The 72089-nt window shown below is 43.2% G+C and overlaps 3 protein-coding genes and 3 long non-coding RNA genes across 8 annotated transcripts in view; 4 read left to right on the top strand and 2 right to left on the bottom strand.

The window, feature by feature from the left end:
- Nucleotides 1–8574: 8574 nt before the first annotated feature.
- On the top strand, nucleotides 8575–9502 carry LOC143118462 (uncharacterized). The gene is made up of 3 exons (XR_012986151.1): nucleotides 8575–8646; nucleotides 8820–9235; nucleotides 9395–9502. It is a non-coding gene; the product is annotated as an uncharacterized LOC143118462 (long non-coding RNA).
- A 2839-nt stretch (nucleotides 9503–12341) lies between these two features.
- LOC143118464 (uncharacterized) lies at nucleotides 12342–14579 on the top strand. Its single transcript, XR_012986152.1, has 4 exons — nucleotides 12342–12860; nucleotides 12996–13292; nucleotides 13476–14040; nucleotides 14274–14579. It is a non-coding gene; the product is annotated as an uncharacterized LOC143118464 (long non-coding RNA).
- Nucleotides 14580–15306: 727 nt separating this feature from the next.
- Nucleotides 15307–17922, top strand: LOC143118465 (uncharacterized). Of its 2 annotated transcripts, none has more exons than XM_076279517.1 (4): nucleotides 15307–15827; nucleotides 16190–16579; nucleotides 16673–16769; nucleotides 17036–17922. In XM_076279517.1, the coding sequence occupies exons 1-4, from the start codon at nucleotides 15440–15442 to the stop codon at nucleotides 17175–17177; spliced, it is 1017 nt and encodes a 338-aa protein (XP_076135632.1). In that variant the 5' UTR covers nucleotides 15307–15439; the 3' UTR covers nucleotides 17178–17922. The 2 variants fall into 2 exon arrangements, with proteins under 2 accessions (XP_076135632.1, XP_076135633.1); XM_076279518.1 differs by having other exon boundaries at nucleotides 16190–16492.
- An 893-nt stretch (nucleotides 17923–18815) lies between these two features.
- LOC143119668 (serine/threonine-protein kinase pim-3-like) lies at nucleotides 18816–21142 on the bottom strand. The gene is made up of 6 exons (XM_076281286.1): nucleotides 20476–21142; nucleotides 20222–20316; nucleotides 19986–20036; nucleotides 19379–19757; nucleotides 19083–19259; nucleotides 18816–18913 (listed from the first exon to the last, which is right to left on the bottom strand). The coding sequence occupies exons 1-6, from the start codon at nucleotides 21140–21142 to the stop codon at nucleotides 18816–18818; spliced, it is 1467 nt and encodes a 488-aa protein (XP_076137401.1).
- A 47083-nt stretch (nucleotides 21143–68225) lies between these two features.
- The window catches only part of LOC143119380 (protein rapunzel-like), an 11502-nt gene continuing 7638 nt past the window's right edge, over nucleotides 68226–72089 (top strand). The window contains exon 1 of one of the 2 annotated variants that reach the window (XM_076280846.1): nucleotides 68226–70917. The gene's annotated coding sequence lies outside the window, so the exon portion shown is untranslated. The remainder of the gene's footprint in view (nucleotides 70918–72089) is intronic. The other variant, XM_076280847.1, reaches the window with a different exon arrangement.
- LOC143119381 (uncharacterized) overlaps nucleotides 70985–72089 on the bottom strand; it is a 25803-nt gene continuing 24698 nt past the window's right edge. The window contains exon 7 of the long non-coding RNA XR_012986284.1: nucleotides 70985–71316. This is a non-coding gene — a long non-coding RNA (uncharacterized LOC143119381). The remainder of the gene's footprint in view (nucleotides 71317–72089) is intronic.

Here is a 72089-nt window from a genome sequence, read left to right on the forward strand (position 1 = left end):
TGTAGCTTTGCATAGTACTTGCTGTTTTTGTTTGTTTAACCCTTAAAGGTGTAGGTTTTTGAACATTCTAACATAAGATTCTGTTCCGCAACAATTGAAGGTTCTAAAATTCTATGTTGAATTCAATGAACCCAGATATTCTTTAGAACGTTCATTTCCCAACATTCATGACGCTACTCCTTAATGAAAATGCAGTTCCCAAACTTCTAGCGATATACCAGCAGTCTTTGCATCGTGTTTCATTATACATCATGCATCATGATTTGCTTCCTGTATTTGCATGGCAGGTCCTTCAAAATGTAAAAGTTTAGAATCACCAGAAACAAAGATGAGAAGAATATGTGAATAGAAAAGAATATTGGAGCATTTTGATCTTGACACATTACTGATGATCTATTTTTTATTCACATCATTAAAGTCTGCAAATTCACTGACTTCAACTTCATTTTAACAATGTTACAGTAACACTCTTTCCAATTTAGCCCTACTGGTGGGTATTCATGTATTGCATGAAGCTGGTATTCTTCTCATTTTCCAAGCTTATATCCATGTCTAAAATGGACATTTGTTGTCTTTTAAGTCACTTTAGGTCGAAACCCCATCTGCCACTTGCCTCAACCTAAAGATGTTAAGTATTAACACAATCTGCCACTCTTATAGTATATGAATGAATGAGCTTACTCAGGCAAAACAAAGCCTCAGGAAAGGCTATAAGCAGAGGTGAGGTCAACTATAACACACGTATCACTAAGATCACAAAGATTTAATTTAATTTGAATGAAAATAAAAGGCTGTTTTATCCTTCCGTTGAGTAATCCAATGTTCTGACTATCCTCTGCTTTGCTCTGCCCTCGCTACCCAATCTACAGCATCACAGACACACACACACAATGACCTCAGACGAGATGAAGCAAGTTGTAAACATGAGTGATGGGTGCCTTCACCAGTGGATATTACCCGAGCTAATGTCGCTCAGGATAGCATGTATTGTTTGGTTTTCATGCCGTCCCATTATCATGCGATATGAAGTTCTCTGACCTTTGCATTTTTCATATCCAACTAAAACAGTCAGCCGTCCTCTTCTCCTCTCGCTGTCTCTGGCCTCTTGCCGCCCACCGCCCGCCTTTAATTTATTAGATGCCATCGCTGACCTCGGCGATGACCCCAACCTTAAATACATTTCAATGAAGCCAACAAATTGATTTGGCAGATAAATCACAGCTTACCGAATGCTGGCGGCGAAAAGAAGGTCAAAGCCATGTAAGGGATAAAAATAAAATTACAGAGGTAGTGAGCTCCGGTGAGAGATGCCAACATCAATGTAGCATGTAATGTCCAGACCTCTCCTGCTCCAGGCCTTCTCACGCTTACAGCTCTGATGGTGCACAGAAATAAGGTATGTGTTACTTCAGAACGATGGAGACAAATGTCATTACGTGCAAATGATAAGCAGATGAATCTCAGAAACATGAAGTAGTTCATATTTGCACCCAAACATAATGTTCAGATTATACACACTGTTTAAAAATGAGACATGTTGTGCTTGATATTACAGTGTATCAATGTAGGTTGAAACTATATTTAAAAAGTATGTGTGCTTAACAAAATGTTGCTCATTTTTGAAGCTACTTAAAAGGTGAGCATGGATTAGTGAATGACCCTTCTCTGCTTTTTTGTTTTTTTGCTGAAGCAGGGGGCAGGGGACATCTAGTAGTTAATTTGATTTGTCTAACCAATCAAGCAATAGAGCGGCTTTTCCGTGACCTGTGCACTCCGGGCTTTCCAGACGACTGGTCGGGGTTGCCACCTTCACTTGACCCCTCGCCCCGTATGCTAATTCCCCCCCGTCATGTGAGGGGCGTGGGGGGCCACACAGTGAGTTCTCAAGGCACATGTCTGCCGCTCCACACCGCTTACCATTTCTCCTGGCTATCAGGACGTCTGACCATCCGTTCACCCTTGTCCACTCCAGACAGTCGTCCCGATATCTCTTTGTATCAATTATCTGATTGCCTTATGGGAGAGGCGGGGGGGGGGGCAGGGCGGGGTTATCTCCGAGAAGCTGCGTCAGCTGTGGTCAGACTTTTAATCACTGATGTTCCCAGGTCCACAATTCATGTGGGTTACCTGATGAAGCATGTTCTTAGTCACACTAAAGGAAATGCACATCTGGGCTCCTCCAAACAATCTCTTCCCCTCTTTTTCATTTTCATAATAGCCAAGTCAAATGTGTGGGCGTGCAACCAGGGCAAGGGTGTGCGTGCGTGTTCGCCTTGCTCTGATGAAAGTCGGGGAACTGTGCGGTCAGCTACCGTTTGTGGTGGGATTGGTGCGGACTCACAGGCTGGGGGTAGTGAGGCGGAGGGGGGAAATCCCTCTCAAGTCACAGCTGGGGGGATTACTGCAACTTCCTGTCCTGTGCGTGACCTCCAAAGCCAGCCCAGATGCCCCTCCAACCCCCCCCCCCCCCCCCCAGCAGCACAAAGAACTCAGGTGACACTTCTTATCTTGAGGAGCTAACTCTCTCTGCCTAGCATCTGACGGTGGCAGCTCTATCTCTGATATACATTCCTCATCTCCCCTCCTCTGAGAGGAGCTCTTGAAAGTGGCGTGATGCAGTTAATGACAAGGATCTGCTGTTGACCTTATGCATGCTAAAAATGCGGTTCTGTTGCTGCTGGTACTGGCCGCCGATCTTCAATGGAAACGGTTTTTTAAGGTTCCTCACAGGGAAGCTCTGCTGCCATCCCACACAGGGAGCGCTTGGCTGGGTCATGATGACCACCCAAATGGAACCCCATTGATCGGGGTTGGGGCCGTCCAAGAAATGGGGAGGATTATGTGCCATTCAGGGTCAGATTTGGTGCTTAACTTTTTTTTCTTCCAGGGCAGCTTTCACTTCTCAGGCACATCCAAGGTGGCCACAGAAAGCAGGAAGGCCACTCTCCATGTTCAACTTCTCATTGGTAGAGGTGTCCTTTTAACCAGGAATACTGACAAAGGGAATGTGGATTTAGCTGAAACTTATTGATTTAAGTTATAACATCCTACTTTTCAGGAAAATTATATCATCTAATCTTCTTATTTCGGAACCACTTTACGTGGACAGTCCACACACAAAGAATTAACAGATCATGTGTTAAGATCCAAGTTCAGTATGTAAAATTGCTGTAAAATTAGATGTACCACATAGCGGTACAAAATATGACCGCCGCTCAGTAAAATTGTTGAAAAAATACTTAACATCACCTTACCTAAATCCAACCCCTAACCTTAACCATAAACCGGATTTAAGAGTGTCAACAGATTAATAGTTAATTAATAATCTGAGCATCTGCAGATAGCGTGTGCTGATAATCTGAGCATCTGCAGATAGTGTGTGGGCTGTGTGGGCTCTGTTTTCTTACTTCATCTTTTTTTGTTGTTACTTGGCATTCTGTTCATTTTGGTTTTGAAACAGCACCCTTGAAAATTCAGTTTGTTCCTCTCAATCTGCTATATTTTCCACCCTCTATAACTGAGCTTATGCCATCTTTCTATCTGCTGATTCTTCAGCGCCTCTCTATTTCTCTCTCTTTCCCCCTTTCTCTCTCTCTACAAGGCTGTCAGAGTTTTTTTGGTGGCCAGTGAACTGTGAAATCGCACAAATTGCTGTTGCTTTACGTCTGGCCCAGTGACAGAAGGAGAGAAAGAGAAAGGGAGTGAGAGAAAGAGGAGAGAAAGAGAGAGAGAGAGAGAGAGAGAGAGAGAGAGAGAGAGAGATAGAGAGAGAGAGAGCAAGAGGGGGGAGATTTTCTGCTCCAACACTTCTGAACCTTTGCTGCCCACCCCCCCTTAATCAGACACATAGACACACAAGCACACGCACAGCTGCAATAATGCACCCTCCCTCCCAGCCACCCATCCATAGCCACCTCCTTGTGCCCCCTCCCTCACCCTCTCCCCTACCACCACCATTCTCTAAGACACCTCCATCACTTTGCTTTAGGATCCGGGTCACTTCACCGAACAACTTGGCAAAGCAGCCTCAAGAGTGATAAAAACCTGCCGACCTGTGAGAGAGCTGATAAAACACACACACACACACACACACACACACACACGCACACTGTTGCTGCCACCACCACCCACACACACCCACACACACACACTCTCACACACACACTCACAATCACATGGACTGCAAACATGTCACAGAACAGCATTGTGAAAAGTGGAGTCACACAAACAACCACTGGAAACATGTCATGGAACAGCCCTGTGTAAAGTGAAAATGCTGCTGTGCCAGTTCCTTGCGTGACTTTCTGCCTTAGCCACAACGATGTAGACATTTTTACTCTCAACTGGCTACACATCTCAGAAGAGTTTCATAACAGCATTTTGAGTGAGGTGAGGTGACTCACTAAATATAGCCCAATAGCCATATCAATCAATACCTAGCTAATCATAGCAATGTTGACAAGCTGCATTAAGACTGAAATCACTCTAAGCCTTTATAGTGAGCCTTATTGATTTACATGTCCTCAGAGAGGCTGCTGACAGTTTAAATGGGTAACTGTCTGTTCCAACGAAGGTTCAGATAGTAAATGTCTGTCACCCTCTTGTGGTATATTGCTGATATTACAAGATAAAGTGTTGCAAGCAGTTAAAATATCACTTCGTAGCCTACTTCTGCAAATTTAACTTCAAATGGAAATCATCTATTGGGAGAATGTGCAACTTCTAGAAAGTAATATTTCAGTGCAAATGTTCTGTATTTAATTGCAGCGGGACCTTCAAGAGATTTTATCAGAAAGTAAGATTGGTAACCCTGTGGACTGTTTAACCTATTGCTCGTAGGTTATATCATTTCAGAGCCTTTTCATATGCATAGGTTCATCCATTTCCCATACAATCCACCTCATTCATGTACTAGGAGTATATTTTACTCACCAGCTCATACAGGAACACCTGTACAGTTTATCAGGTACCATGCCCATACATAGTTACAGAACAGAAACAGCATGACAAATAATGGAGGGAGCAAACATTATCAGCAATCTGTGTGAGTTAAACTGTGTATTTGTTTCGGCCAATTAGTGGCCACAAGCCATGCTGACCTGGCTCGGTCGCCCGGGTGAAGGCCGTAAAATCTGGGGAAACAACAGGGCGGTGACCCATGCCTTAGGAAGAGGAACAGTCACCACACTGACCTTGTCTGCGTCCATCATGGTTGACAGGAAACAGCCACCACCATCCAGCGAGGCATGTCACAGCAAAGGCCTGAGCTAACATGTCCCTAAACTTCAAAGTTTGAGGATGTTGCCAAGGCCCTGGCCAGTTGATTGCGTAATCAATGTAGTTTGTGGGGGACACAGGCTCAGTTTAGTCCCTCTATTGTAAATGAGTCATCATAAAACACAGATGTCAGATGTCATACATCAAGGTAGAACCTCTAGGTACCACAAGAGAACAGGTTGGCTTGGCTTGACCAGACTGTGACCAACACTAGGCTACTAAGGTAATTTTATGATCAGGCTGTGATAGGGTAAGAGCAGTAGACTACCTCCTCAACTTTAGACATTCCAGACATGTCCTGTTCATGTTCAAATGTTTAAGATTGTGTGAGTGTCTCCCCTATAAGTCATTACTCTCTTTAGGTTTAAGCTCTAGAGCTTTAGGGTATGGGAGTCATCAGTGCACCATTTGGAATGAGGGTTAATTATTCCTCTACTGTACGGTTAATTGTTTACCAGAAAATAGCAAATGCAGTCCAGATAACTCAGATAACTTTAGGCCAAAATTGGTGGCAGTCAGAGTAGCACACTAGGCCTATCACTTTTTCGTTAATGCATAGCGAGATTAAATGTAACTGAATCGCTACTTCAAAGTTCCATATGCGCGCTTCCTTAGCGGACAGGAAAACAGAATAGATAATATCTATACATTGACGGCTATCTTCTTTGCACAGCACGTGCGTGCGCGTGTCGATTATGTGTGCAGCGAAGTAATAATAGTGCATTCATGAATTTACATGTTTCAGTGTAAGTGCTCTCCGTTCCTGCGATAGTTTTGAGTCTTTCAAGAGTGGTCTAAAGGCATATCTGTTCAGCATGCCCTTATTATTTAACCGTTATGGTTATATATATATATGATATTATATTATATTATATTATATTATATTATATTAGCCTATATTATATTATATTATATTATATTATATTATATTATATTATAATATTTGTTTATTTTCATTAGGATACTGATTGCATTGACATTATTGTTTATTATTGTTATTAATGTAGTCTTACCGACTTTTTAAAACTGTTCACTGTTAATTAAGTATTATCGTAGGCCTATTATTAAAATCGTCTTCCAGATCCCATAACCATAACCTTAAGTGCTCCAGACCAACTCCTCTAGCTAACTAGCTAATATTGTGTTGCTTGTATAGAGATGCTTTGGTGAGAAGTGTGAAATTTAGCATTGCTGAAAACATGCAGCCCTATGCATGCAGCGACTATGGTGGACGAGGGGCTACAGTGTTGTGTGGCGAGGGGCAAGTAAATAGTCTTGGATAGGGTTTAACAGATCGTAGAGGATAATTATAAACAAAATTAGGATATCTACCGTATGATACACCATCGCTCTGTGATAGCCTACACCAAAATCATGAAGATGCTTTCTCGGGAGCAGCATGCAATGGTAAGTTTAAGCGTGTTCGTGTAGATTTATGACAAGCCAATATAACTATTTACATTTTGTTTAGCTGCATGATGTGCTATCACGTTTGTGTTAGACTGATTTAGGTACCTACTGTACATGATTCAAAAGAGTAGCCTATAAGAGTACACCATTTGATGGCTAGCGTTTTAGTTAGCTTGAAAAACAGCCTATAGATTACATTTTTGTACTTGAATGAAACATTGTATCAACACAAACAGTACCGTTACAGAAGAACCAACGATGTTTTTTTTTTAGGAATCTTAAGATTAATAAGGCGTGTGTGTCTGTTAGATGTATTTGATTTGACAGATGTGCTTTCGTGGTTCTGCAAATTTGTATGCATTGTATTCTTAATCCAACACAAGCTTATGAGGGACAAAGATGACATGTATTTTCTTAATTGCAAGTTGATTGTCAGAAAAAAGGTCTATGTATGTAATTTGTTAGTAGTAGTCTATTCAGTGATTGCAGCAGGCAACTTGATAATTGTCATGATGTGAGTTGATTTTGACACGACCGAGGGAAAGTAGGCAGACTGGAGGTTCTGATACAATTTATATACATTATGTGTGTGCTTGTGTGTGAAAGAGGTAGAGAAACAAGCAGTAGAAATACTAAATATACATTCGACAGTTTCAATCATTGAGTATAGTATTAGCTGCGTGGCTCTGTGGCAGAAGTGTGGTGGTATGATCTGACTTGACATGACTGTAGTGACCTGATCGGAGATGACAGGGGCCTCGAGTAAATCAGGCTTCAGGCTCAGAAACTGGGGCAGATGAACCCAAAATGGTGTTGTCATGGAATAGCCTGATAGTGTCTTTGTGTTGGGTATTGCGATAATGTATGGCTGTTCCTTTATTTGTGCAAAAGAATGGTGACATCTGTCTTACAGTGACATCTAGTTTGCTATCTTGAATATTGTTGCATTGTTTTGCGTAATATGTAAACCTAGGAGAAACAAGCCATTTCCAAATGTGTGTCATTTTCATTATAGCCATTGAGCCAGAGGGGTTGGTCGGTACCATCAACTGTATGATGATATTCAGAATACTGCATGGAAAACTTTGAACTGAATTTTTGCTTGTCTTTTTTAATTCTTGAGGGAATTCCTGGTTTTACTCAAACAGTTATCTAGCCATATTTGTGGAATGCCCTCCAACTTTATTTTCATTTAGTGGGAGGACAAAATCTATTTTCTATTTTCAAATTTATACAACCAAATTGACAGTGGCGTTATAATCCAGTTTACACATTCTTCCCTTTTTATAGCTTTAGCACAGTGGGAATTCTTGACTTGTCTTCATAAATCTGATTTAAGTCAGCTTGGTCTGTGTCATATACTGTAGATGCTGTTTTATCCAGAGTCTCCCAAGTCTGACTTCCAGACAGAACACATTGAGGTAGCATCAGGCAGACCCAGCCCCTGATGACTGTTGGCATCAAACCAACCTGAACTGCTAGGCCTTTTCACAGTAACCTCTGTCATGGACACTGGCATCAGGGCTCATATGGACCTCCCAGTGTTGAAGACGGAGACTCACGACAGCAACCCACCACATAACAAGCACCATAGCGATTATCTGTGGAATGTTCCGGAAGAAGGGTCTCGTGAGCATCAGTGCCCCACCCAACATGGAGATGGCATCTCCGGGACAGAGGATGCCAAGAACCACTTCATCCAGCAAGATGGGAGACTATGCTCACTGTCCAGCCTTAAAAGCAAGTTTATGCCCACTTTTAATTATTGACCAACTAATGTGACTGTTGTTGGTGTTTGTCTGCTCATGTAGTTAGAGTAAAGTAAAGTTGTAGTATTTCATGGGTAGCTGTTTTGGTTCCAGAAAGGCTGATGGACAGAGAGAGGCAGCGGCGTCACAGAGAGAGGGTCCGTGCTGACCCTGAGAAACAGCAGGCCTACCGGGAGAGGGAAAGACAAAGGTACAACACAGGGTAACTCTGTCTGCCGGTGACAGCAGTCTATATGTACATTAATTACTACATACTGTATCTCTATGCGATATTCAGAGCAATTATTAGACAGGTTTGGGGTGTCACATAATTCCACACACTTTGTCATTGATCGTGCATGTTTGTGTAATATGTCCTTTCAGGTACCAACGCAGGAAGAATATGATCATTGCTCTTCCAGAGCAAATGACAGCAGAATCCCAGAGCCATGGCTTGAGTGACACAGAATATCAAACTGGGCCAACCGTTGAGGATCACTCTCATCCAAATAACTACGCCTTCCAAGACATGTCACAGAATTCAGACACGGAAACAGGCAACATGGCACAAACGGATAACATGGTGACGAAACGGCCAACTCCTGAGGCTGATATTGTTGACACCAGACAGCAGATAAAAGAGATGAATCCAGTCAGCCGTCTGTTGCGTGTTACAGAAAAAGAGACTCAGGAACACGTATTCTCTACCCAACACAGAGCTGGTGTGTTTGGGTCACAGGATGTCAACTATTATTTTGTACAACAAAATGGGGACCTGTGCTCACTTTCAAGGTTTAAAAGTATGTCCTTGTACTGTTTGTATAATTTTACAATATCATTATTTAAATGATCATCACATATTGTGTAATTGAGAAAAAATTATATGTTTGTTGGTATTTATTTTGTACTATTTTATTATTATTTAATTTATGTAATTATATCTTCGATGTATGTTTCAGAGAGATTGATGGACCGAGAGAGACAGCGGCGCTACAGAGAACGGATCCGCTCCAACCCTGTGAAGCAGTCTAATGATGAAAAGGAAAGACGAAGGTAGAAAGGAGTAGGACAGACTGCAGTAGAACATCACAAGTAACCCCTAAATAAAGTTAAAGTTGATTGATATTTAGTAGATACTTCTATCCAAAGTGACACAATCTCACAACGGTGGGTTCGGGAATCGAACCCGTGCTGGCGTTACTGCTGCTTCACCACGCCCCAATATGATGAGTGTGCACACATCAGAATGAACTAACAGACACACACATACACACTCATGCACACATATTTAGATACACATACATTATTAGTCATGTTTCAAAGCTTAGCCATTTCTACTGTGCATTCAGGGGCATGTAATAAATAAACCCATAAAAAACCTTGGTAACACTTTACTTGTTCGGTGAGTTTATAACACATTCATAGCAGCTGTCATAAACTGCACATAAAGCATTCATGACTGTTTCATGAGACATAACTCAACATTCGTACCAAACCTTTCATGAATGTGGAAGACAGAACGACAACAACTTATCAAAATAAAAGTCCAACAATCGCAAAGACAGCATTGCCGTTTTTCTCATTTTCTCATTGACTCAGATGTGACGTGATCAGGTAAGAGCTGCTGTGCGATTGTTGGACTTTTATTTTGACAAGTTGTCATCGTTCTGTCTTTCACATTCATGAAAGGTTTGGTATGAATGTTGAGTCATGTCTCATGAAACAGTAATGAATGCTTTATGTGCAGTTTATGACAGCTGCTATGAATGTGTCATGAACTCACCCATTAAGTAAAGTGTTACCAAAACCTTAAACCCATTCCCTAACAACCATGTCCAGGTTCATGGACAGAGAGAGGCAGCGACGACGGAGGGAGAGGATGCGTGCTGAGCCTGACCAGCAGCAGTCCTGCGCAGAGAGGGACAGACAAAGGTACAGTGTCATGGAGGGAATGCATTGTGATAGCATGATGCAGCAATGGAACATCAAGTGTTAGCATGACACAGCAATGGAACATCAAGTGCATCTGGTGGCATCCTCATATATGAGATTTCTGTGGTGCCAAAGTGTGCTGGCCATTTGTATTTATTTGAAATGCTTACTGAGGAACAATCATTTCTGCTGAACAAGGCTATCATCTTGGAATCCTACTGGTTTCCCCATACCTGTATTTACAGAACAAAGTGCTTTGCTTGTGTTTTCACTCGGTTGAATACACAAAGTGCATTGTCGGCCTTGTACAGGATGTTGGATAGAGAAAGGCAACGACGCTGCAGACAGAGGCTTCAAGCAGACCCTGTGAGGTGGCAAGCTTACCTGGAGAAGGAGCGGTGCAGGTACACCCTACCAGCGTACAACATCAACAAAACATAGTGATGCGCTGCCGCTGACATAAAGTGCACACAACATCAACACAGCCATATTGTTTCTGTCATTTACATAAACAGCAGCTCTTAATGTTTTAGTGTGTTCAGCACCTGGAAAATACCATAAACTTTAAAATGGTTGAACTTCAAAATGGTATGATTATTATTTTGTCATTAGGTTGAGGCTGATTTCAGTATTTGTCTTTACAGGTCCAGGGAGGCAGCCAGGAGAAGCCGGGCTAAGAAGTCTCTGGCCAAGGCCCTGACAGGCTGGATATCAGATTGGGGGCAAGGAAGGCAGTGAGGAAACCTAGTAGACGTTCCCTTCAAAATGGTCACTCATGGTGGGGGTTTGTGGTGAAGGGAGAAAGGAGACACCTCACCAGGCGGGGCAGGTCAACTGGCCCCTGACACCAGAGCAGAACTTCTTGGTGGGACAGTCATAGCACATAAGGACTTCACCACAGTTTCTTAACAGTACCAAGACGTAAAAAGCCCTGCCCTACTCAGGAGCTTATGTCTTTTTTTCATCTTTTTTATTCAGTTTTCTTGTCATTGCTTTGGTATGGGCTGTAGTTTAGAAACATTCTTCAGAAGTGCTGAAGTATTATTTATTGCATAATTAGTTTTGTTATATATTAGGTGTCAATGGAATTTGACTGTGATGTGCTCATGTTGAATTTGGTCTTTAAATGTTTAACTTTTGAAAAGAATGTTTAGCATGAAGGTGATAACTGAAAGGTGATAACTAATATTACAAATAAATGTATCATTTCATTTGCTCTTGGGTGCTCCTTGTTGGTGCCCCCCCCCCAATCCCAATTCTCCCTCAACTTTCTTATGCAGCCCTTGTCACTTAATCTACTAAACCCCTCTTCTACTGCACTTTTTACCCCCCCCCCAAAATTATTCCACAAATAGGCTGACACCAGACATAATTTCACTGCATTTCTTACTTCCAGTAACTATATGCATGTGACAATAAACTTCCTTGTATCCTTGTATCCTTGCATCATTTGATGAGAAAGTTGTTTTTATGGATTTGCCTTTACAGTATAAGAAATGAAAAAAATCCAATAGGAAGACCCAATTGAAATGAAATCTCAGAATAAGGTTCCCTTAGAAGAAATAAACCGAAATTAAAAAAAATAGATTGAGAAGAAAATAGATTGAGATTGAGAGATCTCATCTTATTCTGAGATCTTAAGTTGAAGTTGAATTGGACTTGAGCTGAGAAAAGAAGAGGACTATTCCATAGCTGAGAAATAGCCCTCCTTGTCTCAGCCCAAGTTTTAAGATTTAAGTTTATAATGGATATCAGGCTTCAACAACCAAATTAATCATACAGAGGATCCCAAACTGTGGCCTACGCCAAAACATGTAAACACATTGCTGGTAACTTTCTTGGGGTCTGAAAATATAAAGACAGTAACAGATCTTAAGTCACTACTGCTTTCCACCACAGCCAGTGTGTGCCAATAGGTGGCGATAGCGTTTCATATGGCGTTAAAATCTCACATCGAAGAAGAAGAAACGTTTTCATGGAGGAACCGAACACGACGGCTGACTGTCATAATAATCAGCATGAATTCAGTGATTTAATGACTATGTAATAACCAGAAAGTGCTGTTTGGACGAAAAAGAAAATAGAAGTGTTATAAGTAAGATATCAAAATGAATTCAGATCACCAACTTTGTCTAATACGAAGTGAAGAGGAAGCCCGTATTATTGAGATTGCGCTAAGAACAGCTGTTCTTAGCGTAGTAGAAGTGATAAATGACATAAACAGAAGCCGATTTCAGGACTATCAAAGGAAAGTTACAGAAAAGGAAAAAGAGAATGCACAACTCAAAGCGGAGGTCGATAAAGCAGAGAAAGAACTCGCGTTTCTACGCCAGCTTGTGGGGTTTCAGAAACAACAAAGTGGTGAAGGAAGTGTGAGGTGCAATTCAAGCACTGACACACATGTGCCAGACAGTAGATGGAGCGTGGAGATTGAAGATGGAACCGTGAATGAAGCCTTGTCAACACCCCAAAGCTGTGTAGAACAGTCCAAAAGTAAGTGTCCACCCAGACCCAGTATTCTTGCTATGCACCCATGCACTTTGCATTGCTAGTCTCGCTTTTTAATTACAATACATTTCACTCTTCCCCATACCCATATCTATTGATCTATCAACTTTATACTTGCAGCTATAAGTAGAAAGCCATTAAGTGCAGCTGAAAAGCAAAGGCGCTACCGAGCCCGTCGAGATACAAATCCCGAGAGAAGGGCAAAATACCTCGAATACGAGAGGAGGAAATGGAAAAGAGACAGGGAGCTGGGGAAGAAGAAACTCGTGCATGAGTGCAGCGTGAGCGAGCAGATGGCAATAAGAAGGAGATGGAAATTAGCCAAAGCAAAGAGCAGGGCAGCAAAAGATGCGACTGCCATCCTCTCACCACCGCCAGTGAGCCCAGAATATCAACATCTACATCAACACGAAGCAGGTCCATCCTCTTTCTTAATTATGTCTGTTACAAATTCACAGCTTGAGATGGCTCAGCATATATAACAGCTACACAAAAATGTTTTCTTACTGCCCAGTTATTAGTTTATATGTGTTGTATTTATTTGCTTTCCTCAGACTAATCTCTTCCTGAATTGTCTCTGTTCTCTTACCTCTGTTATAGATCATAGTATTGACAACCAGTTTGAATGTCTGAGTGGGGAGACATCTGCAGTACTGCAAGACTCTGCTACAGGTTCTTCTGGACATCATGGACCTGTGTTCACGCTATCAGGGTTCTCAGAAAACCACACAGACATGATGAATTGCCCTGTGGTAAAAGAGGAGCCTCCTAATACAGACACGGTTTACATCAAGTTTGAGGTGAAGGAGGAGAACGTGTGCACGGACCAAGAGGGCAGTTGTCCTTCGGAGTGCTAGTGGCATCCTCATACTGAGATGGTTTCTGTGGTGCCAAAGTGTGCTGGCCATTTGTATTTATTTGAAATGCTTACTGAGGAACAATCATTTCTGCTGAACAAGGCAATCATCTTGGAATCCTACTGGTTTCCCCATACCTGTATTTACAGAACAAAGTGCTTTGCTTGTGTTTTCACTCAGTTGAATACACAAAGTGCATTGTCGGCCTTGTACAGGATGTTGGATAGAGAAAGGCAACGACGCTGCAGACAGAGGCTTCAAGCGGACCCTGTGAGGTGGCAAGCTTACCTGGAGAAGGAGCGGTACAGGTACACCCTACCAGCGTACAACATCAACAAAACTTAGTGATGCGTTGACATAAAGTGCACACAACATCAACACGGCCATATTGTTTCTGTCATTTACATAAACAGCAGCTCTTAATGTTTTAGTGTGTTCAGCACCTGGAAACACCATCAACTTTAAAATGGTCGAACTTCAAAATTGTATGATTATTATTTTGTCATTAGGTTGAGGCTGATTTCAGAATTTGTCTTTACAGGTCCAGGGAGGCAGCCAGGAGAAGCCGGGCTAAGAAGTCTCTGGCCAAGGCCCTGACAGGCTGGATATCAGATTGGGGGCAAGGAAGGCATTGAGGAAACCTAGTAGACGTTCCCTTCAAAATGATCACTCATGGTGGGGGTTTGTGGTGAAGGGAGAAAGGAGACACCTCACCAGGCGGGGCAGGTCAACTGGCCCCTGACACCAGAGCAGAACTTCTTGGTGGGACAGTCATAGCACATAAGGACTTCACCACAGTTTCTTAACAGTACCAAGACGTAAAAAGCCCTGCCCTACTCAGGAGCTTATGTCTTTTTTCTTCAGTTTTCTTTTCATTGTTTTGGAATGGGCTGTAGTTTAGAAACATTTTTCAGAAGTGCTGAAGTATTATTTATTGCATAATTAGTATTGTTATATATGTAGGTGTCAATGGAATTGACTGTGATGTGCTCATGTTGAATTTACTCTTTAAATGTTTAACTGCCGAAGAAGAGTTTTTATCACGAAAAAGGTGATAACTAATATTGCAAATAAATGTATAATTTAATGAAAGTTGGTTTTATGGTTTTTCCTTTACAGTATAAGAAATTAAAAAATCCAATAGGAAGACTCAATTGAAATTAAATCTCAGAATAAGGTTTGCTTAGAAGAAATAAGCAGAGATAAAAAAAAAAAAGATTGAGAAGAAAAACAGAGATTTCATCTTATGTTGAGATCTTAAGTTGAAGTTGAATTGGACTTTAGCAGAGACAAGAAGAGGACTATTCCATAGCTGAGAAATCAGCCCTCCTTGTCTCAGCCCAAGTTTTAAGATTTAAGTTTATAATGGATATCAGGCTTCAACAACCAAATTAATCATACAGAGGATCCCAAACTTTAGCCTACGCCAAAACATGTGAACACATTGCTGGTTACTTTCTTGGGGTCTGAAAATATAGACAGTAACACTGCTTTCCACCACAGTCAGTGTGTGCCAATAGGTGGCGATAACGTGCCGCATGGCGTTAAAATCTCTCACATCGAGGAAGAAGAAACGTTTTCATGGAGAAACGCTACGGCTGACTAATAATAATCAGCATGACTTTAGTGCTTTAATGACTATGTAATAACCCTAAGGTGCTATTTGGACGAAATAAAAAATATAATTATTATAGGGAAGATATCAAAATGAATTCAGATCATCAAATTTGTCTAATACGAAGTGAAGAGGAAGCCCGTGTTATTGAGATTGCGCTAAGAACAGCTGTTCTTAGCGTAGTAGAAGTGATAAATGACATAAACAGATGCCGATTTCAGGACTATCAAACGAAAGTTACAGAAAAGGAAAAAGAGAATGCACAACTCAAAGCGGAGGTCGATAAAGCAGAGAAAGAACTCGCGTTTCTACGCCAGCTTGTGGGGTTTCAGCAAGAACAACAAAGTGATGAAGGAAGTGTGAGGTGCAATTCAAGCACTGACACACATGTGCCAGAAAGTAGATGGAGCGTGGAGATTGAAAATGGAACCGTGAATGAAGCCTTGTCAACACCCCAAAGCTGTGTAGAACAGTCCAAAAGTAAGTGTCCACCCAGACCCAGTAATCTTGCCATGCACCTTGCATTGCCTAGTCTCGCTGTTGAGTTAGAATACATTTCACTCTTTTATCTATTTATCTATCAACTTTACACTTGCAGATATAAGTAGAAAGCCATTAAGTGCAGCTGAAAAGCAAAGGTGCTATCGATCCTCTTGTCTTATTGCAATTATGTCTGTTACAAATTCACAGCTTGAGATAGCACAGCATATAACAGCTACATAAAAATGTTTTCTCACTGCCCAGTTATAGTTGTGTTATATATAAGTATGTTTTTTTATTTATTTACTTTCCTCAGACTAATCTCTTCCTGAATTGTCTCTGTTCTCTTACCTCTGTTATAGATCATAGTATTGACAACCAGTTTGAATGTCTCAGTGAGGAGACATCTGCAGTACCGCAAGACTCTGCTACAGGTTCTTCTGGACATCATGGACCTGTGTTCACGCTATCAGGGTTCTCAGAAAACCACACAGACATGATGAATTGCCCTGTGGTAAAAGAGGAGCCTCCTAATACAGACACGGTTTACATCAAGTTTGAAGTGAAGGAGGAGAACGTGTGCACGGACCAAGAGGGCAGTTCTACCTCGTGTGTTCTGGAGAGAGAGCCCCAAGAAAAATCCCGCATCACCCACTTCAGAGACGGTGCGTTTGGAACCAGAAGTAGACTTACTTACCGCAATGCTCGACTGACAGAAGACAGAAGACTGCCCTCAGTCTCAAGGGTTAAAAGTATGTCTTTTTTTAAACAGGTTCAAGGGGAGTGATTATATGTGGCATGTTTGACGTGTTTGTTTGTCGGCTTGTCTGTGTCCTTTACTTTAGAGAGGATTGATGACCGTGAGAGACAGCGGCGTTACAGGGAGAGGATTCGTTCTGACCCGGAGAAGCTCCAAGCCTACTTAGAGAAAGACAGACGCAGGTACAGAGCAGGCTGTTGTTGTGACTCTGAATCATGATTCTGTGCTAGTCTTAGTGTTGGGAATGTGGGAGAATAGAGGTAATACAAATGTTGCTTTTATGGTTTGTTTAAATATCTAAGTATTTTTAAAAGGGCTCCTGTCACCAATGCATTACTGTGCTTTAGTCAACTTAACCAAGGCCTGAAAATGAGAAGCTGAATAGTTCAAACTTTGAAGTTGTTATCCACCATTGACTGCATATGATGTGTTCTTTTTTTATCTCCAGATACCAGAAGAAGAGGAAGCTGATCCGTGAGCTTCCCGAACAGATCCAGAAGCAGAAGAGAGCCATGTGGAGAGAGGCCGCCCGGAGATGCAGGGCCAGGAAAAAAAACACCCCCCATGTGCAGTGGACAGAGCCTCTTTGACCGGTGTGGACTCCGCAGTCAGACAGGGCGTGACACATGACAAAAAACAAAGACTCTCTTGATTATTAGGTGCATTGAGCCGTGACTACACAGCACACTCTACACAGTATTGAATACGCAGTAAAGAACATTTCCTCAATTGAAAGTCCCCAGATCTTGTTGATAACATCTTGATCGCTTGATTGTGGTTCCACTTTTTTGGTTGTTCTGAAGAAAAAAGACAGTTTGTGCTACTCTGGGGCTAATTGTTTCAGTGAATTTTTGACAGGTCTCAAGCAGTTGTGTTTCCTAGGCACACAGTGAACTGTATGAATACTGCAGTCTACTCACTCATGAGTTTTGTGAAGGCAGGGTGCAGTCAAGAAATTTGTGACAGTTGAAAGCCCACTAATCTTGTTTGTTGTAAATATATGTTGGTACTGTAACATAAATCTGGTTACGTTTTTAATGGTTCTGATAATACATCTAGAGAATATAGGGCTGTCAGTAAGACAGTTTATTTAAATGATTATGCACTGAACAGTTAAAGAGTTTTACCACTGTAGGGTGGGTGGATTCAAAGTGTCTATATAGCCATTTTCTTTCCTTTCATTATGCCATGTTGCATGGATGTAACACCTTTTTTTTAAGATGCCAAACAGTTGTTTCTGATGGATTAAGGTTGCCTTTTTTAATACAATCCACACTATGTACATAATGAATGACCTGCCTAATTGACAAACTGAAAAGAAAACATTCAATTGTATGCTCATTTGTTTTTTTATTGACATTTCATAATTTCATGAAAATTATTTCATTGCTAAAATGAGATGGCTGGTACAGTGGAGATGGAGGCAGGAAACAGTAGACTCAGATGAATGTCTTTCTGGAGCAGTCCTTGTTCAAAACAATAATTAACAATAGATAACAGCATTTAATGCATTTCTTACCTCACAGTCTTAAATATTTTGCAAAGCTGTTCAGTGAATAACAGTAACTTCTTACTTTTTACTGAAATGAAAAGTGCTTCCCACAACAGGCCCAGTCCGTGGTACTTGTACACATACTGGCTGGGTGTGCAGCCAACAGCCAGCCAGGCTGGGAGAGTGACATTCAACCAGCCCGGCTGAACCTGGTCATCAATAGGCGGTGTTCTCCTGAGCAGGCCTTTGAGAAGAAGACGACTACAATTTGTAATTCTTATGTAAGCTCAATGTGCCTAGTATCATTGTTGTGTCTGAACTTTTTATGCCAATTTGTAAATACACTTAAACACAAGTGGTCTTTTGGAAAACCTAAATTGCCAGCTGAACCCACCAGATATGGGATGGTAGATGCTGCCTGCTCCGTGTACAGGGGGACTTCTTAATGGTGGATTATAAACCCAGCAGGGTTAGGAGAGCTCAGTGAGACACCTCACAATCTCAAATCAACCAACCCTTCTGAGACTAGATGCCCCTGTGCACTTGTGGACCTAATAGACCCCAATGTCAGTTCCTGATGTTTCCTGATGGAAAATATATTAGATAACACATTCATATACACACAGCTGGTGAAAATAAAATAACAAAGCTTTTCATCTGTGATGTGTGTAACACTGATATTCACTGTCGATCAGTCTTACAGTTTCCTCCTCTCTCTTCTTGCTGAAACCTAACCCTACTCTGTGGAGAACCACTTGTGCTGGAGGATTTCCTCCAGGACTGGCCGTTTGGTTGGGTCTTTCCTCAAACACCAGTGAATGAGATTGCGGCATTCTGCACAGTTACAGGATTGGACAGGAGAGTAAAACAAAGTCTTGTTAACTCTGTGTGTCAGTACTATTCACCTGGGCTTCTCTTTGCATCTCCTCTTTGGGGAAGGTTGTCTAAGGGTAAAAAATAACCATAAACTCCAGACAGCTTAAAAGCTCTTGCATTGGCTCACCACAGGATAGTCCCCTGCTGAACTGCAGGTGTCCAGAGACAACCTCGCCCTTGCCCGCAAATGGCAGCTTGCCACAGAGGAGGTTATAAAGCAGCACACCCAGGGACCAAACGGTGGCAGGGCGGCCCTGGTAGCTTTTCTGTAACCACCACTCTGGTGGGATAAATGTATTTGTGCCTGCCATAGAAAATGATGAAGCCAGAGAGACAGCCTTAGAAACAAACATGTCGAAACGTCAATCTGATAGGCACAAATTTTCCACTTTCACAAGTGAATGAAAGTAATGTTCACCATACCAGCAAATGTGTCATAGGGGCTCTCTTTCAAGAGGTCTCCACAGCCAAAGTCAATAAGTTTGATAGTCACATCGTCAGTGTTCACCAAGAGGTTCTCTGGCTTAATGTCACGATGTAGAACGCCACGGTCTCGGCAGTGTTTTGCAGCAAGGACCACCTGACGCATGATGTGCTTCGCTTGGTTCTCACTGAGGCGGCTTGGGAGTCTCCGGCAGTAGTTCAATAAATCCATGCAGGGCACGGGGCGCTCCAGGACAAAAATGAAGACGATGGGGCCCTCAAACCACTCCAGGAGCTTGACGATGTTGGGACACTCGGGGGGCTCCGACACTATTCTCATGAGGGCCACCTCCAGAGGGAGGCTTACGCCGTCGGCGGGCTTAGAGGGAGGAGCCAAGGTAAACAAGAAGAATTAGAACAAAACCACTAAGTTGGAACTGGAATTAGATTCACAGCTGTTGGGATGTGAATTCTGGATGTGACCTGGGATACATCACTGATGACATGCCTGAGGTATTTCATATGTTAGGAGTATACCATTTCAGATGCATATGGATGATGACAAGTTTAACTGAATGTAACTGTTTCTATTAAAGAAAGTACCTACCATGGTAATATATTTAAGTGCACGGGCCCTGGCGACCACCTTAATGGCAACCTGCATGAAGTAAGGTAAATATTTAATTGACTTTTGACTGAGAAAGGAAAACTGATATAAGAGCAAGAATATGTTAAATAGTAAGACCAAGAAGTGAATAATATCTTTATTTGATATTTAACATTATGCACATATCTACAAAACAGTAGTATAAATATATAAGAACAACAAGTGATGAGACTCACTGGTAATCCATCAGACTTTCTGGTTCCTGCATAAACACATCCATACCCTCCTTTACCAAGCATTTCTCCAACTGTGTAGCGTGATTCAAAGGTCGCTGCAAATAAATGAACATACGCAGAGCTGTAAGTCAATTTGTTATATCAAGTGATAAGGGGATGTTCTCTCGGCAGGCATTTCTACCATCTACAATGATTACAGGAAGTGATGAATAAAAGGCCTATCAATGCATGTTTTTTTATAGTAAGTTTGAAACCTTGAGGGAGGGTTGGGTCAGAGGGCTCTCTTGGCGTCTTTTCCGTGGAAGGCTCAGAACGTCTCTTTTTCATAATTGATGGGTTTGCCGTGCTGGTGTTCTGGTTAGATGTCCCCTTGTCCGAGGAACCCATCTTCCTCTTTTGTGCGGCTTGAGGTTTCTTGTTGGCCTCTGCCTTGTCCGAACCGTTGACCTGGCATATTTGCAGTGATGCTGTCCTTGATGTGGATTTCTGGTCAGTGGAAGATGGTCCCGCCCAGGAACCACCAACATCTGCTGCTCTTGGACACTTGGACACTTTGCTGAGACCACTCAGCTTGGAAGGACGCTCGGAGCTACCCACACCTGAGGCCATGTTGCCCACGTTTGTGGTACCCGAGGACGTCTGAGTAATTTTCTTCCCCATGTCGCTGTAGACCCTCTTTCTCCTGCTTTTGCCAGTGGGGGCTGCAGCTGCCGCAGGTGAAGCTGGGCCCTGGGTTGGCTGCTGTCTGCGGTCACTCTCCGGCCTGTTGTGCCCATGCTGGGTGGACGGAGTGGTGGAGGGTGCAGTAGTGGGCTCCCTGGAGAAGCCTGAGCTGAAAGGAAGGATATCCCTCCTGCTGCAGGTGCTGGTGCTAGCAACCCGGCGGCTTCTTCCCACCTGGCTCTTACCTGAAAAGAACATTATGGCTGAGAACTGCACTTTTTGGTGATTTTCTTTGTTTCTTTTGGTTACTTTCCACATTTTACATTAAAAATTGGGCTTCTTGCAAGGCTAACTAATTTTGTTTACCTATTTACTCTTACCATCTTTCTGGTCAGAAAAAAATATATACTGTATACCTACACAACAGTTTGAACTTACCTTGTGATGAAGGTATTGGCTCCGACAATGGCCTTTTCGGCATAATTAATTAATCATAGAGATACAGTATAATTTCTGGTTGACATGAACACAGCCGTATGCGCTGCAAAGCTGCGTGATATGAAGTCTATCTGTAAAGTATGAGCCTGAGCGTCGATATGTTACGTCATAATGGTGAAGTAGAAGGAACTTCCTTGGTAACAACAATGCCAGTTCGCTTAATTTAGAATGTTCAGACCCTGAAGTTCCATCCTGAGCTGTCGCCTAAATAAAACTCTTCTATTTAAGATATGCTACAATATGCAGTGAAATGCTTAGTTTTCTGGACTCCTGTGACTGGATATAGGCTATATAAACTAATATTTATAACAAAGGAAATGAGTTGAAGATATAAAAGATACGTATGCCTATACTGTGACATGTACAAGGCGTCAAGGAACATAAATATAAAGTAGGGCCGCAAAGCTCGTGCAACTTACGCTCGTGGTGTGGTGTATGTGAAGAATTAACCAGTTTGCTGATCCGATGGATGCTGTTTAGACTGTCGTAGGCCTACAGCATCGGCGGGTCAGACACACTGCAGAATGTTTCGTGCGCTGTCAGTGGTGCTGAATGTTGCGCTATTTCCATGATCACAGGTCTCGCTTTCGTCTAGCCTACATTACACTGTAAATAGCCGCTTAAAATGAAAATATATGTCTGAGTAGACTTAAGAAATTAGTAGAAATACAAATATAGGCCTATTTCGGTGGAGTTTGTCCACATATCCACACTGGAATATTCTTCTTTTGTTTTAGGTGTGTGTATGCTAATCAATTTAATAGATTTGGCTTTAGGCTGTATGAATTAGGCTACGATACTAATAGTAAAAGACTGGGGGTTCCTCAAATATGTCCCTCAAAGTCTCATCGAATTGAAAAAGATCCCAGTTCTTTTTAATTATCTTTCGTATGGCATCAGCCTCTTTGCTATATTAAATAATAATAATAAAATAATACATTTTATTTCAAGACACCCAAGATCGCTTAAAAATAAAGATGCCGGACGGAGCTGCGTAGGCCTAGTCGCCGTGACACCAAGACATAGCCTACAAGACAGACAATAAAACAAATAAACAAATAAAAAGGAACAAAATGATGTTAAATTATTCCAATTTCCAACCGGCTGAAAATGTCCAAGGGCAGTTGATGAGGTTTAATATAGTTGGACTGACTGAACAGTCAAATAGGTGGATAGTTTAAAAGGTTAAAAAATACAAAAAACGCGCACATCCAGATCCAAACAGGTGCTGGACCCAAATATTTCAGTAATAAAAAATGACGTTAGTCCGCACACTGAAAACTCCTTATAAAAAAGATGTGGTGATTAAATATTTTTTATAAGGAGTTTTCAGTGTGCGGACTAACGTCATTTTTTATTCGTTTAAAAGGTTAGCCTGAGAAACTGATAGGTGCAGGTGGCCTGGCCACCTGGCTTAGGATTCTAATTGCTTAACGGCAGTCTTAATAGAGCCATATTGTATGCTTAAAGCCTGAGACAGAGTATATAGTTTAAAAGTTAAATGTAGATAGTGTAATGGATGTTGATAGACAGAAAGTTGAATGGATGTTGAGAGGCAGATTGTTTAATGGATGTTGATGGATAGTTTAATGGGTGGATGAGTGAATGGTTTGAAGAGGATGAATGGATAGAAAGTTGGATGAAATGTGTCTTATATCCTTGTAGAATGGAGAAACACATAGAGTTGGTCTAGTTCAGTAGAAAGCAGTTGATACAGGTGCAATCAGTTGAACTGATTCTTTGATGGGGCCTAGATGAGCAGCTGGAAGATGATACAGGTGCAAATCAAGTTAATTAGTCCATTGTGATGTCATCAGCCCATGTTAAGTCTATGGGGACATTTTGAGTAGTTTTTAATTAATAGTTTAAAAAGTAGAAAAGTTCCAAAGCTGAAAAATACAAAGCCCACAAAGATACGCAACATAGTTTGAATGAAGTTTCTACGTTAAACGGTTGAAGCTGCATTAACTGCGTTAGAAGAAGACGATAAGAATAAGAATAAGAAGAAGAAGAAGAAGCCTAGGAAGAACAGTACAGTGCATTTTCATGCACTGTAATAAGAAAATGGAGTACAAAGACAGTCATTCATTATACAAAGTAGACTATCCAGCCAACATCAACAACATTGCTTAAAGAGCATGAAAGGGAGAGGGTGTATTTGAGTCTGTTTTGGGCTACCTTGAATATTAAGTCCTGTTGTCTGTGACCGTAAATAGTAGGCTAGATGGGTTGTACACTTGTCATTGTTGTTTTACCGCATGAGAGAAATACAATTTCAATCTTTTAGTACATATAGCATAATTGACAATAAAGTTGACCTTGACTTTGACTTGCATCATTTGCACACACTACACTGAACAGAAAACCGCGCTTTATCAAGAATAGTTGTGGTTTGTGACAGCTGAATGTTCCTTTGATCTTTTTTGTTGTAATGACTAATAGTTGCCTGAGGGGGGTGATACTGTAACATTAATCTTATTGGCTTTAAAGCCAGTGTAGTTCTTTTACCTTAAAGTAATGGCTTCAAACTCATTTTCATATATGGATTTATAATAGACAGAATTAAGTTCCTGTCAATGCTGATGTGTGTCCAGAGTGCCTGGTATTGCACTATGTACCCAGTATGTTAAAAAATATTTAAAAAAAAGGGAATTCCTACATTGTGATACTGGTTCTAACAAATTAGTTCCTTGGGGGAATAGAGGTCTTTAGAGGTTAGAGGTTATCCACTGATCCGCTAACATTGAGGCAATCACTCTTGTAGGTTAAATAGATTCACAACACCCAATGATTTTTGACTGGCCTCCAGCTGATACAGTACTTTCATTGCCATTTTATTTACTTTCATAATGCCAAATTTCTTGTGTGGTCTTGTGTGTTTTTTAGTCTAAAAAGTGTAAAAGCATTAAAAAGTGTAATGGTAGCCAATTATGTTTGCAGGAAGTTATTACATTGGTGGGAAGGTTAAAAAAAGGTTATTACATTAACTTCCCACCAATGTAATAAATCACTGATTTAGTGAAATTATGATTTAGAAAAATGTTTTATCAGTTGTAAGGGTATAGTTGTCAACAATTGTCACCATCTAAACCAACCCGTATGACCATAAAGCTTTGTACCCCCCCCCCCCTCTTCACTTTCTACCTTTACTTATTATTCATCACCTTTAGGAGCCAAGCAAAGCTAGACAGACAGGTCCCTGACTCTTTATGCAAAGTTGCTTTGGCACCCATTATGTTTTCACCTTCTCTTACTGGGGACCAAAGACCTTTAGTGGAGGCCAAGCAGTATGATGCATAGGCATTCCATAGGCATCAGTTATACTGATAAAACATATAATTTCACTAAATCAGTGATTTATTGGTGGGAAGTTAATGTAATACATTTTAACCTTCTCACCAACACAATAACTTCCTACAATTTAGTGGTTTATTACATTGGTGGGGAATGATTACGTTGGTGGGTTTAAAATGTGCAGATTTTTATTACGTTGCTGGTTTATTATGTTGGTGGGAAGTTATTACGTTGGTGGTTGCTACACAGGTATGACTGTTTTTTAGCTCTCCAGGTATACCCTGGAGAGCTAAAAAAAAGTTCTTGCATTGCCTCACCCCTGGAGAGTCCCCTCTTGAGTCACAAGTGTCTAGAGACTATATCAGCATCGCTCGCAAATAGCAGGTTGCCACAGAGAAGGTTACAGAGTAGCACAACCAGGGACCAAATGGTGGCCGGGCACCCCTGGTAGGGTGGGGCAAATGCCTCTGTGCCTGCGAAAGAAATTGATGGGGTCAAAGTCAAAGTCAATACGTTTGACAATCTCATTGTCAGGTGTGAGGGATCGAGCAGGCTGGCTAAAGAGGATGCAGATTTTTAAGTTTCAAAAATGAAACATTTATTTTTTTTGTCTTTCTTTTTTCAAAAGCAGATATGATAAAGCATATCAAAATAATAATTCAAGTAAACATAACATAATTGAATAGGCCTATGAGGTCAGATGAACAGAACATAACTCAAAGCATATGAGAGAACTGAACACAAAAGACTGACCTAACCAAATGGGACGACAGGGGAACATATGCCGGCCGGCTAGACTAACAAGACACAGAAGGGATGACTATGACTAACTGACATTTAGACAACAACAAACAAATCTATGGCCAGTTCAACATAAGCATAAAGATAAATAAATATTAATTCTTCAATGAAAATAATCATAAACAATATAGTTAACAGATAAACTTAATTATAAAACCAAACTAGAAAATGTAATTTCGAGGAAATTACCAGTGCATGAAAATATAAACATACTGTATATTAACATAAAATGCCAAACAAACTTTTATTTGGAAACAGTTGGCAGGAGTCATAGTTGATAACAACTGACAGTTGAAATGGCTGAACAGTTAAATAGTTGAGTAGTTTAAATAGTTAAATTATTTAATAGTAAATTATTGTAGTGAGGATATTTATTTTTGAAACAGTTGTGGGCAGAGGAAATAGTAGTCTTAAGATTGTATGCTTAAAGCCTGAGACAGAGTATATAGTTTAAAAGTTGAATGTAGATAGTGTGATGGATTTTGATAGACAGAAAGTTGAATGGATGTTGATAGGCAGATTGTTTAATGGATGTTGATGTATAGTTTAATGGGTGGATGAGTGAATGGTTTGAAGAGGATGAATGGATAGAACGTTGGATGGAATGTGCCTTATCCTTGTAGAATGGAGAGACACAGTGAGTTGGCCTAGTTAAGCAGAAAGCAGTTGATACAGGTGCAATCAGTTTAACTGGCCCTTTGATGGGTCCTAGTAGTGAGCAGCTGGAAGTTGATACAGGTGCAAATCAAGTTAATTAGTCCATTGTGATTGTCATAGTCTAATGCAAAGTCTATGGGGAAAAATAAGCTTGTTTTTTATATCTCAAAAAGTATAAAGTTTACAAAAGTGAAAAATACATTCCCCACGTGTCCTTTTCAAGACCTACGTTACAAAGTTTGAACGAATTTCTATGTTAAACGGTTAGACGCAGAAATTTGGTGGGAAGAAGAAGAAGAAGAAGAAGACTTAAGATAACAGAACAGTGCATTTTCATGCACTGTAATTAAGCTTCCTCTTTCCCCCATGACGTCCATTTCCGATGGTTACTTCCGGAGGACTCTTAACGTGACACCATTGCCGCAAGAAGCCCTTAGCCAAGATTCAGCACCCGCGAAGTTCAGCCAAACGTGTTTGCCGTTGGCCTCTCACCACCCGCCACGGTAACTTAAGATTACTCAAAGAAACATGTAAGTGTACGTAGATATAACAAACATAAGAAACAAACTGTGTGCACCCAGCTATAACTTAATGTGTTAATCCATAAATAAAGTTTAGAATGTGTAATGAAAGTAAACGTGTTGTGTTATTTGTACTGTAGCATAGATCGTAAATGTTATTGCAACTGAATGATACGAGAACTTAATGAATGACAATATACCGGGTAATATTTCAAATGTGCATGAACAAAGACAACTAATCAACTATGTGTGTGTGTGCGGAGAGTAGGCTAAACGAGCATTCTGTGCGGCGGCTGGTCTGACCGTCACATCAGGGTTGACCAAATTATTCTCCTGCTTTATATCACGATGTTAAAACGCCATGGTCACACCAATGTTTTGTGGCAAAGACCACCGGACGCATGATATGCTTGGCCTGGCTCTCACTGAGGTGACCACCTTGACTCCTACAACATCGATATAAAGCAGGGCCTGGGACGCTCCATGATGACCTCAAGCTCATGGCAGAGGAAGATGGCCCATCCAGGGGATCGTCAACATCTCTAGCTCTTTGGCACTTCGAGGCTTTGCTGTGACCTCTCAGCTTGGATGGACACTCACCCACACCTGAAGTCATGTTGCCCACCTTTGTAAGTTACCAGGGCTGCCCTGGAGTCAGATCGGGGCGAGCTGTGGCCTACTGGTTAGTGCTTTGGACTTGTAACCATAGGGTTGCCTTTTCGAACCCCGACCAGTAGGCACGGCTGAAGTGCCCTTTGTTGCAGGCAGCTCCCGAGCGCCGCTGTTGTTGCAGGCAGCTCACTGCGCCGCGATTAGTGTGTGCTTTCCCTCACTGTGTGCTGAGTGTGTTTCACTAATTCACGGATTAGAATAAATGCAAAGACCAAATTTCCCTCACGGGATCAAAAGAGTATACTTGTCAGCACCTGTAAAAGCTGACGATTTAATAACCTTTACTGTATTTACTCCATGTACCAGAATGCTTTGTAATTTACTTGCTACTGTGATTTACGACATTCTGTGTGTGAACCAATCAAATGTCTTTGTTTTGGTTTTATTTGAATTGTATAAGCAGCCAATGATTATTTGTTATTTGTTTATGCCTGCGAAATCGCGGGGAATTTGAACATTCCATCTCCTCAGAAAGGAGACGGCTGGTCAGTCCCAGTTGCCCTGAGAAGAGTGAGGTCATCGTTTTCTCTGCTCCGCCAGTCCGTGCTGCATCCGTTGGAGACCACTCACACTGTTCGGTGTGTTTAGGCCCACATGCATGAGCATTAGTGTGGAGGTGTGGGAATTCGTGCGCGAGATGGCAGATCACCTCCGGCCCTCCTAGATGCCCAAGCTGCTGGTCTGCCCGAGACGGGGCCCTTTTGCCGCCGGAGCGATTGAGGCGGCGAGGTGGAGCGGAAGCCTGGGCGGACGCGCCTGGTTTGTGCCGGATTGGGACCCCGAGCGGCACGCTGACTTTTGGGTGGGGGCCCTCTAGTGTGACTGTTCGTGTGTTGTGTACTTTTGGGTGCGTTTGAGGGGCACCATGCCGTGAGGCGCTTGAGAAGGCTTTATTAATAAGAAACAGAAAATGTATTTTTATGGCCCAGACGACACGAGACCTAGAAAATTCTACCTCTTGCCTTAGATACATAAGCTGCCAGACAGGTGGACCATCCCCGGGGTTTTGCCCAAGGGATGTCCCATTGTCAGCGATTGCGGGTCCGAGTCGCACCGCTTGGCAGAGTTTGTTGACTTCTACCTCAACCCGTTGTCTCAGAGACATCCAAGCTATGTCAAAGACACGTACGACTTCGTAGCGCAGGTGAGAGACCGCAAGGTTCCACTGGACACCTTTCTCTTTTCTATTGACGTAGACTCACTCTACTGTATACCAGATAGATCGAGGTCTAGCAGCAGTGAAAAAGATTTTTGCTCAATATCCAGATCCTCAGAGCCCAGACAGGCAGCTCTTACAGCTCCTTGAACTCACGTTGACTCGTAACGACTTTGAGTTCAACGGCAACTATTACCTCCAGACGTGTGGCTGTGCCATGGGTAGGAAATACTCACCGGCCTATGCCAACATTTATCTGGCCGTCTCGGAGGAGGTGTTGGCCAAGTGTCACCACAGGCCGCTATTATATCTCAGGTTTCTGGATGACCTTTTTGGCCTTTGGACCTACTCAGAGCCCGAGTTTCTAGAGTTCATGTCTGTGCTCAATAGCCATCATCCTAGGATAAAGCTTAAACACTCATTGCAATAACATAGTGTAGAATTTCTAGACACACAGCTCCCGGTCCGTTAACAGCGGTGGCTAGCCCACAGCCACAGAGGTCGCTATTGCCGTTTGTCAGTACATTTTCCAAAGCCTCGCTCCATCTTCGTAACCGTGTGGTAGCCCATTACAGTGAGCACTTTGAAAGGAATATTTCTGTATGACCATTTCTTGCCCCAGACTAAATGGAGGCTTAGCTCCATTTACATTAGGCCCTTTCACACTGGCAAAATTGCCGCGATTTTATGTACCAGAATCGCGGAACGACTGTCCCTTTCACATAGACCGAGGCGGAACGGCGGGACAAAAGGTCTCGCCAAATTTACTACCAAGCCCCCTAGACATTTTGCCAAGTTTTTTCGTTCCGGCACCAGTGTGAATGGGTCAAGGCGGAAAGGGGGGACGTGGGCGTGGGAAGGGGGTGTCTAGTGACGCTACCAACCCACCACCGGGAGATTTAAAAACACACACAGCTGATCAGAACGAACAACAACAACAACAAGGAGAAAGAAAACATGGCACACTGGGGAGACCAAGAAATTCGGACGCTCCTTGCCCTTAGGGGAGAAGATGAGGTGAGGCGCCACATGAACGGGACAGTAAAGGATGGTCCTATATTGGAAAGACTGGCCGGAAAACTCCGCGACCTCGGCTATGCACGGGACAAGATGCAGGTCAAATTAAAAGGCCTGCGCAAAAAATTCAACAGCGTGAATGACCACAACGGCAGAAGTGGCAGGGGGAGACTGAATTGGCCATATTTCGACTTCTGTTGTGCGATTTGGGGGAGCAGCCACTCGGCCAACCCTGTCGCTCTTCAGAGCAGCATGGAGACGACACCTGCATCCCCAGCATCCAGTGTCTGTTCTGGCGCCGACACCAGCGATTCCAACAGCGAAAGCCAACAATCAGCCACCGATAACCAACCAGGTAAATTCGTAGGACTACTCATTTTCGCAATTACAGGCCATAGCATTCCCCTGTGTGTTTCACCGATTTGTTTGCCTATGAAACAACCTGACTAAGTACTTTATATTATGTTATCTAGAACCTCCAGCGAAAAGGTAAAAAAAAGCCACCAAAACCCAGTTCATGATGAAGGAGATCCAAGACTTGATCTTGGCCTTGGATCAAAAAGACAAGGAGGAAGAGCACATTCGTTCAGAAAACCAACGCGCGCATGAAGACCAGCTCCGGAGAGAGGTGCAGGAGGCAGAGAGAGTGGCACGGGAGGCCGACAGGCGGGAGAGGGCAGAGCAGATGGGTTGTTGGCTAACATGTTTAAGGACATCCAAAGGGACATGCAGTCGCAGTCTTCCCTTTTGCGGGACATGATTGCAAGAATACCAGTTCCTGTACCAGAGCACAGCACCCCACGCCACTACCGTGCACCTGCTGCAGCGTCCTACCACTCTCCTCCGCCACCATTCCCCAGCTTCCACATGGACGAGTCACACAACGGGCCGTCTGCGTTTTATCAGCAGCTGGAATGATCATATTGTTGTAGTTCAAGCACATTTCTTTCTATTAAAACATTTATATTTTAATCTTCCTGTGCACTTCACTCATTCGCCAGATTTCACAAATACAGCCTAAGTCCGCGGTTATTCAAATGTGGACATCTAATCGGTGAATTCACACTTCTTATTGTAGCCTAATGCTTAATGCATTGTATACCGATCGATTTGCTCTGTATACCTTCACTCAGGAATCATCACGTAGGTCTGTATCATCAATGTCTTTATTTACAATCACAATCGCAGCCATATTTAATTCTAAAGCATCACACACAAATGCAAACATTTACAGAATTGACTTCCCAGATAGCCTGTGCCTGTGCACCTGGTGGAGCAACACGATGGTCTTTTTATTGTCCGAAGACGTTGCTCGCAAGATGAATCCGATTCTATCGAAGCATAGCACTGCAAGATGATGCAAAGCAACTTCAATTGCATCTGCAAGGTACTAAAGATGTGGGCAGCAGCTAGCCAAGGTGTTGTCGATTCTCCCGCCATGGTTTTGAAAATTACACACCTGCTGCATCTGAAGGGTGCATAAGGCCTACGCATATCAGGCTACACGCCCCCTATTGCACGTCACGTTTAAATTTACTAGCTGGTCCTGCCTCCTGGCTCCCCAAATCGCCGGAACTTGTGAACAGATCAGCAGGCCGGAAAATTTTCACCTCGCTTTCAGACACAAAAAGACGGCAAAATGACGTCCCCTCTTCCCGCAAATTTTTCGTAATCTCTGTGTGAAAGGGACTATTGAAAGTGTATTCTGTCTTTCTTGCTTTGATGTATTCAATGCAGATGTAGGTGTAAAATGCTCCCCACTGGGCACCTTTTGCCTATACCATCTGTTCCACAAGCTCCTTTGTTCTACCTTCGGGTAGACAGACCCTGGGTTAAAGCTTTAGCTGAATTATATGTTTGTTATTAACTGTAAATGTATTCATGTTTGGCATCATTTTTATAGTCTCAGTACAAGGAGTACAATGAATTAAGTGTAAGAATGTTTAGAACATCCTGTATAACATTTCTACCTGAGGAGCCTGCCTTATATGTTAATAAGTAAGTGGGTGTGTGTCTGGGTGTGGCTGACGGAAACGGCGGGAAGAGAAAGCCAATCAGAGGACGTTGTACCTATGATCACCACGTGAACCACACCCTTGCAAATTGAACATAAAAGGCCAGCCTCTTCCTGCATTCTTTAGAATGGTAGTCGATGCTCCTGAGCTGAAGGCTGTCCCTTGATGCGCCTCGTTGACAAGAATAAACCTGCTTCTTGATTGACCTTCATCTTGACTGAGTTTCCAGCTAACTTTGGTACACGAAAATTTCCAACAACTTGGAAAATGTCTGCCTCATCTCAGCTCAGAGACGCAACACAAATCTCCAAGATATTCTGGTGCGAGCTAAACTTTAGGGTGAGTTTCGGAGTAGTGAGAGTACACCACGAGCTTTGAAGCTGCGCAAGCGCACGTATATCTACAATAGATACTCACAGAAAGGAGCTTTGATTGCGCAGGAATTTACACTCAAAACAAGTAACGTTGTTTACTGTTTATAGTGTAAATCCTGCGCCAAACTCTACATAGGCGAGACTAGGAACGCGCTCGAGATCCGAGTCAAACAACATCTTTACTCGTTAAAACAGGCGAGAGTCGATACTGTACTCTACACACACTTTACGCTTGGAGAGTGTTTAGAATTTTCAGTCTCGGCTCTCCAAAGCGGTGTAATCTTTGGATTATTAGACTTAGTACGTTCTATCCATTCGGTCTTAACATGATCACGGAAGTCACGGAAAAATAACAACACACGCTTGACCGATAGAACGAATAGAATGTGTTTGTGGGTGGCCCATTCACCTTTTTCTTTCTCTTACTTTTCTCATTGTAATTTACATTTTAATTTGACAGTGTATGCTTTCATCATAATCTTACCTTGTGGTCTGTTTCCTGGTTAGTGAGAGTGACAAGTACACAACCTTTTGTAGTCCTTAGTTTATCCTTATTATTATATTTCATTATACTTCGGGTGTATTGGCCTTTTTGTAACTGCATTCACCACTAGTGTAATTACACATACATTCTTTTCTTATTCTGTAGAAGTACATTATACACGAGCTTTAAGGTAAGTGTAATATTTTTACAGTGGAGGCACCACACTATTTTTTATTCTCTTTAATTTGAGCCTACTGGTATTCAGGAATTTCAGCCAACTCGCCATTCAACAGCTGAGACCTCGGGATCCTGTTTACGTCACTGTTTTATGTATTACTGATTGTAACTAGTGCCTGTGCACATCCGTTAAGAAGGGGTTACATACTTATACTTATTTCCATAACCGCAAGATACAGCGCTTCACGATGACTGCAATGAGTTAACAGACAAGACGCAATCTATCTGAATATCTGCAATCTATCTGAAATAACACCTATTTGAAGTAGGCCTATTATTCATGTCACATATTGTGTGTTAGAGTAGGCTACATGGCTTAAACGGTAGGCTATGTTTAAACTGTATTTCGAGTTTAATGTCGGCATGTCGACTTTAAAGTCGACATGTCGAGATTAAAGTAAATATGATATTTCAACTTTAATCTCGAAATGTCCAGTTTAATGTCGACTTTAAGTCAACATGTCGAGTTTAATCTCGCCATGACAAAAAAATATTTTTTTTTTACTTCATGTGTGGCCCTAGCCTGGCCATTTGCCATCCCCTTGGTACGCTTCGCTTCTACAAGGGTCTGGGATCTCGGCTATTGACGAACGTTTGCAAGCTGGATGCGTGGACTCGGTAGAAGTTTGAAACGATTAGCCCATTTCACAAGATGGGGCCGCTGTGTAAATCAACTTCCTGTGGAACAGCACTGTCCCATAGACAGCAAAAGAAAAGTCCATAAGAAAGACAAAAGCAGGAAGGCGTTTTACCCTGCCAATTAGGGCATCATTAACATCAATGAGGCCGGACACCTGGACACTGTGAAATAGTGTTATCGGATCTGATTTCACCCAATCGCTAACGTTTGGCCGTGACGTATGTTACGCGCCAGATCGATCGTGAGGTAAGCTACACTACCAACGCTCAGAAATTGCCCACAACAACCATTCCCCACCAAAGCGAACAAGATGGATGTAAATGACCATGCCAGCTTTGCGATACAAATGTAAGAGTTAGTGGAAGAATAGCAAATAGCAGATTACTATTCAACAGTAAGGTTGAAGATAACATATTGTAACGCCGATGAGAAGTTAGGAGACGGGGAGGCTGATATATCGTTCCAAAACTCTGGTTTCCCAAATCCCATAGGGCCACGACGTCTTTGCCCAAAATAAAATGTGTTAAACACTCCTTTTGTTCGGACTTCAGTTCCTGAGTATTTGGACGCGTAGCCAGCACGGACTGAATTGCTTCATTAACTTATGCCATTGCCAACTCCTCAAGGACTACAATTCAAACACAGCGCAGAATCTCGACGTCGTCTCTCACAACTATCTTCACAATCTTCACCGCTGCGAGCGAGGCCAATGGCCAGAATCCCAGATGGAGTCGTGGAGGGAGATGAAAATCGAGCGGAAGTATGTAGGCAATTAAGGCCAGGCTAGTGTGGCCCCAATACTCCGTCGTAATTCGGACTATCCTGTGTTGCAACCTTACTGTACTTCAATTTTTCTCTTTCATCCACGACCAGGGAGATTTGCTACAGGGCCATGGGTTTTAAACTTCTTGATTATGTTGAGCACCGTGAACAAAGGAACACCAAGATCTCTTGAGATGGCCTTGTGGCCGTGAGTGTTGATATTTCTCCTCAATTCTGGTTCTCAAGTCCTCAGACAGCTCTCTTCTAGAGGTGGATTTTATCGTTTGTTCTCATGACACAGTTTGCGTCGTTCAGTTCGCCAAGATGATTCGTTCTGAATCGTTCGTTCGTTCAGTCGCATTTCCGGTACAATGTAGTTCAGCGGTGAATCATGGAATGCAGGTTCTCAGCTCCTCGTTTGTGCAAAAGATCAACACAACACTGCAATTGTAGTGGCAAATATATAGCTGCAACATGATTGTGTACTTTTAGACAAAGCAGCAGTAGCTAATGTGTTCATTCACCTTAACATTAAATTGACATTGAAGGTAAATAGAGTAGACTACGGCTAGATCAGCTAATTTCTTTTCTAAAAATGTGTTCATTCATAAAGGAACAAAGACCCAGTAGGCTATGCTGACAAACATGTTGAAAGGCTTGGCAGAAAGATTATATTGATGAAAAGGTTTCAAGTCCCCATTTTGCCTAGGCTACAGAGCCATAATCACTCTAGCCATTAGCCAAGAACGAACGAGTGACTGACTGAACGAGAACGAAAGAACCGAAGTGAAACAGGTGGGGGGTCTTGGCGTGAGAACCAACGAACGAGACAGATTGAACAGACATGTATTAACCTGGCATGACAGAAAATACAAAGACGGCATGCATTTACCATTGGACAGATATTTAAATGTAAATGCTAATATTGAAATGCAAAATGGAATTGTTAATGTAAACCATTATTGTTATTTTTTATCTTATGCTCTCCCACTAGTCTCACTAGCTCATTGGCTAATTTGATGAGAACGTTTTAGAAACAATAGAGACAACAGCATATGATTGGTTTAGCTCTGAAAGCTCTTAGGAAGCTGGGCCATAGGCATTCACAGCAGCACTAGGTCAGTGTGATTCAGCGACGAACGAAAGAATGAACAAGAACTTTAAAGGCGAATCAGTTCTGGTCGTTCATTTTAAAGACCCGTTCGAACAAACTGATTCGTTCGCGACCGATCCACCTCTACTCTCTTCTCCATTCTGTTCTCCATGTTTAGTGTGGCACACACAGACACACACAATGCAAAGATTGAGTCAACGTCTCTCCTTTTTATCTGGTTTCAGGTGTGATTTTCATATTGCCCACACCTGTTAGGCCTACTTGCTACAGATGAATTTAAATGAGCATCACATGCTTGAAACAAAGTTTTTACCCACAATTTTAAGAAGGTGCCAATAATTTTGTCCGGCCCATTTTTGGAGTTTTGTGTGAAATTAATCTGTTTTTCTTGGCTTTTTTGTATTGTCTCAACACACACAAAGGAAATAAACATGTGTATAACAAAACACGTGTAATTGCAATAATTTTCTGGAAAAAAAATTGGGGGGCCAACACTTTCAGCCATCACTGTATATCAGCTCACGATAGAAGAGAATTCAAGTGCATGTATCAAATCTGATAGTCATTAATTCATCATATACATTCATCATGCCTTCTGCGCATAATCATTGGTAACCTATTTACGTCATGCCTGCACCAGCGATAGCTGTATCCTCCTTCATGTCACTGCCAAGAATCAGCTGTATGTATATACCGGGTTATACCTAGTACTTTCACGTTTATGGTGTCTCATAATAAATAATAAACTAGCCTAAACTATTTTCAATGGGCCCGTCTTGTTATTATTCAAAACACCAGCAAGAGAAGGCTGAACTGTTTCAACCACTTTGTTTAAAATCAAAATAATAAACTCGGCAACTGACCTTCAATGCATATTGGGAACTAACTAAAGCTAAATTACGAAGTGTTGCAACCTCAACATGAAAGACGCTTTGCAAATCAGCATAGCTCCGGTGCCGTTTATTGAATCGGTGGTTGAACCAGACTTTGAGCTATGTAATGCTAGTACGACGGAGTATTAGGGCCACACATGAAGAAAAACATATTTTTGCCACGACGAGATTAAACTCGACATGTCGACTTTAAAGTCGCCATGTCGACATTAAACTCGACATTTCGAGAATAAAGTTGAAATGTCATGTCGACTTTAATCTCGACGTGTCGACATTAAACTCAACATTTTGAGAATAAAGTTAGTTTGGAGAGAGAACGATCGTTTGGGACGATTGAAAAGGAGGACGAATGAAACATTCCAGTTTTCTTCGAGTGCAACAATGATTAGACATAGACCTACATCATGTGGACAAAACATAGAACATATTAACCTCCGTTGCTCAGCCAAATACTTTCCTGTTAGGTCCTTTTATCACGGAGTTACGGGCGATACAGTAAATGCGATGGTCAAAAGTAAACGTCATTAGCGGTTTAATCATTTATTGTAAGCTTATTATTAAAGAGTGTTTTTCATCTAAAGGTTCAACTTCAAGCTTATGCACTAGACTAGGCATACTAAGTGCTCTCCCCAATCCCAGACTTTCACATGGCATGTTTTTTGTAATGGATGCAAAACAGCCTATTATTGCTGAATGTCTATGGAGGGACGACCAGGCAACCCCATGTATTCTAAGTAAATGCACACATATCTGTGTTTATAGCCTCCTATATTTATTGCAGGTGAGACATGGAAAAGCAGTTTTAGAAAAATTAGTTTTGTTAACCTATGGAGAGTGACTGCTGTGGGTCATGAAGGGCAGTTATTTGGATGTGCGGTGGCCTTACCCACGTAAAACAGAGTGAAATAACATTTTGTTCTATAGAAACATTATATCATTGGAAACATGTATTATTCTAGCTATATAAATGTATTATTCTAGCTATATAAATGGCCTTGGTATTTCCATAACTGTACAGCGCATCACGATGACTGCAATGAGTATTAACAGACAAGCAATCTATCTGAAATAACACCTATTTGAAGTAGGCCTATTATTCATGTCACATATTGTGTGTTAGTGTAGTCTACATAGCTTAACTGTAGGCTATGTTTAAACTGTATTTCGAGTTTAATGGTCTCTGTTTAAACACTGTTCAGTCCACTAAGTCATAAGCTATTGGCGCTGCACCAGTTGTGATATTTATCCTACTGAGTGTAATCGTAGGTAATGTCATGTATGAAAACTAGTATTGTTAGGCAATACTATAAGTGTCAAGTCCAGGGCAGCTGAGGTGTGGCGATGACATCATCAATATGCCAAGTATGCGGTTTCACCGTCCAAACGAACTCTCAAGGGCTACGTTTTCAGATTTTTTCTCCCTGGGACCAGGTTTCAAAAAAGTGCGGTTTCGGGCAGTGCGTTTACAGGATTCGTTTGGACGATCGGCCAAGACGAAGCAAAATCGGTGCGTTTAACCCAAAAAGCGTCTCCGTGTGGACGGGGCCTCAGAGCACCTTTAACACCTTTAGCCCAAATGCCTCAGCAGCAACACGGGAGAGGAGAGCTTATCTGACAGAAGAACATTGCAAAAATATCACCATGCATTCATAACCTCGTGATTCAGTAAGAGTGAGCCCAATACATCGGAAAGTATGTCTTTATGACAGCATTTGCATGGCTAGCCCGAGGCACCCCCATTGAAAACCTGTTGGTAGCATCGGCTAACTAGCGCCAGATTTCGGAGTGCAGGGGACAAGCTGAGATGAGCTATGAGACTAAAGTTCACACGGTATCATGTTTCAAAACACTTTAGGTCAGTATCACACCGAACTTCTCCTGTAAGTTAGCTTAGTTTTCATTGTTTATTGAGCACATCAATAAATGCAGCCCAATGTGACCACATCAGCCTGCATTTACAGTTCATCAGGACACTTGACACTTCAATTGATCGCAACAATCGTACATGTTGTCATGGTTTTAATACAGAATATAACGCTTGAGTGTCACTATTAAAGGGACACCAGGCAACATTTTCGTGTTAATTAATCATCTTCGTAAGTCGGTATATGGTTAAATGACTCATTACAGGGCGAATGAAGACTCTCTCGCCCTCCCCTACTACCTGTAGGAAGAATATCTCACTTGCAAGTTCAGTGTATCGCACCCGCCGACCTTCAGTCTCACAGTCTCAGACATCGCGAGAAGCAGGATCTGTTTACATCCTGCATCCACAGCACAGAGGCAGGCTAACGAAACGCTAGCGGTTGTTGCAAACGTGTGTATAATGGCAGAGCCGGCGAAGAAGCAGCGAAAACCCTTGACAGAAGATGCAAAGAAAAGGAAAAGAGCTTCAGACCAAGCGAGGGCTCGCACACGTATCGACACGTACAGACGCTAGGGAGAGTTTCATAGAGAAAAACCATCAGGCTTGCCTGGTGTCCCTTTAAATTGTCACCAAATCTGTACACTGGAAGAGGGAAAACATCATTCAGGTTTTATAGTTGCACCACAGACAGACAGGGATGTCACAGAGTTCAAATGATCGAATATGTTCATGGTATCATGCAGTCATTGTTTTGCAGATGATCAGGATCTCTGCCTTAATTACCACAATCTGTTTGATCTGCTTAAATTCAGGGAGGCCTAAACATGAACCAACAGAGCCTATCATCTCAGGACAGTATCTCATTCCATCTACAGAGACTGGCGATGCAACAACAACTGATGCAAGATTAGGAAATCTCTGGCAGAACATTTGTTGGACATTCTGAGGGTGAGATGTGATCAGTTCTATAGTAACCTTGTCCATTTCAATTGAGGGTTTGAAAAAGGAACTTTTGTCTAAATGGTAAGCCATAATTTTGAGTGAGTGCTACATTTCTGAAGTTGCAAGCATTGCGAATGACCACTTTGAAAAATGTATGCTTGCCCTCAAAGCGAATTGTCCATACATCTGAAAGTGGACCAAATGCCTTAATCATCTCAGGATAATGCTCAATGTAGTGGTGTTTTGGGTGCAATCTGAAATTAGGGAATGTAACTTGCAATAAGTCTCTGTGTTCAGACACTTTACATTCAAAGTAATGTATTGACTCATCAGTATGCCTTTTTGCTACAGCCAACTCAACCATGTAGCAGCAGAATGTACCATGCATTGTCTCCTTCGGATACCTTATGGCTAATGAGAAGTGGAGGTCTATGGCGCTAGACAGCTAAATGTGTCTCTTTTACCTGATTGTCGTTGATAATTTTTGCAGTTTCTGCAAGTTTATATGGATTATTAGACACTTTTGACATAATGCAGTCAGATAAGTATGACGACAGAGTTTGGTGTGGTTTGGTGTTGGATGGAAAGCTCGCATGAATAAGCAATACTCATTAAATGATTGCAGTTCCTCTTTTTTAACCACAGTTTCTCACTCCTACTACTGATGTTAGGTGTTCAGTCAGCGTCCTCAAACGCTCATCATTCAGATCTGGAAGAACCTTTTGAATCTCTTGAATGCATTCAGACACACTGAATGATGCAAGGAAACAACAGGGAGGTCCAAGGTATTGTATTGTAAACTGCCAGTGCCCAGTGGATAATAGTCCTGTAGACCATCTGCATTAATACACAAATATTTATTGGGAGACTGAAATATGTGGTGAACACCATGATCAATTAGGAATAATTACACGTGCACCAACACAACAAAGTGCACCTGTTCATCATTTATGACTCAGGGATATTTTACCAAAGATTATAGTGTCACCAGTGTGCTCCAGAACAACAAGGCCTAGGTGTATTTATGCCGCCTTCATGCCACGTTGGAAATTCGGACCTCCGAGAAAATGACTTGAACGCAAAGTCGGGTCGGATTTTTTGCCTGGAGACTCGTGCGGAAGTCTTGTGCCCCGAGGTATCCGACTTGACGTCACTATCATATTCTCCAACCACGGCGGCCTCCGTTGCAACAACACAAGAGACGAATCTCACTCTCGTTACAAATAGGCAAGGTAATTTGTAACTAAATTAATACTACAGATAGAAACAACTCAACCATTTTCCTTGATTAACCATAGTAAGCAGTTCTAATAATTTATTTATGCGTTTCCTGATTTGTTTTCATGAACATTCTTTTTTTGGGAGGTCGGGATTTTGAAAGTCGGATCCTCCGAGTTTTAGTATTAGTCCCTTTGTATGTCACTGTGGATACCTCTGACGTTTTGCTTTTATCCATGTCGGATGCCTCTAGCACACTCTGAATATCACTGTTGTATTATTGTTCATCAATGAGTTGCTTCGCCTGCAACAAGCGGTGGAAATAACTGACCACTGCTGAGGTGTGACTGAAGAAGCTGGTGTAGCTAACCCTGTTTCCTCTAGGTCTTTCAGGTCTTCTATCAGGCGGGCAAATACATTCTCTTCACCAAAAAATTTGAAGTCATCCCTGCAAAGTAAAACAAGTTTTGTTGAGTCAACAGTTGAACGATGAGGCAATATTTCTCAGATTGTCATGTAAATGGCCATGATTTCATGTTTCTTTTTGCCAAAGCCAAGTGGGTTTGCAACTTCAAATGAATCCTGGATAATTAACACTGAAGAGGGAGATTCCTGCATTAAGGCATTGTTTTTACATTTTTGCCATCATTCAAAACCATATCCATTTGGACATAGGATTTTGATTGTGAATACTGATCCCTAACAGTAGACTGCCTAAACAAAGCAGAAAGTGTTTCCTTCAGAGGGACATGTTGACAAAAGTCTTCCTTCCCATTGCTATTTCCCAGATACAACTGGGCAGGTGCAACATAATCAAACTTTTCTTCACTATAAATAGATAAAAGATCCTCTGCTCAAGTTCCCTGACTAGCTTTTATATCTAATCATTGGGGATGTGTAAGTCTCTCAGAGGCAATTTCCTTGAGACTGCAAGGGAAGCTTGGCTTCCCCTAAAATGTCAAAAGAATTCATTGTCAAATTTGTACTATTGTGTTGACTGAAAATGCGTTATAACACGTTCAGCTCAAAGACGAGTTCGTTCAGAATCAGCTACACATAGCAGGTTGACTGACAAGATTTCCTCATACATTCCCCTACCTTCACAATGGGGTCATCTCATCTGTCTTTTTGTTTATCCTCCCTCCCTTCCTCTGGTAGCCTCGTGAGACCATCCTGATCTCGCGAGCTTCAGGGTTTCACTCGCAGATCAGTCTGGATACTTTCCGTTAAAGAAAATTTGGAGCAGTTCACCAAACGAACGTCCAATCAGCGTTGGCTTTGAGGCGGGTTGAGGTGTGACGCAACGAACAACATGACGGCATCCACAGAGATGAGCATAGCTATCGCGCAAGTTTTATTCAAATTAGAAAGTATTCCTGGGTAAACTGTGAAGCTATGAGTCTCAGCCATGCAGCTGGGAGGAATGAACGACACAGACATCCTCCACGGCTGATTCCAGTTCATAATGGAGGAATATACTATCTTCAGAAGTGTAGGGCCTACCGTGAAAACTTGATGGGAATTGTCGTTGATTAGGTTCATAAATGGTAAGTTAAAACATCTTAACGTTTGTCACGTTACCTAACTTAATTGTATGTTAAACGGCATTAGAAGAATACTTTGTTCATCTAATTGGTTGATTTGGCCCGTCGATAACCAACAAAGGTGGTGATAGACAGATGGTTTATCCAATCAGCTAACCAGTATGTCCGCCCCTTCCCAAAAGTTCTTCAATGAAAAGTTCCCAGATGGATATGCGGAGCAAATCCATCTGGCGGAGTCAGGTTATTCCTCTGGTCCTATCCCCTCCTAATTAATTTTGTGAAATGAGGAAGGAAGGAGAGACCCAGGATTCGTGCTTGGTAGAACAGGCCCTGCAGAGTCAAATCCTTCAAAGGCAAGGCTTCTACTTAGCATTTGGAAAACACACAATGGAACAGACTAGTGAGTATGCAGGAAGCTGTAGGTGTGCGTTATTAAAGCCAGGGAAATGTGTCAGCACTGGCAACTAGCCTAGCTTAGTCTTGCTGCAAGTTCATACAGCAAACAGATAGAATAGATAAAGGACAAATTATGCTACCATTAGCCTCGCTGGTAAAACGATTTTTCAATTACTTACTACCATTTACGTCAAGTTTACACCAAACCAAGTTCTAGCCACCACTTATGCTCGCAACGTGTTATGTTGGCTTCATAGCTGGTCAGTCAATGAGTTTGTGGTGAAATTCAAATCGTACTGTAATGTATCTCCTGGGAGGAAAAGGTCCCCCTCTAACCCCCTTTGTCCCTTCCCCCAGGTAGACCACTCAGAGAATGGGCAGAACCTACACTACCACGGACAGTACAAAAGTAGCTTTATTTATTTCACAGACACAGCCAGGCAGCTCCGGACATTATAACTCATCAAATGACAGATGATTTGGGGATCCTCACTCACAATCCGTGCAAAACAGCAATTCAATAAATAAGCACAGCAATTCATAAACACCACAAAGAGGAAAACGTCTCCATTCGGGTATCACAGCACACCATTCCAGTGTACACGTTAAAAGGTTCCCCGCACCCCCCGTCACTAATAAATTATATTGCACTAGAGTGACCTGACTTTCAATTATAAAAGCAGACACAGATACATGATAATCAAATTAGTTATTAAAATATATATATATATATATATATATATATTAAAAGGGAGACTTCCCTGCTCCCCGGGACCCTCCCCTGGGGCCTGATGGCAATGGACAGCGGATTGAACCTTCAGGTGGCCAGCGAGGTTTCAGTATGTAAATTCCAGTGTGTAAGGGACTGTACGATATTTACCGGGGGGGGGGAGGGCCGGTTGTCAGGGGGGGGGAGGGCCTAAGATAATTTTTTAAGCCTTAGGGGAAGGCCCAGGAGAAATATTTTGGCCTGGGGGGAGGGCCGAGGAAAATAATTTTTTCCTGATCCATGATATTTTTTTCCCCTGATCAATGATCCGTTTTCGATATTTTAAAAGGTTTGTAGGCCAAAACATGATTCACGTCTCTTTGACAGAGTAGGCGAGTCCAAAAAGTCGCAACCCTACCTGAATCTCCCACAACTCCCCTCGTAAGCTTGCAGGTCACCCGCGGTTATGAGTCATAAACCAAATATTTTAATGATATTCGGGTCATTTGCGGGCGGGTCAGTTAAAATTAATTAAATATATATTTTCTACAAATAGGCCTACTTAAAATATCACGAGAAGGCTAGCATCAATACAGTAAAGCATCAATACAGTAAGTCAACAGTAAAGAAGCTGAAGACGCGAGTTAAAATAATAAAGACACCCCTTCAGGAAAAGCGATATAGGCTATGGGAAATATTGGGAAAAGTTCTTAAAGAAGATGACAGTAGTACAAGTTATGGTCTATGTAGGCCTACTTCTTGCGAAGCCATTTAAAAGTATGACCGCCGAAACGGGCAGCCTGCAGAAATAAATCTTATGGCACAGACTACACAGCCATATCTACCGGTATGTATAGGTTCGCACATGCATAAAAGTTACCTTAGTTCGTTGTGTTTGTGACTTTAAACAGTGGATGTGCTTTATTAAAGCTTTGTGCTTCATTCAGCATTTTAAACCAGTTCTTACGCTAACGTTTTGACCAGCAATGTATCTCTCTTGCCTACCTTGCCTCCCCATTTCTATTTTCGAAAGAAGTATGTCCATGGCCAAATCTTATCCTAGTGTTCTAATCCTTGGTGGTTGCGTGCGTGCTTGCGCTCTTATTCTCATTCTCTCTCCTGCGCAAACATTATGTCCTGCATGCCTTCGTGTAGTTCTACTGCATAAAGTTTCGCAAATAAATTAGTTTGTTTTACAGAAATGGACTACTGCATGCAGGCTATAACCAAAAGCACACATTTTGTAAATAAGCGGGTCGGATCGCGGGTCGGGTATAATTTTGTCCTAATTAATATTCGCGGTCCAAGTTGCGGTCGGGTTGATTAAAATATCGGGCGACCGCGGGCCGCTTGTGACCAAACCCGCGCAACAGTTTGTAGCCCCGTGTGTGTGTATGTGTGCTTATGACATTTGCTAATTTTTCGACCAGTTTTATTTGATTCACGTAGGGGGGAGGGCCTAGGAGAATTTTCTTGAGCCGGGGGGAGGCCCCTGGAAAAAAAAATTTGACCAGGGGGGAGGGCCAGGCAGAACATTTTTAACCCGATCGTCTGGCGACCGCCCCCCCCCCCCCCCCCCCCCCCCCCCCCCCGGCTAAATATCGTACAGTCCCTAAGTTCCAGTATGTAATTCCAGTATGTACGCAGTCTGTAAATCCAGCATGTAAGTTCTGGGGAGTTCGTGCAGGGGCTCACGAGTCCAGTAGTCCAACTCGCCCGCCAGTCGCGGCGTTGGTCTAGATTTTAACAAAGGCCTATAGTAAGGTCCCCTTACTACTAAGGTCCCCTTAGTAAAATTCGTTAGCACAATTCGTACCCGGTTTTGACCAACGCTCCCCCAGCGTTCTGCCTGGACGCTCCAGATCAATCTCGGACTCTCTCTCGCACGTCACTCACCTGCATGCTCATATTGTCTCCTACCCAGGTGAGTCCAATTAGGGCAATTAGATATCAAACACCGCTCCCTCATTATCTCCAGGCATTGCCCCCTTATTTCACCACAGTACCTCCAAGTGGAAAAGCGATCAGAAGATTTAGCTGACTCATAGAGAATATCGACATACATTTAACTGTACAGCAGCATTCAGGTCAGCTCATTTCAGTGTAAAGAGGATAAAACGCACGCACATCCAAGTCTGATCCTGGGTGCTGGACAAAAAAATGACGATGAGAAAGAGAGGGAAAAGTCTGCAACACCAGTGCTCCCAATAGTTATGTTTTTATTACCGTGACGTTTCAGGAAACAGCTTGACGGTTAACAACTCTTATGTACGTCTAACTAGGTTAAATGATATTATTAGGATATTAATTGTATTGAGTGGTTTATGGGCTCGAAGACAAAGTGAAGATCCGCACACTGTAGAGCTCCCATTTGAGTATTTTTTTTATTTTGGTAACATTTCAAGCCCTTACGGCCCTTCCTCAGACCTCAGTGGTTTATGGGCTAGCTTTCAACAAATTCACTTTACCTTCAAACTTGCGCTGCCAGCCTCCAACAATGGTGCCCATCTCTCTCGGTGTCCTCTTCTTAACTGCGCATGCAAAACCAGATGTGTCGTTTACTCTGCCCAAGCGTTTTTATGTTCACACCCACATACTGTAGAACGCTAGACTGGACGTTTTAATTACACTATGGGTGAATGTTTTTGGTCAAACAACTCTAAACTGTACAATAATGAACACTAATCAACTGAACATGTTATCACCAAATAATTAACACTGACCATTTTACTGTGTATTAAGCACTAAATTTGATACTGTAATGTTAATTTGTAACATTTTGTGTAACCTACACGTATTTAGAATCTAGGCCTATACTGCTGACATCAAGCAATATGCTGTTTCACCTTGTAGTGGCGCCCGACCTTAATACAGCCCTCGGTAACTAGTAGCTGAAAAGCTGCTTAAGCCAGTGGCAGAATGCGCACAAGAGTTGTATAGGCCTACATAAGATCAGATAAGCTCAGATTTTGGGGTTGTTCCTCCCAAAACACAAACTCCCTTTATCGCGCGTAAATGACAGATGGGAGAATTTGCGCAGGTTGAAAAGTGCTTAGTTATGCGCTATTTTTTACTTATGCACCCTTACGCACATGGGAGAATTCCCCCTTAAAGTCCATTTTGTCAGGCACAAGCCTAATGCCACACCCACTTCTCCCCATACAACCGTGAGAAAATAAAGAAACTCAGAAAGATGGATACAACTTGCGGGAAAATTCAGGGAAACAATATTCACCCTGCTACATATGCAGACACAAAATAGGCACGATTATCTCCAGTTATATCCTGAAACCATATGAGATTTTGATAATAAGGGCCAAAAAAGTGCATTGGCAAATATGTAGAGGGGAGCACATCCCTGAGTGCAGAGGTGGGAGTGGAGCGTGGACACAGCCACGAGTAACTAACCTTTCATTTATCATGTATACAGGCCTTACCGCCCTATAACTGACCCTAGGCAGATGTCAGGTCCTTGAATCATGGATTTGCTCGAGGTTTCTTCCTATATGTATCTCCAATTCTAGGGAGTTTTTCCTCACCCCTGTTACTCATGGGCTCTCTCTGAATGTTTTAACACTCTGTAAAGCGCCATGAGACGTGTAATGTTTTGACGTTCTATAAGTGAAATTAAATTGCAATTGAGTGCGGAGAGGTGGGGTGGAGCGTGGACACAGCCACAAGAGCAGAGGTGGGGTGGAGCGTGGACATAGCCATGAGTGCAGAGCAGAGAGGAGCGTGGACACAGCCACGAGTCCAGAGAGGTGGGCTTAACCTTACACAGCCGGTCATAACCGGCTGTGCCCCTTTTCCTCGCGTTGACCTCATCTGCCTCAGGGGAGCAAAGGTGGAGGGTACGTGAGATGGCGGCAAATTTCCGTCCGGAAATGATGGAGGGGGGGAAAGGCAAAGAATAAAGGTCAGACCTCCGCCAGTAGTCCTTCAGCGTCTTTGCCTCCACCAGGCCCATGTATACAACTATCCCTATGTGGGAGAGGAGATCTTCTAAATAAATCCTCTGCCATGCCTCAGGATGTGAGCGCACTCCGTAGGCATTGGAGTTTCTCACAATCTCCTGCAGCATGGCATCGGTGACAAACAATTCGAAGAGGTCGAGAGCTGAGTACTGCTCCCCACTCAAGAGCTGATGTCCAGGAGTGCGAGCTGGGCAGAAGATTGCCTGTGGGGGTGTAATGTCCTCCACATCAATCCCTAGCCACGGCTCTCCAGTCAGTTCCCTGCTCTGGCTCCTTCCTCGTCCTCCTCGTCCTCCTCTTCCTCTGGCTTTCCCACTTGCTTCCCCTCTCGCCCGTCCTCTTCCTCATCCTCTTTCTTCCACTCTGACAACACTGTGGAAGACATCATGTCTCACCCCTGTCCCTAAGAAGCCACACCCCAGTGAGCTTAATGACTACAGACCTGTCGCTCTTACATCACATGTGATGAAGATAATGGAGCGATTGGTCTTAGGCATGCTCAGACCCCAGGTACGCCATGCACTAGACCTGTTACAGTTTGCTTACCAGGAGAAAGTGGGCGTGGACGATGCCATCACTTATCTTCTACACAGGACACATTCCCACCTGGACAAGGGGAAAAGTGCTGTGAGAATCATGTTCTTTGATTTCTCAAGTGCTTTTAACACCATCCAGCCCCTCAGATTGGGAGACAAGCTCTTGCAGATGGGTGTGGACGCTCACCTGGTAACCTGGATTACAGATTGCCTGACCGAGCGACCACAGTTCGTCAGACTGAAGAACTGTCTCTCTGACACTGTGATCTGCAGCACCGGAGCGCCACAGGGAACTGTGCTCTCTCCAGTCCTGTTCACCCTGTACACATCTGACTTCTGCTACAACACCGAGTCATGCCACATGCAGAAGTTTTCTGATGATACTGCAATTGTGGGGTGTATCAGGAACGGGCAGGAGGAGGAGTACAGGAGCTGGTGGAGGACTTTGTGCAATGGTGCAAACTCAATCATCTTCAACTTAACACTTCAAAGACCAAGGAGATGGTGGTGGATTTCCGCAGGTCTAAGCCCACTCTGCTACCAGTCCACATTGATGGGGTCAATGTGGAGGTGGTTAGCACCTACAAGTATCTGGGTCTCCACCTGGACAATAAACTGGACTGGTCAGCCAACACTGATGCACTCTACAAGAAAGGGCAGAGCAGGCTGTACTTCCTGAGGAGGCTGCGGTCCTTCAATATGTGCAGTAAGCTCCTCAGGATGTTCTACCAGTCTGTTGTTGCCAGCGTCCTCTTCTATGCAGTAGTATGCTGGGGAGGAAGCACAAGGGAGAAGGATGTGGGGCGAATTGACAGGCTGGTAAGGAAAGCTGGCTCTGTAGTGGGAGCTGAACTGGAGTGCATCACTTCACTATCTGACAAAAGGACCCTGAACAAACTGATCAACATCTTGGACAATGAGTGTCATCCACTCCACAGCACTATTGTTAAGCAGAAGAGCCTGATCAGCTGGAGACTTTGCTCACTGCCTTGCACAACTAACAGACTGAGAAAGTCATTTTTCCCCAGGGCCATTGAACTGTTCAATGCCTCACTTAAGGGAAGAGGAGAGATAGACTTCTCTGCATAGTCTGTCTGCCTCTTCACCCCCTCCATGTTTGGTACTGTCTGTCCACTAGCCACTTGTACCACTGTCTTTATGCCTCACTGTTTGCGTGCTATATTGGCACATTAGCACATATGCATAACCCCCCCCCTCCATGCCACAGCCGAACTGTGGCCACACTTATACATTTTCTTAAATAGTTAAATATATAGATATAGACTTTACTTTATTTCTGCATTGTTGCAATGTTGACTTACTCATTTGCACTATCACCATGACCACTATCACCATTGCACTACCACCATGACACTCATTCACACAGAGCACCTTACCATACCTTACTATGCACAGAGAATCACAGGCTCAGTCCCTGCCTCAGTCATTGCAAGCGCCTCTGATTTGTTAATCACCACTATGTGGATACTGTTTTTAGAATTGATTTAGATTAAGTGTTGGTTAGTATAATTTGTATTTTTGTAATTTGTATTTTAGTATATTTTTATATACTGTATTAAGTGTTAGTATAATTTGTATTTTAGTATATTTAGCATATTCTTTATCTTCTACTGTCCTTACTGCTTAGTTGTGTTTTTATATTATATACTTTAATTACTCTTTCTGCTGTTAAAGAATGTGTTTGTGTTGTATGTATTGTGACATGTCGGCTCAATGCATGAAACATGAATGGGGAGACCACACGCTGATTCCGTAATAATAAAGATAATTTATTAAATAAAGGTAAATTTAACAAAGACTAAATGATAACGTGGTGTAGTGCAAGTCAGTATAATGGAAGGAAACCAAAAGTGTCATGCAAAATCAGTCTAGGGGTTTAACAGCCAAAAGACACCGAAAGCCAAATGCCAGGAGGAGGAAGCCGGGGCTGGCTGTTGTGGATGCAGGCGATTTATAATCATGCCAATCAGGCACACCTGAGCACCAACACCTGCTCATGGGGAATAGAGAAAGAATGGTAGAGAGCACAGGCACACCAAACAGGGCGGGGTCTAAGACCTGCCAATATCCGTCACATATCCCCCCCCCCTTAAGACAGAAGCCCACCTAAATGGGATTCTGTAAATACTGCAACATAAAACATCCCTTTCACCAAACACATATAGACCATCCCAAATACCAGGACATACACAACCCACTCACCCAACACCGTGGTCACATCCACTCGACACTCACTACTAGGGTCAGATGTAAACCCCACCATGCCTACTCTCACCACGCTCCTCACGCTCACCAGCCACCAAACCTCCTGACCCACAGCAATTCCGGCGCCTGGAAAAGTAATCTAAGCGGGACAGGAGCAGAGATACAGGAGAGGAGAGAAATGAGTGAAACAGACAATCAACCTATCCAACCACACCCAGGCCGCGGGACAACGCATCTGCCAATACGTTATCCACGCCCCGAATATGGTGAATCTGTAAGTCATACGGTTGCAAAAACAACGCCCAACGCATCAGGCGTTGATTCGGATTCTGTAGTGAATGTAGAAAGGTCAGTGGATTGTGATTTGAAAACACGACCACTGGATGAACTCCCCCACCCACATATACATCGAAGTGCTGAAGAGCCCACACCAAGGCCAGCGCTTCTTTCTCGAATAGTTGAGTTGGTAGCCATTAAACTTTTTTGAAAAGTAACAAACTGGACGATCTATACCATTAGCATCTGATTGTAACAGCACTGCACCTGCCCCAACCTGGCTGGCATCCACATGGATTTTAAACGGACAGTTAAGCCGGGGAGCAGCCAGGACAGGCGCAGTGGTGAGCAACAGTTTGGCATTTTCAAAAGCGCGTTGGCACTCATCAGTCCAACAAAATTGAACCTTGCCCTTTAACAAATTGGTGAGGGGTGCAACCACTGTGGAAAAAATTGAACAAAAACTCCGATAATATCCGACCATGCCTAAAAATCGCATCAACTCTTTTTTTGTTGAAGGAGGTGGGAAACTGTCAATGGCCACCACTTTGGCCCGTACCGGTCATACCTCTCCCTGCCCCACCACCTTCCCCAGATAAACCACCGTAGCCTGCGCAAATTCACATTTCGCTACATTTACGGTAAGGTTGGCCTCCAAGAATCTCTCAAATAACGCCGCCAATCTAGACAAATGTGAAGGCCAGGTATCACTCACTGTTACAACGTCGTCTAAATAAACGGCACAACCCTCAAGCCCCGATATTACACGGTTCATCAAGCGCTGGAAACTTGAGGGCGCGTTACGTAATCCAAAACTCATAACGTTCTATGAGTACAGGCCCGACGGAGTGACAAAAGCAGAGATCTCCTGCGCCCGCGGCGTTAACGGGATTTGATAATAACCTTTGAGAAGGTCACTGTTATGTCTGCACACAAGCGTTGGTGTAAGGCATTATGTTAGCGTTCAATTATTCATTGAATTGTGATGCAGTGAGTTGCTCGATTGTGCTGAGAGCATTGTGTTATGCCTGACTGATGAATGTTTGATACTTGGGTCTGTCAGCGGGAAGTTCAGATTGGATAAGTAAACGATACATGAGTTAACGATATCACTGGTGTCTGTGTGATCATTAACCAAACATAACATTTGGCGACGAGGATGGCTGATATCGCTCTCCCACCACCTACCCCCTTCCTGGCACTACCTGGTGAGCCTCCGATCCCCTGGACTCACTGGTTAAACGCCTTTGAAACCTTTCTGCTGGCAGTGGGGCTCACCGATGTGAGTGCAGCCCGCAAAAAGGCGCTGCTGCTGCATTGCCTGGGAGCCGAGGGTCAGCGTGTGCTTGGGACACTTGAATCGGGCGCCGTAACCACTTATGACACAGCTGTAGAACTACTGACCGGACACTTTGCTGCCCCACAGAGTGCTCTCCTGCGTCGGTTTTTATTCCGCCAACGACATCAACTGCCTGGTGAGTCTGTGCAACAGTATGTGGCTAACTTACGGGGGCTGGCAAGCACATGCAAGTTCGGTGCGCTGCAGGACGAGATGATCCGCGACCAGTTAATTGAACACACTAACAATGCAAAAGTACGAGAGACTCTTTTACTCGAACCTGATGATCTATTACTGTCGAGAGCAGTTACGATTGCATTACAGCTAGAGAGTGCAGCTCAGTATGCATCAGCGCTAACTAAACAGCAAGTAGTAGCAGCCAGCCCAGCTCCTTCTCTTTCCCCTGCTCTGACATTGCCGCCTAGCCAGAGCGACATGCTTGAAGCCGACTCTTCAGCAGCAGTCATGCTACTGCGGCGCCAACAACGTCATCGACCACGCCCACACGCGTCACAGCCCTGTGATAATTGTGGATCTCTGTCTCACGTCTCAAGAGCACAGACCTGCCCAGCCCGTGGCCAGACGTGCCGCAACTGTGGTAAGCGGAATCACTTTGCATCAGTCTGCCGCTCTGCTCCGGCTACATCAGGGGGCCAAGCAGCCACATCAGTGCCCACTATCATTCATAATGTGAGCTCTGGCTCGGCTTCATTTAAGTCATGCACAGTCCGCCTAAATGATGTGTGCATTCCACTGCTTTTGGACACTGGTGCCAGTGTGTCTCTCCTGAACATGCATACATACAATGCTTTTTTCGGCTCACTCCCACTATCGGCGCCCTCTGCTTCACTCTGTGGTTATGGCGACTCAAAGATTGACCTGATTGGTTCTCTTCGAGTGACTGTTGGCTATGGCAACAAGATTGTGCCCAGTTTTGGCTTCCACGTCGCCCGTCGCGGGGCCAACTTGATGGGCCTGGACCTGTTTTCTGCCCTTGGATTCTCCCTGGTGGACACAAAGGGGGCTGCAATTCTCACTGTCTCCACACCTTGGCAGCAAAAGTGGCCATCTCTGTTTGACGGCTTAGGCTGTCTTACAGCTTTTGCCCACCAACCTCTCCTGAACCCTTCCATTAAACCTGTCATCCAACCTCTCCGCCGCATCCCTCTGGCTCTCCGTGATGGCGTTTCAGCTGAACTCCGACTGCTCCTGGATGCCGGCATCATTGAACCAGTGGATGCGTCACCCTGGGTCTCGAACTTGGTGGTGGCTAAGAAGAAGTCAGGGGCTCTGCGCATCTGTGTCGACCTGCGTGCGGTCAATAAGGCAGTGATCCCTGACAGGTTCCCTCTACCTACCTCAGAAGAGCTCACAGCTCAGTTCCATGGCTCAACAGTGTTCTCCAAACTGGACCTCAGACAGGGCTACCTCCAGGTGCCCCTTCACCCCATCAGCAGAAACCTCACAGCCTTTGTGACTCATGCAGGTGTGTTCCGCTACACGCGTATGCCTTTTGGACTTAGCTCCGCCCCCAGCTGTTTCCAAAAGATCATGGTGTCTGTGTTGGCTGGCATACCGGGCGTGGCCATATACCTGGATGACGTGGTTATTCATGGGCCCACCACTGAGAGCCACGATGAACGCCTCAATAAAGTCTTTGCGGCTCTAACCAAGCACAAATTAACCCTAAACACCGAAAAATGTGTTTTCTCCGCACCGGCCATTGAGTATGTAGGTTTCCGGTTGTCGGCGGATGGTATTACACCTCTTCAGTCAAACGTGGACGCCATCCTGGCCATTCCCGAGCCCATCACAGCTGCACAAGTCGCCTCTTTTCTGGGCATGACCGGCTACTATTTGAAGTTCCTTCCTCACTACTCTACTACCACCGCCCCACTGCGCCAACTGCTGCGTAAGGGTGAGCCGTGGGTGTGGTCTCGAGCGTGCTCTGATGCTGTGCATTCCCTCAAGGTGCAACTTACCTCAGCCCCAGTGCTGGCTCACTTTGACATCTCTAGCCCCACCCTGGTTACCTGCGATGCATCGGCCGCAGCCGTGGGAGCGGTGCTGTCACAGACTCAGCAGGGCGTGGAGAAGCCCGTCGCCTTCGCCTCCCGGGCCCTCAATCCGACAGAGCAGCGTTACTCAGTGGGCGAGCGTGAAGCATTAGCCTGCATCTGGGCATGTGAAAGGTGGCACCTGTACCTTTATGGCCGTTCCTTCACCCTCAGAACGGATCACCAGGCCCTAACTGCACTGCTCTCCACATCTGGGACAGGCCACTGAGGCTGCATCGCTGGTCTGACCGCCTCCGGCAATATAACTTTGACCTGAAGTTCACCCCGGGCAGAGATAATGTTGTAGCTGACCTGCTGTCCCGCTCCGTTCCACCCCACCCTGCCATACACACACACACTGACACTGACTGTGTGGAACACGACATTGTCCAGATGCTACATACACCCCTCCAGACCACTGTACCGCTACAGGAGCTCAAGGAGGCATCTGAGCAGGACCCTGTCCTTTCTCAGCTCCGTGCCTACATCCAGAACGGGTGGCCTCGCGCGGTGCCAGAAGAGCTGGCGGCATTTTCCAGGGTGAAGCAAGAGCTGTCCTGCTGGAACGACACCTGTGTGGCACGTGGCCTTTGCACAGTGGTTCCCAGCGTTCTGCGCGCACGTGTCTTGACCATGGCTCACGAGGGCCACCTAGGTGTCGTGAAGCTGAAGCAGCGCTGCAGGGACCTGGTATGGTGGCCAGGGATAGACAGGGATATTGAGGCCCTGGTGAAAGACTGTCCTGCCTGCCTCTTAAGTGGTAAGACCGGTCACCAGGCTCCTCCACCTCTACAACCTCTTGTTTGGCCTTCTCAGCCCTGGGACCACCTACAGCTGGACATATGCGGTGAGATACAGGGGGTTCCCCACCATCAACGCTTTCTTGTGGTCGTATATGACCTTCACTCGAAATGGCCTGAGCTCATCACCACTGGCTCGGTGACCTCTCAGGTCATAATCGACTTTCTGGATCTCTTTTCTCCCGCTGGGGCATCCCAAACACCATAACTACTGACAACGGCCCTCAACTCGTCTCTGCAGAGTTCACGTCTTACCTCAAAAGCAAAGGCATCCGTCATCCGTACAGCCTACTATCACCCCCAAGCCAATGGTGGTGTTGAACGGTTCCACCAGTCACTGAAGAACAGCCTCAGAGCGCACATGGTCCAGGGATGGACCTTTCCACTGGCCATACGGCACACGCTTCTTCATTACAGAGCCACTCAGCACTCAACAACAGGTGTCTCCCCAGCGTCTCTCATGCTTGGCCGTGAGCTCCGTCTTCCCCTCGACCGCCTCAGCCCCGTCATGCCTCAAGGGCCACCCCCTGGGGTCAAGGCCTCTGTTGCCCGTCGGCAGTGGCAGATGAAGCAAAGATTTGACCGGTCAGCACGCGTTAAGGTTCCCGACATCAACGTCTCAGATTGGGTCAGGGTCCGCAGGCCCCACAGAGGCAACAAACTGGCCTCATTTTGGTCCTCCCCTCTCCAAGTCACCCGCCAGTTGGGTGCAGCAACATTCTCACTGAATGATGGCACTCGGTGGCACTCAAGCCGCCTCCGCAGGGTGCCCCCTCCGCCACATACAACGGTGGTGACACCCCGAATTCTGCCTCCAGCTTGGTAGGACGTCCCGACGCCACAGCCGGTGCCTCAGATAGCTCCCACACAGGTCCCCGACACGCCTCTTGATCTGCCTTCCGGGACTGGTACCTATACATCACACACTGCCCAGTCTCAGCCTCATGGCTCTCCGCGACCTGTTCGCACTCGTTCTCGCCCTGGGCACTTACAGGACTTTCAATCCAAATTTCATGTTTGAAATCCTGTAGGAGGGGGGGAAATGTTATGTCCGCACACAAGCGTTGGTGTAAGGCATTATGTTAGCGTTCAATTATTCTTTGAATTGTGATGCAGTGAGTTGCTCGATTGTGCTGAGAGCATTGTGTTATGCCTGACTGATGAATGTTTGATACTTGGGTCTGTCAGCGGGAAGTTCAGATTGGATAAGTAAACGATACATGAGTTAACGATATCACTGGTGTCTGTGTGATCATTAACCAAACATAACAGTCACACTTTGTGACAAATTTTGCAGAACCTACACGGTCTACGCAGTCCTCTATCCGAGGAAGTGGAAAGGAGTCGGGCTTCATTACCATGTTCACTTTGCGATAATCTGTACAGAATCTAAACGTACTATCTGGTTTTGCTACCAGCAAGCATGGTGACGCCCAACTAGAATACGACGGTTTTGCCAGACCATTCTCAAGTAGATACTGGACCTCACCCTCCAGAATTTTCTGTTTGGCTGGTGGAACGCGGTAGAACCGCTGCCTAATTGGATCAGCCCCACTAACGTCTATATCGTGCTTAATAGCATTAGTGCATGTCGGTACATCGGAAAATAATGACGAATAGGATAAAATCAGTGATTTCAATTCACCCCTCTGTTCATCGGACATACGGCCCAACAGGCCATCAAGATTGTTCAACATTTCTGAATTTTTCAGACGTGGCAACAGTAAACAGTCGTCAGGGCCACCCTCCTCCTCCCCCTCGGCTGCCACCCTCAGGGGAGGAGAAACCGTACCCCCGACTGCTAGAGCAGCAGTCTTAACCTCATCTCGATCATTTCGGGACGATGGAGTGTAATACCGTTTTAATAAATTGATATGACACAGCTGAGACGATTTCTTTCGATTTGGTGTAGCAATTAAATAATCCTGCTCAGTGACTTGACGAACCACAGCATAAGGGCCCGAAAACCGTGCACGAAACGGTGAACCAGGGATTGGCAACAACGCCAATACCTGGTCCCCCGGAGTGAACAGTCTTACCTCTGCATGACGGTCGAAAACCTTTTTCATCCGTACCTGAGATTTTATGAGGTTAGTTTTTGCACACTGCCCAGACAAAAACAACCTGCGACGAAAGCCATTAACGTAATCAATGAGGTTAACTGGAGGGTCCGATTCCTGCAAACCATTTTTTGAAACGGACAGTGGACCGCGAACCTTATGTGCAAATACTAATTCATTCGGACTGAAACCCAGACTATCCTGCGAGACTTCCCGAGCTGCCAACAGCAACCACGGGAGGCCTTCCTCCCAATCGCGCTGTAATTCACAACAATAACCACGCAGCAAAGACTTTAAGGTTAGATGGAATCGCTCTAAAGCACCTTGGCTCTGCGGATGGTAAGCGCTACTTAAGGTATGCTTTACCCGAAGTTGTTTCAAAATGTCCGCAAACATCTTCGAGGTGAAATTACTCCCTCGATCAGACTGAATTACTTTGGGAATGCCAAAAACTGAAATAAACTGACAGAGCTTTTACAATAGATGTTGTAGTGATGCTTCTCAAAGGGAATGCTGCAGGATATCTAGTAGTTTGACACATGACTGTTAACAAGTAACTAGAGCCAGATTTCGATGGGGGTAATCGACCAACACAATCTATGAGGAGACGTTCGAAAGGCTGACCCACTGCTGCTATTGGATGCAGTGGCGCGGGCTTAATAGACTGGTTTGCCTTACCAGCTATTTGGCAAATATGACAGGTTTTAATAAAGCCTGCAACATCACGCCTCAATCGTGGCCAGTAGAAATGTTGGAGTAGTCGAACATACGTTTTACGCACGCCGAAATGGCCCGCTCCCTCCCCATGGGCAGCCTGTAATACCCGTTCTCTGTACTTCTTCGGCACGACAATCTGTAATAAAGTGTCAGTCAACTCGTTGTTGTAAGAGACAAATTTACGCACAAGCAACCCGTCAATGATAAAATATCCCCGGTCTGCGCTCGGCATTTTCTCTTCTGATAAAGCCCCACCCAATAGCTCTGCCAACCCATCATCCTCTCTCTGGGCCTGAACAAAATCACAGCGTTCGAACGCTGATGGCGAATTAGGTAGCTGTGGGCATACACGTTTAATGTCGGAGAGCTCACCAGAACCGTTCACTGCCTGCGCGCGACTCTTTGCCAGAGTCACCACGCACGCAGCGAACACCTCAGGAAACTCTGTAGCAGATTCGTCTGGTTCATCAACCTCTATTGGCTCGATAGTCACTATGGGATGCGCTGGTTCTCTCGGCCATACGCGATCCCCTGCCAAGATGTTACCTAAAATCACATGGACACTTGGTACAGGCAACGCTGGGCGCACCCCGACAATAACTTCACCCTGCACAAGATCGGAATTCAGTACGATGTTACCATTAAACCGATTATACTGCTGTTCATCCCGTGTGTAATTAACCCTGTGTGGAATATACTCATTACTTCTACCTTTATGAGTTAAGGTATACTCATCCGCAAGTACGGCAGCCTCAGCGGCAGTTTTAACCTTATGCTCATTAATAAAAGTTGCAAGCCGTTCAGGGACAATGCGTTTAAACTGCTCCAAGATTATCAAATCACATAATTCTTCAAACGTGTTCACACTTACAGAGGAACACCAGCGGTTAAAAAACCCAACGAGGTCTCTGGCCACCTCAGAGTATGTTTGTCTATCATTTTTTCGCCAATTTCTGAAACGTTGCCTATAGAACTCCGGGACTTGTTCGTAAGCCCGCATCACCGCTTCTTTAACTGACCTGTAACTCCTCCGCTCAGTCACCGACAAAGCAATATATGCGTCTTGAGCTCGGCCCGATAAAACAGTCTGGAGCAACATAGTGCGCTCCGAATCACCCCAACCGAGTTCATCTGCAATGCCCTCAAAAAGTGAGAAAAAGATATCGGGATCACGGTCACTAAATTTGGGTAAAAACCTAATCATATTTGAAAGGCTCCCGTCTACGACATTTCCGCCCGAATCATCCCGTATTTTACCTTCAGCAATTAGTCTTAAGCGCTCTCTTTGAATGTATTTTTCCCTTTCCTCCTGTCGGTCACGTAGTTTCATCTTTTCGTACTCAAACTCGCGCTCATTTTCCCTTTCAATGCGCTGTTGCTCTAGTTCATATTCTCGACATTTACGCTCTGCTTCTATTCGCTTCAGCTCCACTTCACGCTCCTGCTCACGTTCTAAACGCTTTAATTCTAACTCTTTCTCACGTTCTGCTGCCTCAAAACGCTTTTGCTCCAGCTGTAATTTCAAGAGCTCCATTTGTTGGTCAAAAGTTAAAACATTTGCTTCAGAACGCGACCCTTCATTTGAATGGGTAGGAGTAGAGGCCGCTGTTGGAACTACGGGGTCAGGGGCTGAGCCGGTCACTATAATGGACATATTTACTCATTTTGATTTTACCTGATCTTTTAGTTCTTGTTTCTTTAATTCTTTCGGCAGAGTAAGAATTAACCTACCATGCCCCCCAATTAGCAACTATTCGACACCTGCGCCAAATTACCACAGCCTGCACGTCTTACCTGCAGCGAAATGTAACGAAAGCTGCAAGCAGCCCCTAAATGGCTCTCCTCCACGGCAAACCAAACAACAAAACCTCAATCAATTAGATCGCCAACCGAATACTAACTTATCAATTGAAAAAAAAAAAAAACATTTTCAGCGCGAGTCTCCCCAATTTATAATTAACTGCACAGGCAATTTACGCCCGCCAGTAAGGCCAATTCAAAACGGTGTACTTCACGGAAAATTACCTTACCAAATTCCGGAAAAAATCCCGGAGAGTCCCCATATGTGACATGCCGGCTCAATGCATGAAACATGAATGGGGAGACCACACGCTGATTCCGTAATAATAAAGATAATTTATTAAATAAAGGTAAATTTAACAAAGACTAAATGATAACGTGGTGTAGTGCAAGTCAGTATAATGGAAGGAAACCAAAAGTGTCATGCAAAATCAGTCTAGGGGTTTAACAGCCAAAAGACACCGAAAGCCAAATGCCAGGAGGAGGAAGCCGGGGCTGGCTTTGTGGATGCAGGCGATTTATAATCATGCCAATCAGGCACACCTGAGCACCAACACCTGCTCATGGGGAATAGAGAAAGAGCGGTAGAGAGCACAGGCACACCAAACAGGGCGGGGTCTAAGACCTGCCAATATCCGTCACAGTATGCTGCTGAGGCCTTGAATTTCCCCTGGGGATCAATAAAGTATCTATCTATCCATCTATCTACTCTTCCATCCTCTAATGCTCTTCCTACTCCTCTCGCTCTCTCTTCCCCTCGTCCGACTCCTCTCCCACCTACTTCATCACTGCCTTCCTCTCTGGCTCTCTTTCTTCGGAGAGGCTGTGTAGAGGTGGATGCTGCTCCTCTTCATCTTCCTCATCCTCTTCCCTCTCCTCTTCAAAACGATCCCTTTCCATCTCTGGCACCCAATCTGGATCGGGGTCATGATGATGAGACACAGGTGATGTTGGTCTAAAACAACAAATTGCAAGACATCATTAGCTTATCATCCATACAACCCTTTCTGCAATCATGCACCTGTGTGTCCTTGCATGTTTAATGCCCCCCCCTCCCTCTCTCACACACACACACACATGCACGCACACCTGCACACACTGGCTCATACACGGTTGCTCATGTTCATAATATTCATGATACTTAGTATGAAATTGAATGATGGTAACTTCTTACCTTTGCATGAAATGTAGGAAAAGTAGGACGCAGACATACTGGCTGGGTGGGTGTGCAGCCAACAGCCAGGCTGGAAGAGTGACATTAATCAGCCCGGCTGAACCTGTTCATCAATGGGGGGTGTTCTGCGGAGCAGGCCGTTAGAGAAGATGATATGCTCAACGTGCTTGTGTTTGACCTTTCATACAAATAATTACCGGTATAATAAGCAAGCAAATAACAGTAACTTCTTACTGAAATGAAAAGTGCTTTCCACAACAGGCCCAGTCCGTGGTGCTTGTAGGACACATACTGACTGGGCGTGCAGCCAGCATCCAGGCTGGGACAGTGACATTAACCAGCCCGGCTGAACCTGGTCATCAATGGGGGGTGTTCTCCGGAGCAGGGAAGAGGATATTTACAATGAAGGATGCTCAATGTGCTTAATACCATCCTTGTGTTTGACCTTTCATATAAAAATGTTATTCTTATAATGTTATAAATTGTAAACAAATACAATCTTAATTGCCAGATGAACCCACCAAATATGAGATGGTGGTTCTGCTGCTTGCTCCGTCTACAGTGGGACTTTTTCATGTCAGATTATAAACCCAGCAGTGTTAGGAGAGCTCAAAGTCTCAATCAACCAACTCTACTGAGTTCCTGTTTTTCCAATTTTTTGAGGATAATTACTTCAATGTTATATAAACCTAGCAGGTTTATGAGAGCTCATTGAGACACCTCAAAGTCTCAATCCACAAATACAGAGTTCCCTTGATTTCTGAGGATTATTGTTTTGATGTAAGATGTCCCTGTATTGCACTTGTGGAACTAATAGACCCCCATGTCAGTTGCCATGTCTTGTGGAGATGATATTTCCCAGTGGCATTGCTTGCCCAAATGTTCTGAGGCGTATGAATGGAACACGGTTCCTTTGGCAACCTCCTTCCCGGTCAGTCAATGATTTTGTGGAAAAAAATATATTTGATAACACATTCAGACACACGTCTGATTAAAAGGGGGAAAAAGTTATTCATCTGTGAAGTGTGTGTTTATGGTTTAATGCTGATTAGTCTTGAATTGTCTTACAGTTTCCTCTTCTCTCTCCTTGCTGTAACCTAACCCTAGTCTGTGGAGAGCCAGTTGTGCTGGAGGATTTCCTCCAGGACTGGCTGTTTGGCCGGGTCTTTCCTGAAACACCAGTGAATAAGATTACACCATTCTGCACAATTACAGGAGAGCATAACAAATTCATGTTAATTTGTGTCAGTTACTATTCACCTAGACTTTTTGCAACTCAGCTTCAGTTCAGGTTTTCTCTGAACATCTAGGGACAGGTATGTGTACTCTGGAGAGCATAAAAGCTCTGACATTGCCTGAACCCTGGAGAGTCCCCTCCTGAGTGACAAGCGTCCAGAGACTATATCAGCCATGCTCACAACTGCTTTATGTCCCGATGTAAAACGCCACGATCACGGCAGTGTTTTGCGGCAAGGACCACCTGACGCATGACATGCTTTGCCTGGCTCTCACTAAGACGACCGACCACCTTGGCTTTTGCAATAGCGATATAAATTTATACAGGGCCTGAGACACTCCAGGATGAGGGTCACAACATCGTCACCCGCAAAATAATACAGGAGTTTGATGATGTTGGGGCAATGTGGCGGCGTAGATACCATCCTCATGAGGGCAATCTCCAGCCGGAGAGAGACGTCACTGCCAGGCTTAGAAAGAAACGAAGAAGAACTGGAGGAGAATTAGAATGTACATTTTAAATTGGAACTGGAGTTGGAGTTAGAATAACATCTGTTGGGATATGCATTTTGGATGTGAAACGGGTTACTTTATTGTATCACTCCAGAAGTGTTTTGGATGATCTTAGATTTAGCTAAATGGAAAAGATCAACTTTATGATATATTTCTTTGCCAGTGTCTTGGGGATACTCTTGATGGCAGCCTACAGGAATTAGGAAAACAATTAAACGTTTGCCTGATGAAGAACTGCAATTTCTACCACAAAGTTAAAGGATTAAACAAGAAGAGAAAGGTGAGGTGAAGAGTCTCACTTGTAATCCATCAGAGTTCCTGATTCCCTCATAAACAAATCCGGACCCTCCATTACCATCACTTCTCCGATTGTGTAAAAGGTGCTGAAGAATACTGCAGTACAAAGTTGGCATAATTATAGAGATGAGAGTTTAAGAGATTAAGTTATGTCCTTACAGAGATTTTAGGAAATGTTTAATTAAAGGTCTATCAATTATATATATATATATATATATATATATATATATATATATATATATATATTTTTTTTTTTTTTTAAAAAGCTCTGATGGCTTCGCGCTGCACCGAGTGTCTCCTGGACCAAGGAATCAATCTTCCTCTTTTGAGCGGCTTGAGGTGTGTGGTTCTTTTTCAGATCGTGAACGCGTCACGGTTACAGAATTTATAGTTTACCACTACACCTCTGCACACATTAGACTGGCCCCTTCTCTGAATATATTCAAATCTCATCACAATGAATAAGAATGTCTCGCGCGCTGTCAGTGGTGCTGAAATGCTGTTCTGTTATTTTCGTCACAACGATAAAGGTTACATTATGTGTGCATGCTGTTGAGTTGTTCCTGGTAGGAAACATAAAATGATGGTGCAGGACAGTATGATTCAGCGTCGGTAAAGTAGCATACCAGTCCACACCAGATGGATTCCGACCCATTTTTCTTTATGAGGCTATCACTCAAACCCCCCCACCCCCACCCCACCTCCTTACCAGAAACCAATTGCCCCTCGGGGACATTAAAGTTTCCTTACCTTACCAAGAAGTTGGAGTTTGGCCAGCATCTTCTACTGTACTTCCACTCGATCACAGTTGGTCAGGGCAGAGTTCACCTTTCATTTCATACCTTTTGTAGCCTATATTCAATTTCTCCTGACAAATAATTGAGCTCAATTTAACATCAATATGTGATTTCAATAATTGTCTCACATTTTCTCAGTTTATTGTCCTGGGAAATATCATTTCTATTGTCTCAACCCAAGTGTAATTTCAGTTCAACTTTTTTCTTCTCAATAAAAGGTTATTTATTTCTTAAGAAAATATAAATATTTGAGACGAGAAATCTTTCTCTGGGATCAGTGGACAATGTGAAGCAATCCTTAGTCATAGTCATGAAAAACCTGGAAAAGTCTGAAAAGTCAACTTCCATGTCAGCATATGTTATGTATCATTAGCTGCTTTCAGACCTAGGTGTAAGTCCGCATGTTCTGCGGATTTCAAGCGGTAGGCCGTATATCTGAACAACATAACCGGCCATTTGGAATTCTGAACTTAGCCAGCTCTTACACTACTCCCCCCCTAGTATTTCCAATGGACATTATGTAAATGAGCTTGTGTCTAAACGAAGCAAAGAACATGCGGCGATTCTGTTCATGCTCGTGTTCAACCTGTTCAACCACACAGAGATTCTATTAATGTGCGTCGGTGTCATTCACACATATGACCGCATAATGTCAGCATGTTCAGTTCAGTTTCAGTTTATTGTCCCCTAAGGGAAACTTGTCTTGCAGCCAGGTAGCACAGGTAAACACCACTTACACATATAAATAAATAACACGCTAGTTAAAAAACACTGTTACACTACTCCTCATCTACAGTAGGTCCAAGAATTGTGCAAATTTAGCAACTGAATTGCACTTGGTATAAAAGAGTTCTTTGTCCTATTGGAGTTCTTTGGTCTTAAAACAAGACTCTGAATCTCCGGCCTGAGGGGAGGACCTCAAAAGAACAATGAAGGGGATGATTTACACAGTCCAATATGGCATCTGCTTTCCTCATAACCTGCCTCTCATAAATATTTGTCAAGGAAACCTGTGGAAAAACCTATCAACTTACCAGCCACCTTCACAATATGGCTGAGGTTATTTTTCTCCCTCAGGCTGATGCCCCCATACCAGGCAATGAAAGCAAAAGTAAGGACAGATTCAATAAAAGATTTATAAAACAAAGACAGGATAACCTTATCCACATTAGAGTTAAGCTTCCTTAGGAAGTACAATCGTTGTTGTCCCTTTTTGCAGGTCATCTCTATGTTTATGTCAAATTTAAGTTTACCGTCTATCACAGTATACCCAGATATGTATACTGCTCTACCACCTCTATGCTGATTCCTGCTGATGTTAGCATCATATCTGAATCACCCAAAGGGTTGGACCTCCATTTGACAAAGATCCGCATACTGCGAGGACGTGTCTGAAAGCAGCTGTTAAGAGGTGTTAAATGAGTTTGGAAATGTTCTTGGTAGTAAGGGGGTTTTTGAAAGTGTACTATATAACAGTGTTTTCACATAATGATAATGCCTTTTAAACACATTGCTTTACCTTACAGGCTGACTGCTATATTATTTTACGATTGTCCTCCATACTACCTGAAGGACATTTGAAGTGTAAGTATTTATTTGGATAGGCCTAGCGCATTGTCTAGCATAATGGCCTCTCAAAGCGCTTCACATGGATATAGACAAAGACAACAGATAATGCTACAAAAGTACAAACAAAAGAAAACTGTAATCAGCCATTTTATGATTTTATTTATTTAGAGGAAATCACAAATAACTCAACATACAGCAAAATAGTCTGCTAAGCAGACTGCCCATATTCTCACCATACACAGGCTCTATAAGACAACACACTCACACATTTAACCACTGTGACAAATATTAAATTCATGAGGGCCTCTGGCACAAGCGGCAGCACCATACCACATCTGGATGGCAGTGCCCAGGTTCCATTTCCTGATCCCAGCCCATCTCTCTCCCTCACTTGCTTCCTGTCACTCGCTACAGTCCCATCGACAAAAAGGCAAAATCCCAAAAAATATCCTTAAAAGAGAAATTCACTTACCTGTGAAGCTTAACGTAGAGCAAATAGGCTGCTAAGCAGACAGCACATGGGTCATTCCACGTCAATTCAACCAGGGCCCACGCACTGAATTTTTTTTTACCAGGTGTACCTATGTTACCCAGGAGACACACTGCAAAATTACTTTTATATAAGATCAATACTTTCCATGATACAGACAGTTTTACAGGGGGAGGGAGGTGTCGATTTTGTTCAGCCTCTTTTTTTGTTAAAGTTCACAAGCCCATAGTGCAAGAACTAAACCATGTAGGAGGCTCAAATTTTGCATGCTGGTACATAAATAGGAATAGTGTGTAGCAAAATTGTCACGTTTGGTCTGGATGATCCTGCATGGTCATAGCTGTCCCTTAAAGTTGATAAGTTGGAGTTTTTGGCTGGGCTTTCCGAAGACATATTTGTACTCAACATAGGCTTTTGATTTATTTTCCTTACTGAGATAAGTAGAAACACTCTCACAAACAGTAATGAACAGAAAATAAATTCCTTCAGGGTCTGAACAGCAGACCTCACAAGTCTGAAAAAACATTTTGGTTCTCATTTTCAGAGCACCCAAACACCTTGTGGGAATATACAAAGATGTTTTTAATTTTTTTTTCTTTATTCTCCATGATCCCTTCTTTTTAAAAACACCAACTTGACTTGTCTTATGCAAATCTTTCTTTTTTATTTTCCACCCTGAACATGGGCAAAATACACCATTGAGATCAATATGTTTTATATAGTTACCACAGTGCCACCTGTGGTTGTATAGAGTAACTTGTGTTTAGTTATTACGCTATCCTTGTTAACTTTGACAAAAAAAAAGAGGCCGAACAAAATTGACACCCCCCTCCCCCCGTAAAACTGGCTGTATCATGGAAAGTTTTTCATGGAAAGATTTTTTTGAGACCTAAGTGCGTGGGCCCTGGTTGAATTGACATGGAATGGCCCACATATATTCACTATACACTGACTGGCCCTCCAAGACCCACACTCAAACATTTAACCACTGTGACAAAAACAAATTAATTTACCTGTGCCCTGCTACAAAGGAGTTCCCCTCTACAAAGGAGTTCCCCTGTCAGTGAACCTACAGGCCAAAAAAAAGAAAGTTTAAAGGAACACACCACCGTTTTATGAAATTGGGTTGTTCACCGTCTCCCCTAGAGTTAGATAAGTGGGCAAAAGCATGTTTGTCTCCATGAATGCATTGTTTTAGTCCGGCAGTGCCACTGCTAGCTTAGCTTCACATAGTGAATGGAAGGGAGACGGTGAATGACCCAATTTCATAAAACGGTGGCGTGTTCCTTTAAGACTGCAGGTCAGAGAGGACTGGAGTATTTGTACAAACCATGTTCCCATGGGCTATTGCCATCTTCTGGATCTTCTTAAAAGTAAAGTCTGTGATTCCCAAAAGCCATTCAAACTAGATGTACCGCAGAGCTGTACAAAATATGACCGCCGCCCAGTCCAGCACATTTTTTCCACAAAAATAAATCACGCTGAAAGGCCTATATCAGGGGTTTTCAAACTTTTTGTGTGTGTGGACCACTATTTGCAATGAAGAATTTTCGCGGACCACCTCATAATACCCTTAATAAAATGTCTATACACAGCCCTACCTGAATTAATCTGCACCTCTTAATAGGCCTACTAGCACTAAAACGATAGGCTTATAACTGGGCATCACATCAGTAATAAGAACATCTGTCTGTCTGAGAGCGAGAGATAATAATGAGGAGATTGACAGTGGAGGGTGAAAAGAGAGAGATAGAGAAGGGGGAGAGAGAGACAGAGAAAGAGAATAACTTATTCTCTTTCTCTGTCTCTCTCGCCCCCTTCTCTATCTCTCTGTCACTTCGTCTGTTTTATAACCCAGAAGGATGAACTTGGTATCAAATGATAGCTCTGAGTCTCCTCTTTCATCTGGCATATCTATCTGATCACGGGTCCGCGAGTATTTCAAACGAGAGTAATGGGTGTGCAGCGTTGGTTTGTGTACATGACGTTATAATTTTGCAGTCACTTCGTCTGTTTTTATAAGCCAGAAGGATCGATATACATGGTACCAATGGATAGCCCTGTGTCTCCTCTTTCATCTGATATGCTTGCCATATCTATGCGATCACGGGTTCCCGAGTAATTCAAACGAGAGTAATGGGTGCGCAGGTCAACGCAGAGAAGTATAGACTGTACTGTAAATATGATGCAATTTGATTTAATTTCATGATTTTTTTTATTTTTATACTTGATCATGTAGACAAGTGTGTAGTCTCTTTGGAAAGCCCCACTGCTGCTCTGTCATGCAATAAACATTTCATCTCGCTGCGATGAACAGTTCCGGAGCAATGTAACAGAGAAGAAAGGGTGTGTTCTAAGAGCTAACCGTTAGCACTTAGCGGCACTGTACCGTCACAGCCTAGCACTACTAGCCTTTTAGTCACACAATAATCAAACAATAACTTTGCTATTTAATTTACATTTAAATTTGATATGAATATACATATTCTTAGAATATATGTTAGCATTTCCTGGTAAAATGAAGGTTTGAAAAAAATTGTTTATAAAATGGAAACATGACAGTGAACTACCCCCCCCCCCCCACACACACCACCACACAACCCCCCCAAAGTCCACAGTGCAGTGCCAGTGATGCTCAGTTTGATCACTTTAAAGGCTGACCACTTTGATGAATATCAAGCCATCCAGGGTTGCATGTATTACAGACCAAACAACATCCTTCATCAAAGTTCTAACAGACTGATAATCGAACAAAGGAAAAACTGGCTGCTCTGTCCATTCACCTGCCTGTTGTCTCAGGTGGCATCTGAAAATGTACCCATGGCATTTAAAGGTACAGTCATTGATTAGGCTATATTCAATATAATACAATATTCATTGTATTCAGTGATATTCTCCTTGAGTTTCTCTAGCTGTCTGTCTAGGATGTACTTATAGTAACTCTGTGTTTGCACACAGTCAAGGCTCTATAAATGGAGATCAAAATGATTTGGACCAAACCATACACTTCAGATGATTGCTTCCGGAGCACAGGGATGCATTTGATTGGCTGTTGATCCTAAATATCAACATCCTGTTTCCAGGAGCAGTCAGTTCCTTTAAATGGCACATTATGCACAAAAACATTAACAAATCATTCAGAATGCTGCCACAGATATGAACTTGGACTAGAAGAAAAGTACACATCTCTTCTTAGAGAGTTTCAGGTCATTTTATTAGGATTCAAATCAATTAGGCCTATACATTCCAGACTCAATAAATGTTCCCTCTAGACCCCTATGGTCTGCACCATAGGGTCTGCACTACCATGGGTCATGTATCTTTTTTATTAACTTAATAATAAAATCTTTTAATAAAATGTTATTACCTTGATCTTGTATAGGCTCTTGTTCTAATTGGCATGTTCTAATCTCTACACCTAACCTTTGAGATGGGTCAGGCCCTTGAGTTGTGGATCTGCTCCAGGTTTCTTCCTATATGTATCTCCAATTCTAGGGAGTTTTTCCTCACCCCTGTTACTCATGGGCTCTCTCTGAATGTTTTAACACTCTGTAAAGCACCATGAGACAAAGTTTTGGTGCTCTATAAGTGAAATGAAATTGAAATTGAAAATGTATTTTCTTTTATTTAGTTAATTACTTTATATTATTATTTTTCACAAAAGGCACTATATAGGCTATAAATCTTCTATTTAACTAATTGATTGCTTGATATAATACTTCTCCAGCTAACAAACCTATAGCCTTGTCCTCAAGAGCCCTGTAGTAGCCCTGTGGGCAGTTTGAGAGAAACACAACACACACACATAATCTCTTAGCAAGTTACATCACGTCTTCAGACTTTAGCAACATACAGCCTTAAGGCAAGACATGCATTACACCGATGTAGACCACTGCCTAAACCTCAGTGACTTATCGTGCTTTAACTCCACCCTCACGTAACAGGGTGTTCCCGCAAAGTCTGAGAAGCAGGTGATGCTGTCTGGCATGTAGAATCCTTTAATAAAAAGTTCTGTCATAGAACAAAACCCTTTGGAGCGTTATCTAATAGGCCTACATAATACACAACTAGGGCTAATATATTAACGAGAACAGGCATATTTTCATAGCTTAATTTCATGTTGGCTCTTCAAACGTATCGTTGTATTCGGAATTAACAGCACTTTTCATTGGATGCTTAGCGAGTGGACGTACCGCCAGCCTCAACAGCAGGACAAGTAACAATTTGGTCTTGTATCTGGACATTTAAGAAAGCCTAGTTTAAGATTACAATGTGGACAATTATTTTACCCTATTGATGCATTGACGTTAGATTAGCCTACAAGGTGGACAATTCGTTTAATAATTTACGCTTTGACCTTTGTAATAGTCTGAACGCAAGCTTTTATTGTGTGTAGCCTATCATTGACACAGGCAACAGCTTCGGCGACGGATGTGTTGGTGTTTAATTTGCAATACAAAGCCTAGGCTAAGGACACTCCATGATATAAGATAAGCGGAAGCTTTTGTAATGCATGTGGACTGAAGAACAAAGCTTGTGGTAGTTTTGAAGTTTTGCAGAGACCCAAAGTTTAATGAGAACAGTGTGACCCCCCTGCTTCATAGATAGCTCGCTGTCTAGCATTAAATGCTAGTTCTCACTTGAGTTACACTATGCTATTTCAGCACCACCTGCATGCGCAGCTGTCGCTGTTTGAATACAACAGGCCGGGCGCAAAACGCACCAACTGTCAAGCGCTGTAGGCTACCAGTTTAAGGCCAGCAGTGTATTTCAAGATTATTTCCTTGAATTATATTGAAAATCGGGCTCATCACGGTAAGTGCGCGGTGTGTTACACTGATTAATTCCGCTATTTAACAAAAGGCGCTTTCCTCTATTAGGCTACAACGCATTTGTTCTTAAACGACGACGCATATTCAAAGTGTGTTTACATGTTGTCTTGTTATCCTGACATAGGCCCTAACTATCTCTATTATTGAAATACCATTTCGATACATGTTTGCGGTAATGTCCACTGATTCAGCTGCTCGTTTGGCCGGGGGGTCTTTACTTCGCGTAGCGCAATTGACAGAGAACAAGTCAGGACACATAGTCTAAGCGTTATTTAGGGTTACCTCAGTGATCTACCTTTGTGTTCTTGTTTTTTTAAATGAGCCTAATCGTGAAATAATGTCTCTCATCTGATACATCAATCTCATCTGACATTTTATTGTATGTTCCTCTTCTGACGCATTTGGCACATACTGTAGGCTACAAACTACATTTTAGCAGCGACATTCTGTCGGGTGTAACATCTTAATTTCTTTCACTTGCATTAATATTAGGAGACATTTGTGTATGTCATTCACAAGCGTAACACTGCAGTTGATGAATATATAGAACTACGTTTTCGTGAGGGTTCACATTTTGGCGCATCAGGCGTATATTGGGCTGCAGCATTTGTGAATGACCCCCTTATGTTCAGCATTTTAGGGTCAATTTCAATAATCAGTATGTGCCAAACTGTATTATACTCCTTAGATTATTATTTTTAACGTTAATTGATTAGTAAAAATGTTTAATTTAAAGGAGTCTTACAAACCTTGATGTGTGCTGAAAGACTTGGATACACCTGTTAAAACACATACAATCATTGAGCATATTTATTTTCAAATGTTGGTGATGGCTGAAGTTTGGCTTGATTTGTTTTTATTAAAAACTTGTCTCCTCAATACAAAACAACCCCACCCAGTCTTTTAGTTCACACTGCCCAGCTCCGCACAGCTCAAAACACAGCTCTTTGTATGGATAAAAAGTGTGCATTTGGAGAGGTGCCCTTCTGGAGGGTGCCTACCATCTGAATGGACCACTCCTGTCAAGAAACTATTTTTCCTCAGTAAAACAAGTAAAATACAACAAACTTAACCATTTAAAAATATTCATTGCCCTTTAGAATTAATTATGGGTCACAATGGGCAGCCCCAGGGTCTGACAGCTGTAAAAAAGCCAGTTGGAGTGTCTCTCTGTCCCAGCTGCCTTTACACTGACAACTGACGCTTTGTATTGCCTGTATGACTGCTGTTTGGACCTGTAGACATCACAGTCTTGGGGGGAGGCCATGGGCACTTGGTCAGGGGCTTGTCAATTTGAAGTTGGTGGCATAACATTTGAATGGAGAATATGGGGATTTTTGGCCCTTTGTGCACCAAAAGGCCCTTAGTGGCCCCACAGGGCCCTTTATACAACAATGAAATGGTATAGTCCAATGTGAGCACCCCTGCTTATTGAACTTACATGGAAGTGCCCCTTTTGCAGGGATTGCTGGGAAGAAGAAGATCAGTACAGATTGGGACTTTGGAGAGGGAGGAAGCACTCAGAAAAGGTAAGAAGTGGTGATATCTCCAATGGCTTGGTTGCCAGTGGGCAGTTAGTGGTGTTGGATTGCCCTATACATCACATCTATGGCTAAAGATGTGACTTTTGAAGTGCTATGTGATTTTGTTTCATAGCTGAAAACAGGGGAGGGTGAGGTCTATGCTAGCCATAGAGAAGGAAATATGGAGTCTAGGCTAGGGGGAGCTATTGCTACCTCAGGAGTGGAGTGCATATGGGCTGGTGCTTTGTAGCAGTAGGGTGAATGGGGACTCTCACATTGTCAGAAGTACTCAGGAAGGTGTCTATTGTTAGTTTGTAGCGTGATTAGGAAGTTTGTGTTTGTTCCTCTGTAGTTAGAATGGTGTGTGTCCAGTACAAACAGCCTCTCTGCCAAACTGCCCTTGAACTTGAGGGAAAAAGGAAGGAAACTTAAAAACAATGCTACAGAGCTGAAGAAATCATAACAAAATCAAGTGGACATTCAAATTTCATTATTTATGAAGACTTATATGTGGTATTTCAGTGAAAAATATATAAAGATTGCTATGCATGTGTAGTGACAGAGAGCTTTCAAGATGGCTGCCCCTGTGTGGAGAGTTTTGTTAAAGGGCTCCTTACTTCCTGATTGAGCTCATCACGTTGTTGATTTGTGTACACTCTTATCATAGTCATGTTTATTTATTTTTTTACGAAGCTAATTAGGAAAAGGTTCATTTTTATTTATTTGCTGTTTATGAAATTATCACCTAAAAGATAGAGTGGATGGTTTTGGCCTCTTTTTACTTACTTTGAACCTAGTATCTAGCTGTAGCATCCAAGGCACAACAGCTGAAATGAAAATTTACCTCCAGACGTGTTAGACCCTGCTGTCTGGCCCTGAATGTCTTAGATCTTTAAGATTTGCTATGGGGTAAACATGCCCTGTGTGACAAATCAACACAAGCCTCCAGGACTACTGTGCTACTAGCCACATTGAAGCTTGCACAGAGATGGATAGGTGCCACTGAAAACATAACATTGACATCTCAGGCCCCACTGGACTGTTAAAACGTACAAAAGTATTTTCTCAAAGGGTTAAACTATGAGAAGTGCAATAACAAATAAGTTATAAGGAAAGTTAGTGTAATAATTGACTTTGACATATGGACTTTGACATATTTCTTTATTATATATTGCCAT

The sequence above is a fragment of the Alosa pseudoharengus genome, unplaced genomic scaffold (genome assembly GCF_046254945.1).
Source record: "Alosa pseudoharengus isolate Yale_2024_CS ecotype anadromous, Long Island Sound unplaced genomic scaffold, YU_APseudo_1.1 YU_APseudo_1.1_scf_12, whole genome shotgun sequence".
Lineage (NCBI taxonomy): Eukaryota > Metazoa > Chordata > Actinopteri > Clupeiformes > Clupeidae > Alosa > Alosa pseudoharengus.

Bases quoted from the DNA above. Each gene is read 5' to 3' on its own strand.
- LOC143118465 (XM_076279517.1), top strand. From the start codon at position 15,440: ATGAATTCAGATCATCAAATTTGTCTAATACGAAGTGAAGAGGAAGCC. The intron at 15,828-16,189 runs GTAAGTGTCCAC...CCTCTGTTATAG, and splicing joins CTGTGTAGAACAGTCCAAAA to ATCATAGTATTGACAACCAG. The intron at 16,580-16,672 runs GTATGTCTTTTT...CCTTTACTTTAG, and splicing joins CTCAGTCTCAAGGGTTAAAA to AGAGGATTGATGACCGTGAG.
- LOC143119668 (XM_076281286.1), bottom strand. From the start codon at position 21,142: ATGTTCTTTTCAGGTAAGAGCCAGGTGGGAAGAAGCCGCCGGGTTGCT. The intron at 20,037-20,221 runs GTGAGTCTCATC...TACTTCATGCAG, and splicing joins GAAAGTCTGATGGATTACCA to GTTGCCATTAAGGTGGTCGC. The intron at 19,758-19,985 runs GTAGGTACTTTC...CCTCCCTCTAAG, and splicing joins CACTTAAATATATTACCATG to CCCGCCGACGGCGTAAGCCT.